The sequence below is a fragment of the Chenopodium album genome, chromosome 1 (assembly GCF_948465745.1).
Source record: "Chenopodium album chromosome 1, dcCheAlbu1.1, whole genome shotgun sequence".
Lineage (NCBI taxonomy): Eukaryota > Viridiplantae > Streptophyta > Magnoliopsida > Caryophyllales > Amaranthaceae > Chenopodium > Chenopodium album.
In genome coordinates, this window is record NC_137834.1 from 62,724,174 (window position 1) to 62,796,262 (window position 72,089).

General features: G+C 36.5%; 1 protein-coding gene and 1 non-coding gene across 3 annotated transcripts; both read left to right on the forward strand.

Annotated features, from left to right (window-relative positions):
- Positions 1-4,869: 4,869 nt before the first annotated feature.
- LOC145564739 (small nucleolar RNA R71) lies at positions 4,870-4,976 on the forward strand. The gene has a single exon (XR_014094895.1). It is a non-coding gene; the product is annotated as a small nucleolar RNA R71 (small nucleolar RNA).
- An 8,762-nt stretch (positions 4,977-13,738) lies between these two features.
- On the forward strand, positions 13,739-55,361 carry LOC145556951 (THO complex subunit 2-like). Of its 2 annotated transcripts, XM_081618485.1 has the most exons (33): positions 13,739-14,170; positions 14,270-14,395; positions 17,759-17,800; positions 19,319-19,378; positions 19,465-19,527; positions 20,449-20,529; positions 21,100-21,165; positions 21,242-21,289; positions 21,385-21,453; positions 21,548-21,681; positions 22,721-22,796; positions 24,453-24,646; positions 29,253-29,333; positions 30,920-31,115; positions 31,202-31,438; positions 31,548-31,628; positions 31,710-31,829; positions 31,924-31,983; positions 38,347-38,474; positions 41,722-41,818; positions 41,906-42,034; positions 43,677-43,780; positions 44,095-44,275; positions 44,385-44,527; positions 44,763-45,369; positions 45,449-45,553; positions 47,280-47,435; positions 47,528-47,608; positions 47,698-47,782; positions 47,852-48,099; positions 49,734-50,906; positions 52,764-53,089; positions 54,720-55,361. In XM_081618485.1, the coding sequence occupies exons 1-33, from the start codon at positions 14,036-14,038 to the stop codon at positions 54,787-54,789; spliced, it is 5,502 nt and encodes a 1,833-aa protein (XP_081474611.1). In that variant the 5' UTR covers positions 13,739-14,035; the 3' UTR covers positions 54,790-55,361. The 2 variants fall into 2 exon arrangements, with proteins under 2 accessions (XP_081474611.1, XP_081474610.1); XM_081618484.1 differs by having other exon boundaries at positions 47,698-48,099.
- The last annotated feature ends 16,728 nt before the right edge of the window (positions 55,362-72,089 follow it).

A 72,089-nucleotide genomic window follows, 5' to 3' on the forward strand; every position in this document is an offset into this window, starting at 1 on the left:
ATACTAACAATCATAAATATTAGGAAGAATATAGGAAGCATCGTACTTTTAATCATACTTAATATTAAAATTACCCTAGACATGATACTAGGAATATCATAATAATAATATAAACATGAATTCTACATCATAACATCAATAAATCAATTAAAGTACTTACTTTGATGCCTCGTACCTCTTTCTAATAACAAAATACACACGTTAGTAACTTCAAGGAAAATAATAAACAAAGCAATTAAATTAAATAATTGAAAGAGAGATTTGGGACCAAACCCTCAGAAATTAAAACCTTTCACGTCTAGGGCGAAGGCAACTTCGAATATGGCTAGGTGTTTCTAGATCTTGAGAATGCGGAATTATGTATGAAAACAAGGTAAGAAAGAATTGAATGTTTTTAGGAGATGAATGAATTAGAGAATGCTAAAGAATTAATGATTGTTGATGAAAGCTTGCGAATGAAGAGAATTGGTGAATGAAAATGGAGTTTTTGATACGATATTTATAGAGAAAATCAGCCAAAAAAGATAATTTAACAAAACAGAGTCTGACGCTCAGGAAACAGAGCTGGCGCCAACCCTGGCTAGCTGGCGCCAAGCACTAATGGCTAGCGCCTGGCGCCAAGCCTGGTTCCAGGCGCCAAGGCCTGGGGTTGGACACCAAGCTTGATTTCAACGCGTTTTTGAAAATCTGATAAATTTCCCGTACTAGAGGATAAAATAATATAATTTCTTCGAAAATGCTATTTGATTTTGATTAAAACTCTGAAAAGTCAACAAAGTCAACTTATCAATGCTAATTGAATTAGGAATGAAAAGAACCTTCTAGAAGAATCTAGAAGACTAAAACCATTCCTAATTGCATTAGGAATGATAAATCATATTAGGCCCTCCCCTAGATCATTGGGCCGCACATAAAGCTCAAACCAGGCCAAATTTAGTAAATTGGCCATAACTTCCTCAATATTCATTGGAATTAGGCTTATAATATATCATTGGAAAGGTCTTATCAAGCCCCATCCAACTACACCACTATTGGACCCATATCATGGACCAACCAAACTGGATTGACTTTTTCTTAAAATAAAGTTTTCAAAAACAGAGAGAAGAGAAAAGAAATAAAAACTTTCCGCAACACTAGGCCTTCCACACTTTCGTTTCATTCGATTATGATTCGACGTGAAAAGTACTCATCACCGGGTTTGGTTTTGGGGAGACACAAATGGGTGTCTACACTACTCAAATGGTGAACTATAAACCTACCTATGTTCAATTTCCCGTACCCGTACACATAATGTCCTATGACAGCTAGTTCGTTAGTTTGAGCGTTATGGGGCTCGGCCCTACCTAAAAAACACAAACACGCAAATCTTTGCCAGATTTTTGGGACAGGGTGGTGAATAGGTTTGGTACTAGCATGTTAGGGGTCAGGGGTAGGTAAACCAGTCAAAGCATAATATAAGTCACCCATTTTATAGTCCGCATGCCACTGGTGAGATAATTCAGAATTTAATTCAAAAATTTTACAAAATTCTACAAAAGTTAAACTAATATTTCTATTATTTAACCTGAAAAATAAATTTGGCCCATTTCTACTACTAACAACATGAAAAGTGGACAGGAATTCACAAGTAAGTTCTCGGTATGTAGGATAGTGCATGTCAACAAATTTTCTCATGCTAATGTCATTCAAAAATCGTTTAACAAAATCATACAAACCAAATGATTCTAGGGTAGGGCGGTGTAACCACCGAGAAGGAATTACCTCACGACCGACCAAATGCTCTAGTCGTTCCTTTTGTTCCCGGCTCACAATCCGGATCGTTGGCCAGTACGGGAGTTTCAAGTCTGGGTCGTATTCCTCCCTCGAACTGGAGCTCCTACCAAAAATGGACCTAGCCCTCTTTGAAGCCATGTTCAGGAAATGGGTTTGAAAATTTATTGAATTAAAACTGAAAAATTTTTATATGACAGTGAAGAGGATGAAGAGAGGATCACAAATATGTAAAGAGTTTTGAATTTGGATAAGAAATGGAGGAGAAATCTTAGAGAGAAGGTGGAGAGAATTTGAGTTTTAGAGAGAGAAAGTAATGGAGGAAAGAAGAAATGGAGAAAGAAAGAAGAAAAGAAAGAAGAAGAAGGGGCGGATACGCTCGCGCCCGGTCGGGCGGTGGGTCGCCCGGTCGGGCGATCTAGAAAATTTCGTAGCTGGTTCTCGCGCCCGGTCGGGCGATCTGATTTGCCTTAATTTCATAATCTTTTGCGCCCGGTTGGGATCTGAAGCTCCGATTTCTTCCAAGTCTCGCGCCCGGTCGGGCACCCTTCGCCCGATCGAGCGATCTGTAGGCCAGAAATTTCGCCCTTCTCGCGCCCGATCGGGCGAGGCTTGCCCGATCGCCCGATCAGGCGGACAAATTAGTCCGTATACGACGAATTTCGCGCCCGGTCGTGCGCTTCTCGCCCGGTCGGGCGAAATTACTTATTTTCAGATCCTTGCTCTCGCGCCCGATCGGGCGAGCTTCGCCCGGTCGGGCCCGAGACTAAATCGGCGAAATATTAATTTTCTTCTTTTCTCCAAAATTTGGCTAACTCTTTTCCTTCAAACCTGTACAAACACTCATAGAACTCGTTAAATTCCCTCATCTCTCCTCTCATAAGAAAAAGAAAAGAAAAACTAGTCTAAAAAGCATTAAAAATACGGGTTTCCTCCCGCAAAGCGCTGGTTTATCTAGGTCCCGCACGACCTTCTTACCAAGTACAATTTCTAGGACCCTTGGCCTAGCGCTTGATCGGGTGGTTTCTCACCCGATCTAGCAGTGTTTAGGCTGCGATGCGGCTTCCTGACATACCCTGTGGGACGCCAAATCTCCTTATTTGGTGGATCCTCCTTGACATGGATTGGGGGATCTTCAATGCTACGCACTAAAAACCCTTCTTCGATCGAATGTTGCTTCAAATTGTCATTGCGTTCAACACTTGCAACTCGATCTAGTGAAACACTTACCGTAGGCTCGATTCGCACAACTTGCTCGATCGGTTCCGCTTGTTCATCCTCGAAATCAAGACCAACATTATAGAGTGCTCTTTCTATTGCATCGACTTCCTTCTGCCATTTGTCTATCTCATCTGAAAAGAATGCAACACAAGATACCGCCTCCAAGGGATCTTTTTCGAGAGCTTGGGGCTTGTTAGAATAATTTACAACCACATTAACACTGAAACATTTCTCCTCAGTCATGGAGCTTTTAGGGGCATTATTCAGATTAAAAACAACTTTATCACCCCCTACTGATAGTGTTAACTTACCACTTCTTACATCTATGACTGCTCCTGCAGTGTTAAGGAATGGTCTACCCAAAATAAAAAATTTAATAAAACAACAAAATCTACAGGTATAAAAAATTTACCTACTCTAACGGGGACATCCTCTAAAACACGTAAGGGGTATTTGAAAGAACGGTCGGCCATTTGTAGAGTTATATTGGTAGCTTTTAATTTACCCATATTCAACTTAGAACACACAGATAATGGCTTGACGCTAACACTAGCACCTAAAACACATAATGCATTATCAATCAAGAGATTGCCAATATGACAAGGGATAGAAAAACTACCCGGATCTTTTAATTTAGGTGGAGACTTATTTTGAAGTACTGCACTACACTCTGCAGTGAAAGCTACTGTCTCTACCTCACTAATAGACCTTTTTCTCGTCAATATTTCTTTCATAAATTTTGCATATGAGGGGATTTGTGTGATCAATTCAGTAAAGGGAATTGTTACCTTCAAATCTTTTACCACCTCCAGGAACTTACCAAACTGCTTATCCAAGTTTGTCTTCAATTGACGATTGGGGAAAGGAAGTTTGATAATTGGCTTTGGAGCATTATTATTCTTGTCTGGAGTAGCCACCTTCTCTGGAGTTGTACCCTGCAATGTAGAGTTAGATATGTTAGTATTATCTTTTAGCCCTGCAGGGCTATCAACTACATTGTTTGGTTTAACGGAATCAAGATTAGCATTATTTAATAAAACAGGTTCATCAACTCTGGGCATAGAGGGCCCTTCATAGTTTGAACCGTTCCTCAAAGTAATTGCAAATGCTTGATCCGTAGGCCTAGTCGGCTGTGCCGGCAGAGCTCCCTGTTGGCGGGCTTGTAGAGTAGCGGAGAGTTGCGCAATTTGATTATCCATAATTTTATTATGCTCTAGAATTTGATCAATTGTCGCATCTCTGCTCTCCATGTGCTTTTGCATATTAACCAACATTGCTCTAATTTCCGCCAGAGAAAGGTCGGAAAATGAGGGGGTTTGTTGTGGTTGGTTCTTCTGGCTAGCATTGGGATGATAATATTTCTGTTGCTGTGGCACCTGTGGTTCTTGTGGTGGTGGATTTTGAACATTAGTGCTCCGGTAGGAAAGGTACGGATGATTCTGATACCAAGGATTGTAGGTGTTGGAGTGTGGGTTATTCTGCATATAAGCTTGGAAGGCATTAACTTGCTCCACGGAACTCCTGCAATCTTGCTCCCAATGACCTACAATACCACAATTTTCACAAAAGGCCTCATTAGAATTATTATTAATTGCAGGAACATTAGCTACATTAGCAGTGCTCAGATTATCTATTTTTTGGCAAATAGAGGTTAGTTGAGCTTGCAAAAAGGATACATAGTCGACACTATGCTTCCCCTTGTTAGCAAATCCTCTGGGATTCCCATATTGGAAATTGTGTATCGTCATATCTTCAATAACCTGACCTGCATCATCAACATTAAGATTCATGAATCTCCCACTAGCTGCAGAGTCTAAAATTATTCTAGAGGAATTTCCAATGCCGTTATAAAAGGCTTGGATTAACTGCCATTGCGCTGAATTATGGTGAGGGCATTCTCTTTGTAAGTCCTTGAACCTCTCCCAAGCCTCATATAAAGATTCATCGGCTTCTTGGGCAAAGGTCTGAATCACACTCCGTAGTACTGTTGTTCTCTCTGCAGGATAATACTTGTTATAGAAATTCAAAACAAGAGTTTCCCAGTCAGTTATACCAAGTGTAGTTCTATTTAAGCCATTTAACCACAATTTAGCTTTTCCAGTTAAAGAGAAGGGAAAGAGAATCTCCCTGATTTGGTCTTGAGTGACCCCGGCTTGCCTGATGGTGTTGCAATATTGACAATAGTCGGCAATGTGAAGATTCGGGTCTTCACCCTTGGCTCCACTGAATTGCTTCCTCTCTATTATCGTTATAAATTGAGGTTTGATTTCAAATTGAACCCCATCAAGAGCCGGAGTAGGGGTGAGATGTGGAAAATCCGTAAGCTTTGGTTGTGAATAATCACTAAGCTTCTTTGGAGCCGTCATCTCTGATTCTGCGTCTGATGATGTCTCTGAATCGCTAGAACTAGTTGGAGGATTTCGGTGATTATTGTTATTATCACCAGAATCCGCTCGGATTTGCTTGTAGAGATTTTTCTGTCTATGAAAGGAACGTTCGATCTCAGGATCGAATGGGATGTAACCTGATCTGGAACACCTGGGCATAAACAAAAACTAGAAGCAAATATGAGATTTGTCTCAGAGAACTAACGCTTTCTGAGACAAAAGGGAAATAATCTAGACTACAAAAACAATCAGAAATAAAAATAAAACCGTTTCCCCGGCAACGGCGCCAAAATTTGACAGGGTAGAGTCGTATCCCCTAATCAAAAGTAAATACCTAAGTCCTCTAACTAAAGTAGATAGGGAAGTAGGGTCGATCTCCACAGGGAAACAAGTCTTTTTACTCCTAATTAATTATTAAAATCTAAATTATCTAAGTAACCAATATTTATATTTGAGAATGAAACTAAACTACGAAGATTGAGAATAGGGAGAAAACAATATATAGAAGGATCTAGGGCATAGGTTCACCAATAAATAATACTCCAGGGTAAAACATAGTAATCAATTGTTGACATTGCATAAATAACACGATCAACAGGCTCTCGCAATTTATTAATCACCATAGATCTAACAGGCTTTCGCAATTTACTAAATCTAAGTTCTTATTGAAAATAGCCTTCAATATCAAACCAACATCTACTCGATTCATCAATTTAATATTGCCATACTTTTACAAGCCGCAATTGTAAAACGTTAAAACAATTCAATAAGAAACTATCATGCAATACCAATAATCAATAATAGTCAATCATCAATGCATCAATTAACCAAATTGTAAAGGGCTTTCGCTACGTATTACAATCACACAATTAATTTACCGGTATTAAATCTCATCTCTCGAATCTCGACTTAACCATTTATAAATTAACCTGCCTATTGAAACTAGACCTAAACATTAATTCTCATCTGTCGAATCTCGAATCAATGTTGTCAAACTCATGCATAAAAGATCAGGCCTAATCTAATCAATCAATAGGAAATTAATCTAGCATTGATAATTAACAACAACAAATTACCCCTTCATATTATTTATTAGATCCCCATAAACCCTAGAAATTAAACTACTCACAAATCATCATGACTAAACTAATCAAATAAATAAATAAAAGCATAATCAAGGAAGCAAATAAAATAACTGAAATTAAAGGGGAAGAAATTGTTACCAAAAAGTAATCTGGAATTAATGGAAGAATTAAGAACAAAAGTTGAGAGAAAGGATTCTAAGAGAATAATTAAGAGAGTAAAGAAAGAGTAAAAAGGGGAAGAAGAGATCCTAAAATCGTATTACGGAGGAGTATTTATACTCCGTACAAAAATCCTAAACTAAAACAAATTAAAACGACGCTAATCGTCTCATAACAATAACACGCGCCCGATCGGGCGAGGCACCGCCCGATCGGGCGCGCCTTTTTTGCTCATTACTACTAATCTCGCGCCCGGCCGGGCGCGTCACCGGGCGCCAGCCTAAGCTTCTCCCGCCCGGCCGGGCGCCAGCCTTTTTGGCCGGGCGGCTCTCTTGGGCCACTATTTGGACTACGATTGGGCTCCAATTCTTCGGGCCAATCTGGGTTTCCTCTTTGGGTCTTGAATACTCGGTCCAAATGCCCCGGTATCACCTATACCGAGCCCTTAATCACCGGCTCTCACCGATCCTGGGCTCCAAAAGTGGTCGTGTCCTTCTAGCTTCAGTAGTTGATCCATAAAGCCCGGGAAAATGCTCCAAGAGTGCAATTTCCTGTAAAATACAACTAAAACTACGAAAACACTAGAACACACAAATTAGTAATAAAAGTGGCTCGAAAGAGCCAAAAACACTACTAATTATGACCAAGGGACGGGGGTAAAATACTATATAAAATAGACACATCAGCAGCAGCAACGGAGTGCAGGCGATGGAAGCAGTCAGCAGCAGCAGTACGCAGAAGCAGGCAGGCGAAGAAAACCGTCGTGTCACGGTTGCTGGTCCCGTGTCACGGTGACGCCGGACGAGCGTCGGTTGTTTTAACCGTGGCGCGGTGATTTGTGTGAGCAAGAAAATGAAAATGGAGAAGATAGAGAGAGGAAATGAATGAGGAAATGGCGAAATGGTGAAAAAGGTGAAGCAGAAGTGTGAATTTAAAGCCAAAAAGTAACCGTTACGCACCCCGTTCACCGTGCCACGGTTACCATTACCTTGTAACGGTACTCTGATGACGTGGCACGCTGGGATTCGTTGGTGAAAAGCATAATAATCCACGCGTTGACCAATTCAAACAGCAAAAATAACAAAAAAAAATAGATAAAATACCCCCGTGACACGGGGTTTCATCCCGTCTGACGGGGGTTGTTACCGTGTCACGGCAAAAAGCCACGTGGCACGGTAGCTCTGCGCATTGTCAGCGAATATTCCTGGCGTTTTTGACCAGTTTGAATGATTTTTCGAGCTTTTTGGGTGGTTATTTTTTCGTTGGAATTACGCGAAAAATTCTAACTGATACTTAAAGGGGACTAAAATTACCATTTTACCCCTAGCCAGCATCAATGTTTGTTTTTCGGCATTTTAAGCACCTAATATGGTCGGATAATCGATTTAAAGGTGTGAATCATCTGCGGCCCACGTTCGGGGATAATCGAAACATCATACACTTGCGAATTTCAGCAATCGTCGGCTTTCCTCAGGCTTGGAAAGCGTTATCGGTGGATTTTTCTTCAAGTATAGAAAACCGCCAAGTCGGCTTTCCTTAGGCATGGAAAGCGTTATCGGTGGATTTTTCTTCAAGTATAGAAAACCGCCAAGTCGGCTTTCCTCAGGCATAGAAAGCGTTATCAGTGGATTTTTCTTCAAGTATAGAAAACCGCCAAGTCGGCTTTCCTCAAGCATGGAAAGCGTTATCGGTGGATTTTTCTTCAAGTATAGACAAACCGCCAAATTCCTTTGTCGGCTTTCCTCAAGCATGGAAGGCATTATCGGTGGAATTCTTCAAGCATAGAATGACACCAAATTCATACGTCGACTTTCCTCAAGCATGGAAAGTGTCATCCGGTAGGTTTCTTCAGGCTTAGAAAACTACCAAACTCTTCAGTCGGCTTTCCTCAAGCATGGAAAGCATTTCAACAAACGTCATCCGGTGGATTCCTTCAAGCTTAGGAAGCTGCCAAATTCGTTTGTCACCAATACACTGGTGCCAGATACGTATTATATCCCTTTACTCTTTTATCTGTGGAATTAACATTTTTCTGCAGGTATCGGCGTATACAGAATGATTTAGGATCACAGAACGTCTTAAATCATTCTCCGTCCCTATCGGCTACTTTGACTATCGTTTTCGAAACTGACGTTTCTACAAACTCAATCAAAGTGGGGGCTTCTGTAGACACCTAAAAATGTCTCCCCAAAACCAAACCCGATGATGAACAACCTTTCACCGCCACTATTGGTCGGGTTTAGTATTTAATCCCGAGAGTGCTTAAAAAATCGTATTAAATTAAATTCATATTTTTGAACAGTCCATGGATTGGTCTTGATGTTTGGTAAAAGCATAATTTTAATTCCAGCCCAAACTTATTATTTAATTTTAGCCCAAACCTTTTTGGGAAATTCTCTTTGGTGAACTCCAACTTTTTAATTTTCCAAGTGGTAAACATTCTTAAATTTTATTATCAATGGTAAACTTAAATTGCTGATTACCATTGAGAAGTGTTATTTTAATAAAAAAACCTTAACTATAGTTAGGTTTTTTTTTAATAATTAAATTATTATAAAAATACTTTTCAAAAAAAAAAAACCAACCCATTCCCCCACCCAACCAACAGCCCCCTGCCGGCGACGCCCAATCTCCCCCACCCTCGACCAAGCCTCCTCTCCCCTGGCGGCGCCACCCTGAACCCGACGCGACAACCCACCAGGCCACCGACGCCCTTCCCATGAACCACCAACCCCTCAATCTTAAAATCCACCTCCTCTCTCAGTCGAAAACTCCACCCCTCCCCTCCCCACCGCCGGTGTCCAAATCTCATCCCCGCACTGACGAACTTAAACCGCCCCTCCCCCTGCCCTTTGAAACATCACGTCGAACCCCAAAACTAAAAGCCCCAAAATCGATTTTTAGGGTTTTGATTTTGGGATTTTAGGGTTTCGGAGGGTGGTGATTTTTAGAAGGGAGGGGGTGTGGTGGTTCAAGGGGATGGCGTAGGGCTGAGGGGAGGAGCGGCGTCGACGTGGTGAGGAAGGGTTAGGCATCGGTGGCGTGGATGATTGGTGTGGGGTTAGAAGGGAGGGGGGTGGTGGTTCAAGGGGATGGGTTAAGGTGGCTAACTGGTGTAGGGTTAGAGGTGGTGGTTTGGGAGATGTCGGGATGGGGGGAAAGAGAGAAGGTAGGGTCGCCGGCGCCGGAGGCTAGGTAGGGGCGCCGGCCGCCGGCAGGGGGAGGGGAGACTTGGCAAGTTGGCAGTGGGTGGGGGAAGGGTTTTTTTTTTAATTTAGTATAATTATTAAATTGTTAAAAAATAATTAAAAACATAACTACAGTTAAATATTATTGTTAAAAAATAAAAAAAAAACCTAACTATAATTAAATTTTTAATAATATATAATAAGAAATGTCATAAGTAATAAGTATAAAAAGTTTATGAGTACCAAAGATAATTTTACAAAACTTTGTTCACCACTTAGAATATTAAAAAGTTAGAGTTTACCATAGAGAATTTCCCAACCTTTTTTTATTTTATTGTTTTATTATTTATTTTTGGTCCAAACCTTTTATTTATTTTTATTTAATTATTTTCTTATTTTAGCCCAAATAATAAGTCAGAAAAGGCCCGAAATTATCAATCGGCACTTTAAATGCCGAATGAAATTAGGGTTAAAAATGTATTTAGACGGAAAAACAGGCTGGAAATTCCCGCACCACGGCAGGGACCCACCGTGTCACGGGAATCCTTCCCGTCTGACGGTGGGATTTCCCGTGACACGGGAAGTCTGCCGTGACACGGGACATTCCGTGTCTTTTCCGTGTAAACCCTTAACGCGTTTTCTATCCCGTTTTCTGAAAATTTCCCGCGTCACAATAAAAATGTACCGTGACACGGGAAAGTGTGCCGTCTGACAGTGGGACTTCCCGTGTCACGGTACAGTTTGCCGTGTCATGGGATACTTTTTTAGGGTTTTTATCATTTTAGGGTTCCGTGTGCTCCCTCAGCACATTTTCCCTATAAATACCCCCTCATTTCTGATGTACGGGGCATCAATTAATTCTCTCGAATTTATTTTTCTCTCTTCTATGCTTTAGCCTAAACACTAGCCTACCCTTTTCACTTCAAAATTCCTTCTTCAAGTGCTCAAAGGAGTCCATACTTTACTCGTGGTTCCATCCTTAAGCCAAGGCGTGAAAGGTAGAACTGTTTGAGGGTTTGGCCCCAAATCAACTCTACTTTATTTAATTTAATTTAATTATTGTTTTATTATTTCCTTGAAGTTACTAACTCGTTTATTATTTTGTAGTTACAAACAAACAGAATCAAAGTAAGAATCATGTTCCTTTTATTTCTATTATTTTTCTAACGATTTTACGTTGTTGGAATTGTGATTAAATTGCTTCCAATATTAATGTTTGTTCTATTATTGTTATGATCACCATATTGCATGTTTAAAGGGAATATGTAATTGAAAATCATGCCTAATAAGATAATTTGGACAACCGGTTTAGGATTCTTTTTAATCTTGTTATTAATTGAAGTGATCACCAATATTTTAGAATAATGTGTGCATTAATGTTCAACCAATTTAGCTAAATAATAGTTTGGAGCGAATTGAATATTTTGTTTGTATGCCTTTGAGATCGCAGGAATCACTTTTCACTATAAGAATCGAGTAGAGGCCAATACGGGCGAATGTGACTCCATGACTCACTTTGTACCATCATCCCCGATCCTCCTTTCGTGATTCCGAACCATATGGAGTTAGTAATCTCATGGATTATGAATGGGGTGTAACCTTCACGGGTCAATCGTTGTTGCCTATCGTTGTCCCTTATCGTGGTTGCCTTTTTATGATCCGTGAACGGTTTACAAGTTCCTTAAAAACTTGTTGGCGGCTCCCTACTTTGCTTTGTCCCTAATCGTAATGTCAATTCCCACTTCCTATGATTTCCAAGCATATTCACCACATGCTTTAAAGTAGGCGCACTTCGAGCGACGCCTACAATTGTACATCTGATTTTTTTAAAAAAAATGTTTGTATTGATTTCATAATTGTTGACGTCAAACTAAATTCTATTGATTTTATTTAATTTTCATAAAAAAAAAACAATATTATCCTTTCAAAATACGAAATATTTGTTTCCTTAATTATGCCACTTTAATCATATTGCTTTAAATTAGTTATTATTCTCTAAATTGACTACAAATAAAGATTGGAAAGACGTTATGGATTATTTGTAGTATTGGAAAGTATATACTACCTCCGTTACAGGTTATGTGCAACGATTTGACATAAAGCAGAGAGGGAAAATGTCTAATCGTTGCACATAACTTGTAACGGAGGTAGTATTTTAGTTTTTTTAGATTTTAACACCTGCTAAAAACACGAAAATGGTTTTTAACACCTCCAAAAAAAAAAAAGGGTATTAACACCATACAAATTTTCAAAAAAATTGGTATTACCACCACTTAACGGTTTTCGTTAAAAAATTCCGTTAAATGTGGTCCACAGTGACACGTGTCACTATTTTATTTGTTTAAAAAAAATTAAAAAAAAATTAAAAACCTAAAACTACCCCAGCCCCACCCATTGCGCCACCACCGGCGTCCCCAAACCCACCCCCTTCCGGCGTCCGGCGTCCCAGTGAATCGCCCGGCGCCGGTTACCCCACCCCCACCACCCTTTCCTCCACCTACGCACCCCACCCCTTCCCTTTCCCCATTTTCGTTCCCGACCCACAACCCCGAAACCACCCTAAACGGGTTTTAGGGTTTCGTTTGGGGTGGTAGGGAATCGATTAAGGGAGGGGGAAAGGAGAGGGAGGGCGTTTCCGGGGGAGGAGGGGCGTTTTCCGAGGGAGGGGGCGTTTAGGGTGGTTTCGGGGTGGTGGGTCGAGAAATGAAAACGGGGAAAGGGAAGGGGTGGGGTGCGTAGGTGGAGGAAAGGGTGGTGGGGGTGGGGTCGCCGGCGCCGGGCGATTCTCTGGGACTCCGAACGCCGGCAGGGGGTGGGTTTGGGGACACCGGTGGTGGCGCGGTGGGTGGGGTTGGGGTGGCTGGGGCTGGGGTAGTTTTAGGTTTTTTTTAAATTTTTTTTTTAAATTTTTATTTTTTGTTTTTTAATTTTTTATTATTTTTTTAATTTTTTTGGCCAATAACAAAGCGACACGTGTCTATATGGCCCTACTTAACGGATTTGTAAACGGAATCAGTTACGTGGTGGTAATACCCAATTTTTTGAAATTTGGGTGGTGTTAAAATCAAATTTTTTTTTTTGGAGGTGTTAAAATCTAAAATAACCTATATTTTATTGTTAAAAATTAAATCAATATTTATGTTAGGAAATCATGAAAATCTTATGCATGTATAGAAACTTGCTTTTATTGTTTAAAGTTGAACAAAAATAACTATGCTTGAATATGTAAACAGTAATTATATAGATATATTTTATACATAAGACAAGCCAATGAGAGAGTGACATTTGTCATCCTCACATTGAGGCGCTTGTCTCTAGTATAATATATAGATAGATAGATAGATAGATAGATAGATTCTCTAAATTGACTATAAATAAAGATTGGAAAGACGTTATGGATTATTTGTAATATTGGAAAGTATATATTTTATTATTAAAAATTAAATCAATATTTATGTTAGGAAATCATGAAAATCTTATGCACGTATAGAAACTTGCTTTTATTGTTATATAGATATATTTTATACATAAGACAAACCAATGAGAGAGTGACATTTGTCATCCTCACATTGAGACGCTTGTCTTTTAGTATAATATACTTCCTCCGTTATGTTAATATTGCAACAAGCAGGAAATTACGCATCCCAAAACACATTTTATATGCTAAATATCTATAATTGTGTAAGAGTAAAAATTCTTAAAAGTTGATATTGTGAAAGTATTATATGATACGAATCCAACAAGATCCCACTTGACTATATTTTGCTTAACGTATAACTCATATTATATGGTCAAACAAGAGTGATGAATAGTGCAAAAAGTCCATTGTTGCAATATTAATAGAACGGAGGAAGTATATAGATATATAGGATAGATAGATTATAACGAAAATTGTTAAACGAGATCTGAATACTCGAATAGGTACCTGAATTCCTCAGAGCGTAAAATCAAGACTCCCCTTTTAAGTACGAACTCTATGCTCACCCTTGCCGCAAAACCGGCATTCATATTATGCCCATCTTCCCTTAACTTGACGAGCTAGTTTGGCTACGATGGATTAGGGCGTATGCAATTTCAATTAAGATTCTGCAAAAACAATTCTTTTCAATCGCAAAAAATTCCCAATTATTACCAAACAACTGTATTCTTGATAAACCCAAAAAATCGTTTTGCAGAAGCTATTGAGAGTTAATCCCTTTTCAATTGATCATAGATTTGATAAACTATGTCTCTTCCTTCAATTGAATATGCATATTTGACGGGTGATTTTCTTCGCCAATTGAAAGATGGAGACCCTAATTTGAAATTGCCAAATCCCGTTTCTGTTCTTCGCTTCGTTTTCGAGCTCGTGTCGTCTATGGTTTATTTCTATTCTTTTCTGTCACTGAGTTGAGTTTATTTTTTTTTTGAAATTTAGAATTATTTTGTAAGTTTAATTTGTGGGTTTTTGATTTTTCAGGTATATGGTACTTTGCCGTTTCAGAAATGTAAAGCGGCGTTGGATGCGGTTGAGTTTTCTGATGTTATTTCAGAGGAAGAATTAGGTTCTTATTTCGCGGATATTGTTACACAACTGGCTCTTGATGTGAGTTTCGAATTCCATTACTCGTATTTTCATGTCTTAAAGTCTATTATATGTTATGGAAGACTATACTCTAATCAGGAAATAGTATATGTTTTAGCTCGTATAAACTTTCAATTATGATCTGCTTCTTCCTGTTTATTGTTAAATGCTATTTCGGGTTGACTATTACTTTTACTTGTAGCAAGGAGTAAGAAACTGTTTAGAACTATGACTGCCTTGTGCTTATGGTCTACCGGGTTTTAATTTTAAGAGTCTGGATACTTTTACGGACCTTTGGTTGATGCCATTGTCACATGAAAGTGTACCACTGCTATGTTATTATGATGTCTAACTCATTGTACGGATGCAAAAAGGGTAGAGTACGTGTGCATACCCCCTCCTACTCATGTGTGATTACATGTACAATATCCATACCCATTGGTATAAACTATAAACCTGTATTGGATATTTAAAACCTTTAAATACCTGCCTATGACTAGGATATCTCATTTACTATTGATTATTTATCAATGTAAAGTAGTTTACAAGTATAAATCAAAGAAACCACATTAGGTTTGAGTTTTGTGGCTAAAAGAGTGATGAGTAATAGTAATGAGTTTGACATCATATAGGCTTTAGGTTAGGGCTCATGAGCTGTCAAGAGTGTTGACTTCCATATTTAAGCTTGGATTAGTTTACCAAATTTTTATGGTGCAAGGTTTTGTTGGGTTGGCAAGCGGTTATGGGCCAAGTGGACGGGCGAATGAGAGGCGAGTTGAGCTAGATTTGTGGTGGTTGCGGTTTCAAATTTACTAACCTAATGACTATCTATAGTGGGTGTGGTTTTGTATTCATATTCGCCTACTAGGCTACTACCCTTTGGCTGGAATGAGAGGCGGGTTGAGCTAGATTTGTGGTAGGTGCGGTTTCAAATTTACTAACCTAATGACTATCTATAGTGGGTGTGGTTTTGTATTCACATTCGCCTACTATGCTACTACCCTTTGAAGTCGTAACTAATCCACTTGTAGAATTCCAGAAATTGTATCCACTTGTTGTCCTTACCTCCTTTGTTTACCATCCTTTTGATTTTTTAGAGAGAAGAGGGGGATTGTAAGCCTGTAAGGTGGTAAGATTCCTTCTATATTGATTGACCATGCCATATGGAATGGGGTATAAGTTGCCTTTTATATTGAATACTCATTGTATGCATTTTATCTCTTAGTTTTACATGCTCTCATGATTGGTTATTATACATAGAATAGTTAGTATGTTTTCTTAGGTGAAATTGATAACATCAATTATATAACTAGGGTCATTACCTTGGTTTTAAAAAGCGTGCCTCTGCGCGCCTCGCTCCCAGGCTTTGGGAAATGGGCTTTAGCTAGGTGAGGCTCAAGCGCACCGCCTCAAAGTGCCTTTGGTAAGGTGTGCCTTTGCGCCTCAAGGAAAATAACTAAGATTTAAGTTATAAATTGAAGAATGATGGACATTTTTTCAAATTCAGACTACCTTAGCTTTACATATATCATTATTTAATTTATTATGAATCTTTTCAATAGGTATTAAGTACAATCAAAGTAAAAAATAATTTGAAATAAATATATAAATACATGCGCCTTGCATACAAAAGGCGCGCGCCTTGCGCCTCGCGCCTTCGCCTTGCGCCTCGCGCCTAGGCTACAAGGTCCATTTGTGCCTTGGTGCGCCTTGCACCTTTTAAAACTAAGGTCATTACTATACGCTTGAAATTTTACACTATTCACACACTCCTATGATAATCTTTGATGATTTAGACCTTAGGGAAACCCGAAAAACGTAGTCATGTGAGATCTTGTTTGATATGTCTCTATATGAAAACATCATTTTTTTACTAAAAGATAATTAAAAGTAATAATGTAAGACATGGATTGACAAACATGAAACTCCAAACATTATTTAAAACTAAAAAGAAGTATTAACTATAGATTATCCCAACTATTTGGGTAATTTCTCTAACCAATCCTTAACTTAAAATAGTTAATATTTCCACATTTTATGTTTTCAACGGTTCTACTTAAAAAACATTTTTTAACCCCTTTGCGTATCTTCTTTCTCAAGTCTCTTTATCAATCCACATTTCTCTCTCTCTCTCTCTCTCTCTCTGCCACATCCTCCGAGAACCCAAACTATCTCCAATTTCTAACTCACTTGAACCACCACCTTATTTTCGCTTCCAGCCAATCTCCGCACACCTACCTTCAACCTTGCCTTTGCCTTGCATAGCTTAGACCTTGCAAATTTGACAAAACCCAACACGAATTTAATTTCCTGAAAGTTCAAGAAAAGAAGATAAAAAAAGATAGAGAGAGATAAGGAGATTGAAAGAGAGAAAATATGGGGGAAGCTGGGGATGAAGATGGATTTTGGTTAGTTGAATTGAAGATTAAGAGTAGATGAATTAGATTAGGTCGATTCATTGGTAGGTTAGGGTGAATTAAATTAGGTGAGAATTAGTGATTAAGAAAATCTGATTGTAGTTGGTAAATTGTGTGTTAATTTTTTAAATGAGGGTAATTTGTTCAATTTGATAATTTTATTTTATTTTTATTTACTAGAAGAGGAAATATTTTTTTTTGTTGCACATAATGTTGAGCGTCCATTTTTTTTTGCAAATGTTGCGCATAATGTTTAGCGGAGGTAATAGATGTACTAATCGGATTGCATTCTTAATATCAAATAACCTGGAGTGAATTAGCATGAAAGACGTACCTGTTCTTTAATTATGAGAAATAGAGTGTTGTCTTAAATAAACATTGATGGGGATGTTGGAGGAGAATCATAAATCGCGGAGGGGACTGGAGAGGAGGAAGGGGAGGAGAGAAGAATGAGAGGAGGAAGTGATGTTGGTTGCCCTTTTACAAGGGCAGGTTGGTGGCTTCATGAATCTGGTTAGAGACTCTTCCCATTGTCAAAATGTTGTGGCAGACTGGCAGTAGGAAGGGGCTGAAAGCGGTAGGGACAATTGATAATTGTTTTGGCACCATTGACACGGGAATGTAAGGGTGGGTGATGGTTACGTGGAAGATACAATGTGAAGATAGAAGAAATTCTTAGAACCTATTTCGTCATTTCAAAATTTAAAATAACCCCATTTAGGTGTTTACAACTCACATGAGACCATGTTGGGAAGATACTCTTATAGTTGAGATTGTCCATATTTGATCGAAAGATGGGATAATCTAATGTGGAATGACTATAATTTGGGGTGATGTTGTCAATTTTCCCACTTTCATATAGCTTTCTATATTCTTTTGATTATATTATTGCACCATTGCTCATTGTTTTTCTTATCATTTTGATTTTATTTCTTTAACTGATATTCACAAATGTAATTGCATGCAGCTTACCATGTCCGGAGAAATTCGTGCTCGCCTAATCAAATTGGTTAGTTGTGCATTTGTTGTTTTTGCTTTTTAAATATTGGGCTAGTGATGATATAATTCCTCTTCCAAGCCTTCAAAACATGTCCATTAAACATCATGCAGTTTGGCATTTGATATAGCTCCTCCTTGTTTAAGCCTTTTATGCTTTCTATGGGGTTACCTAAGCTCATGATGCATGTTGTTAAACTCATTTCTTTGAGTTTTTATTAGAGAAAGAAAAATTGAAAGAATTTTGAGTTGACTTTTTAGGGACTTGGTTAGTCGCGCCGTAATGTACTTTTATTTACCTTTCCCATATACTATACCCTTGTACCAAAATTTGTGCACTTAACCAGATTTTTATGCTATTAAATGTCATTATATACTCTCCATCTACTATACTTATGGCCTTAATTCCAGTATAAGAAAAAATAGAATTGGGCACTATAATATGGGGCGAGGGAGTAGTTATTTTACAAACTTGCTGTTGGCTATCTGATGCGTCTGCTTTTGGGTTGTCTACGTGATACTTAAGCTAATTGCATCAAGTGTAACCTCATGTACTGTGTAGCTATGCTTATATAAAATATCCCAGTTGGTTGGAGTTTTGTAGATTACATAATCTCTCTGTACTGTATCACTATGTGCTATTCTTGCATCATTAATTTTGTATTACTAAGGGCTTGTTTGGTAGCATTTTCCTTTTCCAGCTTTTGGTTTCCTTAAAGTAAATACCATTTTAGTTGTAATAAAAAATAAACCTAAGTTAAAGTTATTAAATTAAGTTTATTTTAGGCTGCCTTCAAAAATTAAATTACATAAGCTTGTTAAATTACATACAAAATGTGATTTTCGTCATTTGCGCACTTTGTCTTACTCACATGTGTTAAGTTTTTCTTCAATTCGATCCTTAAAGCAAAAGGATGACTCTGTTCAATCAACGAATCACTAATTCGTTACAGTTGAGAAAGTCTGAGATAGTTTTGAAGCAAAACATCACAGGCAAATTTTTTATGGGTTTTATGTAATTGTAATAGATCACCTTTCTCTTTGTTTTAATATTACGTTTTTAGTTGTCAAGATTAGAATTGCAAGGGGGGAGAGAACATGTACAAAATCGCCCTCACCATAAACAGCATTTCTGGCCACTTTTAACGATAGAGGAAGGGGCAATGATAGCTGGGGTTAACAAAAAAAAGGAAAAAAAAAACCCAAACCTAATCATACCACTTAATATGGTTTTTTGATTTTTGCTTTGGTTTCTCTGTAATTGCTTGGAATTTTTTGTTTTCAACCATTTTACCGAACATGTTTTGTTTCCAAAATGTTAAAAAAACATGAAAGTCTAAAGTCTAAACACCAAAATATTTCTGAATACCCTCTAAAATGTTTTGTTAGTTACAACTTCTGTTCTATTGGTGCACATGGATGAGTTACATGAATTTTCATCTAAGTTGAGAAGTCCTTTGGCATAATCGTTGGCCCCCTCTTATTACACATCTGACTTTGAATGTAATTGTCTGTTTATGCTCTGGCTTAGGCAAGGTGGCTCGTGGAGTGCTCACTAGTTCCAGTGAGGTTTTTTCAGGAGCGGTGTGAGGTTTGTTATTGCATTTCTTGTTTCGATTTTGTTTAAGAATTATTTTATGCTATAATTTTTTTACTGTTTTATTGCGTACGCTTCAGGAAGAATTCCTCTGGGAGTGTGAAATGGTCAAGATAAAGGCTCAAGAACTAAAATCTAAAGAGGTTTGCAGTTGGGTTATTCTTTTATGTTTTGTCATGCCATCTATCTGTGTTCTTGTTTTGTACATACCTTTGTATACATCTTGGGTTTTTTTTTTTTTTTTAATATATATATTTTTTTTTATTATTAAGTTTTAGTCTGTATGAAAGCAATTCTATTTAGTGTTCTAGCTTATCAGGGCTCATTAATTTTGATTCGTCCATCTCTCTCTCTTCTTTTACAATTTTCTTTCTTAAATGCATTAATGTAATATCCACCCACCATTATTTACTTGCTTCTCACTGGGTAGCTGATTGGATTATTAATTCATTATAATGGGAGTTTTAATGTAATTGTTTTCAAAGTATATCTTTTTTTTTTACTATATGACTAAGCTTTCAAATTAGCAACCAGTAAAGTGCTTATACTTCAATTGTTAAAAGCGAAAGTACGTATTGGTGAGACAGTTACTCAGAAAACAAAAATTGAAGTCTGGTGTTCTTTTATAATACTCTATACCATTAACTCTTTGTTTGGATAACTACAGTGAAGGGAAAGGGAGGGAAGGGAAAGGGAGGTAAGGGGAAGGAGAAGGTCAACTTCTATTTTCCTTCCAAATCTCTCCAACAATGGAGGGATTTGGTTTATATTAAAGGGAAGGAAAATGGATCCTTTCTATTCTCTCCCCTCCCCTTCTTGCATTAGGTATCCAAACAAAAGATGATGCATCCTTTTTTTTTTTTTCTCTTCTCTTCCTTTCCCTTCATTTCTCTCTATCCAAACATAGTGTAAGTTTGCTTTTGGCAAAAATTACTCAACTCTCTCTCTCTCACCTTTTTTTTTGGTTAGTAATATCTCTTATTGGGTTAAAGGCTTTATTTATTTTATTTTTTGTTTTTTGTCAGCTGACATTTCTTATTTAATTGTTGTTTTTGTCGTTTCAGGTTAGAGTAAATACTCGTCTGTTATATCAGCAGACAAAGTTCAACCTCCTTCGAGAAGAGAGTGAGGGCTATGCCAAGCTGGTATGTATCCTGAGAAAAAAAAAACATTAACTGTGATGATGTCGATTATGGGCTTCATTGGTCAGAGTTTTTGATAATAATTATTCCAAGCAATGTACTGTGAATGAGTTTGTTTTTTTGATTCAATTTACTTTTTTTTTATAAAGGTAAAATTTGAATGAGGAATTTAGATTAGTTGTGTCAAATGAAAAAACCACTACTTTGCTCTTTGTTTTATTCATGTCTTCAGACATTTACATAATCTTCTTGTCACTATTTTTCTTAGATTTTTTTATTTTATTTTTATTATTTAAATTAAGGACCCTCTTTTCCGTTGTCCTTATTGATTGCAATTCTCATTGATTTGGAAGGAAAGAGAAGACGTTGTGAAAGACCTTATACTTGAATGTTTGTTTCATGTGATTTCTTTTTGTGCATTGAAGCAATTATTTGCTGCATGATCTTCCCTGTGTGAGATTGTTTGAATTATCAAAGTTGCTGAGGATTATGTCTTGAGAATGTTGTAATTGCATGACTGTTTGCATGTTCATCATTTGTGTTTCTCACTGCTGCTTATGCTATATGCTGTAGGTAACCCTTCTTTGTGAGGGTTCAGGGGATCCTAACTCATCGTCCTCAAAGATTGGCACTATTAAGGTTTAATTCTTTCCCTTTTTGTGATATTGTCAGTGTTATTATATTTCTGCTTGAACTGACCATGTAAATTTTGCAGTCTTTGATTGGTCACTTCGATTTGGATCCAAATCGTGTTTTTGATATTGTAAGTTGGGGCTGATTATCACCTGAAATAGGCCTATGCATATGGTTTTTTATGTTTTGCATGTTTTTGATTAATTCTATTGTTCATCTTTTTAGGTCATGGAGTGTTTTGAATTACAGCCTGACAATAAGCTTTTCTTGGATCTCATTCCAATTTTCCCTAAGGTTTTTAATAAGTCAATTATATTTTGATTGGTTAGTGTTGGTTTTCTGTTTGTGGTCAAGGCTTACCAATTACCATGTTGCCAACTTTGTGCAGTCACATGCTTCTCAAATTTTAGGTTTCAAATTTCAATATTACCAGCGTATGGAAGTGCAAAATCCTGTACCTTTTGGACTGTATCGGCTTGCTGCTTTGCTTGTCAAAGAAGACCTTGTTGATCTTGATAGCATGTGAGTATTTGTGTCCTAAGCTGAGTATTCCAATGGTACTTGTATGTTTGCTTGTAGCCTTTTCTTCTTTGTCTCCTGTTTTAAAAGATCACTGTTGTATTTTTTGCAACTCATGCCCTTTTGGCCTTTATGCATAATAAGGGTTAAAAAAGAAAGGAAAAAGGCATTATTAGTATAGATGAGGAGAAAATAATTGACTTAAGTGTCTCTTACTTTTAATCAGGAAAAGAGCATATTGTGTATCTTGTTATTTTTATGTCTGGTTGCAATTGTTGCCCAACTAATTGCATTGTACATGGATTGTTGACTTTTTCTTGAAGCAGAGTGAGGATGAAACTTTCCTTGCAAAATTTCAAGTTATACTACCTTGGTTTAGTAGTAATCACAACAATTTGACTTTTGCACTATACATATGCTTACTTTGGCTATACTTAGTAATAATAGCTAAACTTAAAGGTACAATTAAAGTAACATGATGTAGTTTGCATACAGCGGTATACAAACTCTTGTAGACTTTAATAAAGACTGCACTCAAACAAATATAGACTTGGGAGCATGATTGGTGTGGAATTTTTTGTAACAATTTTTAAGTGTCTATATTGAATTTCAATTTTGCTATTACAGTTTTGTCTGTAATGACTCTATTATGTTGGTTTGTGCACATTTAATGATTAACTCTACGCATCTTACTCTCTACTACTTTCAGTAGAGATTGTCTGTGGTATGTAATTATTGGGATGACAAATTATAGTCATGTAGTTTTCCTTCTCTCTTCTGCATTGTGAGTATGTGATTTTAATTTAGGATGGATGTATCTCGTCTCCCTTTCTCTTTTGTCAATAATCACTAAAAAAAGGTACTGTTAGATAGTCAGGATAATCACTTTGATAATTTTTGGTAATTATGTTCTGCTTTTTTTTTTTTTTTTTTTAGATTTGTTTTATTTCAAGTCCCTGTTCGCTGCTTTGAGGTCTCTCACTCTGGATATAATGTATTAATTCAGCTGGATGATGTATAATCAACAATTTAATATTTGCAGATATGCACATTTAATTCCCAAGGATGAGGAAGCATTTGAAACTTTCAATGCCATTAGAACGAAGCGCCTTGATGAGGTTTGTTATCAGATAATTAACATAAGTGGACCCCCCCCCCCCCCCCCCCCCCCCCCCCCCTCCTCTCAAACAACAACTAAAGAAAAACAAATCTGCAATTTGAATTGGCCTATGGCTATTGCGTATTAGTTATAAACTAATGAGGAAAGTCGGTAAATGTGACAGGGATCTTACTTTCCTGGAAATTATAGAAGCGAATTAAATGGAAGGTTTACTTGGTCCATTAATTTTTGACAGATGGAATATATTGTTCTAGTATGTTTCATCCTTAGACATATAGTCCCTTTCTCATTTTTGTTGTACTCACTTTGGTTTAATTTATTTTTCATACTTCATTTACTATCTCACATTTCTTACCCCACAATAATCACTTTTCCACATTCTCTCTTACTTTATTCACCTTTTTCTTATTCCCATCCACTATTGACATTCTTTTTCTGTTACTTTATTCTACTTCATCTTACACCCATTCACTGATTCACCTTTTTCAATAATTTTTTTAACATAAACATAAAATAATGAAGGTAGAACAAATCTAATAAGGACAAGCTGCAATGCCTTTTTCTCTTAATAGCCTTTCTATAAACACATAATATGTTTTGTACTATTTACATTTTGGACAAGCAGGACAAAATCTGTAGGCATTGGTTTAGAGGGAATTTTACCTATTGGACAAGTTTTTTGCATCAAACCTTGCCTTGAATGATTTGGCTTGAAAGAAATTGTAAGGTGTTAGATGCCTTTGTCCGTAATCTTTGGAAGCCTCTAGCATTTTGAATTTTACCAAATGTAGAAAGAATGAAAAAAAGGATTTTGATTTGCAGTTTTTTCCTTCGGTATACCAAGGTCTCACCGTGACATATAGCATGAACCTTGGCATACCTGTTACTCTTATCTTAGACCATCAATTAGTTGAAGTTGGTGCAGTCAGAACTTAAAATTAAGCAACTTGTTGCTCATAGGGTTAGTGAAACATCCTTTGTAGTTTGCCGTTAAAAAATTAATTTTGATATGTTAAGGAATATTAAATATATGATCATATAAATATATAATGATTAACAACGAACACTTTAGAAGGAATGTTTTTGTGAGCGATTAAATATTAGTTTGTTCACTTTTAGGCCAATTTCTGTTCACCTTAAAAAAAAAATTGGTAAAAATAATTACTGAATATAATTTTAGTTCAGTAAAAATAATTCTGGTCCAATAAAAATAATTTTAGTAAGTAAAAATAATTTTTAATTTGTTAAAATGAGTAAATTCAAAGTACAAATATACTACGTAATAGAGAATAAATTTTATTCAGTTTAGTAAAAATTATTTCAGCAAAAATAAGATGAAGAGAACAGGGCATTAATCAACCAAATCCACTATCTTTTTATTTATATTCACCTTTATTCACCAAACCCCGCTATCTTGTTATTTTTATTCACCTTTCTAAATCTTGTGCAAAAGTCAAATGGGACTTCTACTCGGGGATGGAAGGATTAATTTTATTTATCGCACTGGTGATTTACACTCTTAAAATGGAGATGATGGTTATGATTTCTATAAGATGGTGGTTATGATCTCTAAATTGAGTTGTTTCAATTTTTTTCTTATAGAATTTGCTGCTTTATCTAGGATGCGTGTCATTGTGTTGGCTCATTGTATCAGGCTAACAAGATTGGAAAAATAAATCTAGCTGCAACGGGAAAGGATCTTATGGATGATGAAAAGCAAGGAGATGTGACTGTAGATCTGTATGTCGCTTTAGAAATGGAAAATCAAGCTGTCAATGAATCTGTATCAGAGCTCGAGGACTGCCAAACACTAGGCTTGCTTACTGGTTTCCTTCTTGTGGATGATTGGTATGCGACTAATCATTACCTCCCTAATGGAAAGAGGGAAACATGCTTGTCGTTTCCCTACTTCGACATTTTTTTCATCGTTCCTTGCACTTAAATTTGTTATAAGTTACTAGTTTGTTGTTTGCTTTGTTGCTCTATTGTTATGGTTCAATTTTCATTTTTAGCTTAATGTGGTAGGTATGATTTGTCTTTTCGCTAACCACATGAGCCCCAAACATTGGCCTTTGGGTTTTTTTTTTTTTTTTTAAAAAAAAATTCCAGGTTGCTATTAGATTAATTGTCCCCTTAGCAAAAATACACAAATGTCCCATTTTAAAATAGATTAATGAGAATATAAATAAAAATAAATTAATGGTTTGCATAAAAAATAATTATATTTATAAACCATAATTGCCATGTTCTAGTACCTTTGGTCAAATATAAGATAGTCCGCGTGCCCTAAGCTTTTTTAATTGCCATATTAGACACTTGGATCCAAATCTGAGTCTCCATAGCATAGTGGTTACGTTTTCTTTATCTTACAGCAAGATCTTTATTTGGGTGAGATTTATTGTTTACTGAAGTATTATTTCTATTGCATTTGGGAGGAGACATTTACTATGCATAATGCATTTTGTTACTGTTCCCCTTCTCATGGAGGGCCAAATCAATATGGCTGGCATATTTCTTCTTTTGTTGTAGACTATGTCAAGTGAGGAAACTAGTGGCACATTGTACAGGTATTGTAGCATGTGCAAGCACACCAAATTTCATGGAAAAAGGATAAAAGGTGGCTTATGTAAAACAATGACTGGATATGCTTGGTAATAATTTGGCAAGGGGTTTTGTACTACTATATAGGTTGGTGCAGGCATGGAGTGACTTTTTCTTTAGGAGTTTGATCTCGATGGATGTAGTGAGTATTTTAAAGTGATGTTCTCTCTTTTGAAAATTTAGTGTTCACTTGGGTATTAGGGATAGGAAGGCTCCTCAAGCTTCTATTATTTATTTATATTGATAAGCAGTATTATTAACAAGATCCTGCTGGAAGTGTACATTATATATGGTATTAGATTGCTTGCAAGCCATTATAATATTTAAAGAGGAGAGAAATATACTGATCTCTTAGGGTCGATGTTGCACGTGACATGGATGCAAACTTAGAGGTTCTTAATTACTGGATTGTGGAAGATGGCTAAATAGTGCTTAATCAGGTATAGACCAATCGGGTCTGGTTCAAGTCAGGTCAGGGGTATTTCTGGTCGGGTTACTTTGGGTTCAGGTCAAGAAATGCTCTACCCCTAATGTTTTCGGGTTTGGGTCAACCCAATGGGTTTAAGAACTAATTTTTATTTAATTCATTTTTTGCTTATTATTAGAAATATTTGATTTTTAAGCTATATTTGTGGTTTATTTTTCAATTTTGTTAATATATGGAGAATAATTTCTTGATATAATTTCTTTGTATCACTTAATTATCTCTTCAATTATATAATTGACATTGTTAATATAGGTGTATATAATCTTTTTGATTGTGTAAATAATTTCCTTATATAGTTGGTTATTATCTCTCTTACCTAACTTAAAGCATTACGTTATCTTCACTAACTATCTTTGTAGTACATATTATGTAGAGCTTATAAATGCAATACAATTCAACCTTAACATATAAAATAATGATTTTGTGTAAAGGACGTTAGCTATACAAAATTCAAACTTAATACTATCTGATAGCGTCAGTGGAGGTTGGTGTGGGCTATGATGTGGTTGGTGGTGTGGCGTGTTTTATGCGGATGCAGGTTGTGCAGGTCGGTAGGTTAGTGTGGCTGTGTGGATGGCAGTTGATCTAAGAGAGAGATAACAGAGAAATGAATGTAAAATGGTAGATGGATGATCAAAATCAATCAAAGAACAAGATATTCATTGTCCAATAAATCTATGGCCTTGTTTGGGAGAAAGCTGAAAGCTGAAGTGATTAAGTTAGCTGATTTTATTAACTGATTTGACTAACTTATTGTGTTAGCTGATTGTATAAAAGTGTTTGGTAAATAGCTGATTACTTAAAGCTGTTTGAGTTTGCAAAATGACCAATAAGGACATTAGCATATTTAACTTTGAAGAAGTAGTTATTTCATAAATGATATATGTATTTATTGTTAACAAATTTACATGGTAGATATAATTGGGCATATAATTTTATCAATGATATTATGTTGAAGAAAGGTATCCCACGAAGGTATGTAGACCTAGTTAAGGATATGTATCGGGATGTGTCAACAAATGTGAGGACATGCGGAGGGTTGACAAAAGATTTCCCTATTACAATCGGATTGCATCAAGGGTCTGCATTAAGCCCTTTTCTTTTTGCAACGGTTCTAGATGAATTAACTAGACCAATTCAAGATGAGGTTCCATGGTGTATGCTGTTCGCAGATGATATCGTTTTGGTGGATGAGACTAAGGATGGGGTTAATGTCAAGTTGGAGCAATGGAGGCAAAGGTTGGAATCTAGAGGGTTTAAGCTAAGTCGGAGTAAGACTGAATATTTGGTATGTCGTTTTGGCACTCAGAGGGGGACAAGCAATGAAGTGGTGAGTTTGGATGGAAAGGATTTGACCATGAGTGAATGTTTTAAGTACCTAGGGTCGATCATCCAGAAGAATGGTGACATTGATCAAGACGTGACCCACAGGATTAAGTCAGGGTGGCTTAAATGGAGAGCGGCCACGGGAGTGTTATGCGACCGCAGCATTCCCTTAAAGTTGAAGGGAAAATTCTACAGGACTGCCATAAGACCAGTGTTGCTCTATGGTACAGAATGTTGGGCTTCTAAGAAAGAGCATATTAAAAAGATGGAGGTTACGGAAATGCGCATGTTAAGGTGGATGTGTGGAAACACTTTAAGAGATAGAATCAGAAATGAGGTTATTCGCAAGAAAGTAGGTGTGGCGGGCATTGTAGATAAATTAAGGGAAAATCGTCTGCGTTGGTTTGGACATGTAAGACGGAGACCCGAGGGTGCACCGGTGCGAAGAGTGGAAGAGTGGGACCATGGAGGGATTAAACGAGGAAGAGGGAGACCAAAGATGACTTGGTTGGAAGGAGTGAGGAAGGATATGAAGTGCATGGATTTACGTGAGGATGAAGTTTTGGATCGTAAGGGATGGAGGAGAAAGATTTATGTTGATGACTACACGGAATAATCAAATTTGGTTCATGTTAGCCGACCCCACTTTTGGGATTAAGGCTTTGATTGATTGATTGATTGATTATGAGATAATTTTTGTACATAATTCATTTTATGAAGTTGTGAGATCATTTTTTATATATTTTTTTTTTTTTTGAAAGAAGATCATTTTTTATATGAACATTGCAAGAATAATTTTATATTAACAACAGTGAATGCACAACATCAATGAAATCAAAAAAAAATATTACAAGCTGAACTTTGTAATGTTACAATGCAAACAACCTTTTGATATTGGAAAATGAGAATGTCTATTAAATTAAAAAAAATCTATGTCTAAGAAATACGCCGTCGTCTTCTGGATTGCCTATTTGCCATCCGATGTATAATTTTTTTTCCTAATATAATACATATATAATTCAGATTAAAAAAAAAAAAAATAAACGTATATATAATTCAAAAGAAAAAAAATCACATAATTAAAAGCCAAAACAGTTAATAAGGCACATATATAGTTTAATTAAAAATTTAAAAAAAAAAACAGAATTGTTCTGGGTAACAACTAACAAGGATTTCGAATTTTTGTTAACATGAGATAATTTTTGGGGAGGAGATAAGGATTGCTAAAATTTGGATTAAAATAGATAATTTCTTTTAACAAAAAAAATGCATGACAAATATAATAAAATAAACTGAAAAACAATAATCAAAACAAAGAAATTAAGGAAGAAAAAATACAAGTTAAGCAAATCAGCTCTTTGAAAACGTTGGGTTACCCAACGTTTTGGAAAACAGCTTATTGAGGTAAATAAGCTTATTCAATAAGCTTACTACCAAACACTTGTATTAACTTATTTGACTAGTCAACCAGCTAAAGTTGGTCAAATAAGCTAATATAGCCCCAATAAGCTAACTACCAAACAAGGTCTATATCTTAATTTTTTTTTAAAAAACCCCACAAAAATGGGTCAGCGGCTCAGGTAGGGTTTGCCCAAAAAATTACGGGTTAAATGTGTTAAAGCAAAGTCGAATTTTGGGTCGAAAATGTTCAAAACCCGCAAAAGGCGGGCCGGGTCGAGATGGAAAGATAAGATCATATTTTGGTAGAGCTTGCTTGAGGTTGTTGCATATCTGGTATCAAGAATTAGCTTCAGTGTGTCAAGAATCATCTTCTGAGTGGAACTTCAGCTTTCTTGATTGTATATATATTACAATGTAGCTTGAGGGTTTCATATATATTGTCTTTTCCTTATGTTGGTGATACCCCTCTTGGTGTGTTATTATTTAGTTTAATCTATACAAATAAAATACGAGTATTAAAGCACTTACTGATAATTTTCTCGACTTTTTTTTTGTAATCTGTTGCTTGAATGAGCCCATATCAGATAACCCACTTCTGGCTTACTTAACAGCATCGGTTCCTTTATTATTGTATTACAGGTATCATGCCAATATCTTGTTTGAGCGTCTCTCACCTCTTAATCCAGTGGCATATGCTCAGATTTGTGATGAGCTGTTCAGGTACACAAAGACATGTATCTTGTTTCTGTTGTTTGAGATTGGATACTTTTGATAATTTCATATCCTGTCTCCATCTGCTGTTGCTGTGTTTGATATAACATTTTATGCACTTATTACTTCAGTAGACATGAATACATAAAGTCTCTACTGAATTACTGATTGTTGAACATAATGCACACATGGCAAATTTTCCGGCTTACCTGTTTTGACATGAGCCGGCATATCAGTTTTGACATGAGCTGACTTAGACCCTGGTTCAGACTTCAGAGTACACGGCTTAGACCCTTGTAATAACACCTTAGTGTCAACACGAGCAAATGAAATGCGCCCTTGTGTTTTGACCTACAACAGTTGCTAATAAATGCCAGCCGCCTCCGGCAAGAAGAACGGCACAGCACCACAAAGCTGTTTGTAAACAGGCAATCGAGGGGAAGACTGGAGTTATAAACTAAAAGTTGACCAAGATTACTTTTAATTTAACCTTACCAGGATTTAAAAGTTAAACTGACCCCTAAGCTATTATATATTTTTTTTAATTTTTATAATTTGGTAAAACCTGACCCCAAAAATAAAAGTTGTAATTTTTTTTTGAATTCTAATGTGCTAGTCAGTTGAAATTGTGTGTTAAGATCTGTGGCAGATATTTCCGTATCCCTTCTTGGTAGCCCCACTTTGCTGCTCCCGTTGTTTTCCTTTTACTTGTTTCTATCTGTAGCATGATTTTAAATCTTGGATGCGATCACATGTCACAATCATGGTATCGATCACATAACCACTTCCGCGGGCAATGTGGATGGAATGTGGCTATTGCGACCTAATATTTCGGTCATGGAAAGCTTGAAATCCTTTACAATATGGTTGTGATGCGGTGATGTGGCTGAGATTTAATAAGATGATCCCTAGGGGCTGGACATACCCATGAATGTGGAGTAATTTTATCGTTGACGTCAGCCCTCTACAGTCTGACATTTGGTTTTAGATTGTATCACATGCTTTGACTTTTATCAAAAATCATTTGTATGTTAGTGGCTCTTTAACTGATAAAGGTGTGATCTCAAGGCCTTGTAATTTCTTCATGTAAGCTAATGGAACATAATTATTAAAAAATTGAGTTGGTATACTCTTATATGCATGTTCTCAATCTGCCTTAGTGTAATTTAATTTCATACATCACTTATATGTAGTCTTATTCTTTTCCTAGCAGTGTCTATGAAGCATTAGATATTAAGTCATCTCAAAAAGGAAAAAGGCTTTTTATCTGTAGATTTCAATGGTAGTATGATGCTATTAGTTATGTTATTGGTAGGCTAGTATTATTCGTATGTTTTACATAATTATTAAAATCATCATCGTCATTAGCACCACCATTATAATAGGTTTTACATAAGTATGACGGTGGTAGTTGTGGACTTTGGGCAATAGTAGTAGTAAGTGAGTAGTTCATGTTTCAAGAGTTTTGGAGACATCTTTTATATTTTTGAAAGTAACATATAGGTTAAGTACTCAACCTGTTAAAGTGCTAATTTTTTTTTAGGTCTTAATCCTTTTGTCACTTTTACTGACTTTGTACATTTGATGTATTTTAGGTTGATTGGAAAATCAATTTCCTCAGCATACGATATTGTCCACAAAATGCATCTTGAGAGCTTCATGAATGGTCCAAGACTGTTGGAGAACGCAGATTCTTCAAAAAGCTCTCTCATTCTGCTACCTAAAGAGCTTTTTGAGATGCTTACCTGTGCTGGACCTTATCTGTATCGTGATACTTTATTGCTGCAGAAGGTGAGTGTTTTGTTTGCTTTTGTTCTTCAAGGTCCTTTTTGTTGTTTAAGCTTACTAACAATATGCTGTATGTGTGTTCTGTGAAGATCTGTAGAATATTAAAGAGCTATTACCTATCAGCTCTTGAACTCATTAGCAAGGGGGATGGAGCTCCTGGACCTATTATTGATGTTAGTATTAATCCGCGCTTGCATCTAAGAGAAGCAAGGTCAAGAATCGAGGAAGCACTGGGATCTTGTCTGCTTCCTTCATTGCAGTTGGTACCTGCAAATCCTGCCATTGGACATGCAATTTGGGAAGTGATGAGTCTTCTTCCTTATGAGGTGTGGATTATATAAGTAGCCTAAGCTGTTTTGGTTATTTAGCATTCTTTTTGACTTATAATGAATAAGGTTGAATTATGTAGACAAGTGATGCCTTTGTTTTGATTAGGCAAGATATCGTCTCTATGGTGAGTGGGAAAAGGATGATGAACGGATACCTATGATTTTGGCAGCAAGACAAACAGCTAAGGTGTGCCCAATTATATGTTTGAAAATTATCAACCCAAAACAATAATCTATGTCTAATTCAAATTTTGATTTGTATTTCTAGTTGGACACAAGGAGGATCTTGAAACGGCTTGCAAAGGAAAATCTAAAACAGCTTGGTCGTATGGTTGCTAAGCTTGCTCATGCCAATCCCATGACTGTTCTCCGAACAATTGTTCAACAGGTACCTCATTATCTTTTTCTAGCAGCATATGTACTCATTTAGATTACATACAGTAAATTTTTTGGGGGGAGTTTCACTCATATTGCTCTTGCAGATTGAGGCCTACCGAGATATGATCATGCCAGTTGTGGACGCATTTAAATATTTGACACAGGTATGGTTGATCAACTAAGGCCATATTATTTTGTAACCCCCCCGATTTACTAGCTAATAATAAACAATAAATTAAAGGAAAATAAATAACCTTTGAATAAAATTGCGGAAGCATACACCTAAATCAGAGGTATTACCGCCACACTCAACAACCTGTCAAGTGTTAAGGCTTACAAAAATCCCAATAATTACAACCCAATAAATCTAAATGTGCTATTTGTACAACTCTATAAATTAAACTGGTTATAACAAACTAATCGAAACACTTGAGCTCCTTTAGCTACGATCATCTCTTGATCAACCTGTTACAATCTTAACTGCTCACCATTAAGGACAAATTCCAAAATAGATCGTCGTAGGGCCACCATAATAAAAAGACATGGCCGCAAACACAAGTAGCACAACAAAATAACACACACGTCCTTCTAAGTAATCATCACATATCAGAGTACAAAGAATAATATAAAATAAGTCCCATTACTAGCTCATCAATTAATCAATGTAGTTCAAAACTACAGTACACAATGTACTCTGAAAATAAACTTTATCAACTCAACCTCGAATAATAATACGAACCTTTACTCAATCAACTCATATAACCCATAAGTGTGCCATGCTCGTTGTTCTATACCTAGCCTTGGACATGGGTAATTCGAATAAAACCAACAAGTATAAAAACTTGAATACTCTCAATAACCAGAAAAACACCTTGAACCAGACCACATACGGGCCAAATTTCCACGGTAAGGGACCATAGTAAAATAAAGGAAAATTTCACATTTACTACCATGAAAAACACCCGTGTTCACATTTGCTACCCCTTTAATTTTTTATTTTTTATTACTACCACACAAACACACTAACTGTTAAAATCACTACCACTTAACGGAATCCGTTAGGATTTCCGTTAAGTTTATTAAAAAAAAAAATAAAAAAATTAAAAAAAATAATAAAACAAAAAATAAAAGCCAGCCACCCAAAAAACCCGAGCCCTCCCCGTCAGCCACCCTCCCCCCTCCCCTGCCGGCGGCCAGCTCCCAAAGATGTGGCGGCCGGCGTTGGAATCGAACCCCTCCACTTCCCCACCCAAAACCGACAACCCTAACCCTTATTTCCCTGCCCGAAACCACCACCACCGACACCACCGTAACCCCCAAACCCGGCGACGCCCCGTACCACCACCACAACACCACCCTAACCCCCAAACCCAGACCACCACCACCCACGTGCTTTCCCACGAACCCACCCACAAACCCACTGCCAGACCACCACCACCCATAAACCCACGAACCCACCCACAAACCCACTCAAACCCACGAACCAAGACCACCACCTACCGAAACCACCAAACCCAAACCGGTCGGAATGGGTCTGGGATCGGGTTTCGAGGGAAAGGGGCTGGGATCAAGGTTTGAAGGGGAAGGGGCTGGAATCGGGGTTTGGGTTGGGTTTTCGAGGTGATCGGGGCTGGAAAGGGGCCGTTTTCGGCAGCCTTGGTGGTTGTGTGAAGGTGAGGAGGTGTTGGTGGCGTTTGGGAAGGAGGTGGGCTGCTGGTGGAGTTCGCGGCTGCCGTGGGCTTCTTTGGCCGTCGGCGTTGATGGGAAATGGAGGTTGGATGGTGGCAATGACGGTGGTTGAAGATGCACCGGTGGCGGTGAGGTGGTTGGATGGTGGTTGGGCTCTACTAACGGAAATAGTAACGGCATCAGTGAAATGGTAGTGATATCAAAAATTTTGGTGTTTGTGTGGTAGTAATATAAAATAAAAAATTAAAGGGGTAGCAAATGTGAACACGAGTGCTTTCCCTGGTAGCAAATGTGAAATTTTCATAAAATAAATAAAGATTGTATCTCATTCTTAACTCATGATTATTATCTCATTACCAACATACCAAGGACTAGGTCTATAACGCTGAGCCTCAAACCAAGAACAAAATAAATAATTCTCAACCTTTTGATCTCATACTTGATCAAATAATCATTCACAAATTAATTTATAACATCTCAACAATGGCATGGTTCCCAAATAACATAACAATTCGAACTCCATTCAATCATAGTATGTCTTAACCCTTATAGGGCAATAAAACTAATACCCAAATATAATAAACTCACAACCCAAAAATAATACTCTGCAATGGTAACCTTTAAACCTCAAAAATAATACCCAAATATAGCAACAACATTAAAAAACCCTAGAAATAATCAATCATAAACAATAAAAGTAATACGATACTCATATCCAATCAAATCATACAATATCATATATCTTAGTTTTAAAAAGCGCAAGGCGCACCAAGGCGCAAATGGTCCTTGCAGCCTAGGCGCGAGGCGCAAGGCGCAAGGCGAAGGCGCGCGCCTTTTGTATGCAAGGCCCATGTATTTATATATTTATTTCAAATTATTTTTTACTTTGATAGTACTTAATACCAATTGAAAAAAATCATAATAAATTAAGTTACGATATATTTAAAGCTAAGGTAGTCTGAAGTTGAAAAAATGTCCATCATTCTTCAATTTATAACTTAAATCTTAGTTATTTTCCTTGAGGTGCAAAGGCGCGCCTTACCAAAGGCACTTTGAGGCGCGTGCCTTTCGTAGGTGACTGAGCCTCACCTAGCTAAAGCCCATTTCCCATAGCCTGGGAGTGAGGCGCGCTTTTTAAAACCAAGTCATATATACGTACACAATCACTGATAATAAATCATACAATTCACACATAAGTATACAAAATATAATACAAATTAAACAACTCCAATATAAGGTTCGTGTGATTACGTATAACAAATAACGAGTGTGATTACCTTTCATCAAATAACAATCAAATCACAATATTCAAGGCAAGGTATATGGAGCACCGTTGCAATTTGCGAGCTTTGACTATACAAATCCAATGGAGTTTGGAGAATAATGAAAGAAAAACTTTTATGAATAATCAAGTTTGGGGTTGGGTCATGGAGGTCACGCACAAGATACGTACGGATGAGAGAAGAAAGATATAATAAATTACCAAACAACATTCCATATTAAAGGAAGTTACATTCCCTCTTCATCCCTTTCTGTAACTCATTCTTTTTCCCTTTGTTTAACCAAACGCCCCCTTAGTGGTCTTCAGTGGCATGGGTTGCAATAAGTGTTGCTGATAATTGTAATTGATTCGTGATCGTTGGTGGATTTATCCCTTATTAGTTTTTTCCCCCTACTACTTTTGATGGGATTTTCACATCAAAGGTTATTTGCCATTATCTTTTATATTACTCACATTAATTATCAATAATCTATACTAAAAGACCAATGACACGTGTCATCTCCTGTTGTGTTCATAATTTTTTTTTATTTATTAAAAAAAAATCTATTTATTAAGGAAACAAATCATTTATAAAAATAATATGTTTTTATAAACATTCCATATTAATGTAGTAATTATAATATTTATAATAAAAAGATTTCACAAATCTTTCCAAACAAAAATAGGCATCTATAAACCAAAATTTATTTTCTTAAAATTATTTGTGACCTGTTTTACAATAAGAAAAAAGGTTACTTAGATTTTTGCCTACTTTTATTTTAGTTGTGTATTAGAAGTTACAATTAAAAAATGCATAAGCCATATCAACCTATTGCATACTTTTATAGTTTTATTATTCCTTGACTAATAATTTATGATTATAATACTTGTCGACTAATCCCTCTGTTTTTTAAGTACTTGCTCCATTTCTACTTTTTGTACTATTCATGTGTCCTACTTTGACTTATTTTTGTGACTTATACGTAAGAGAATATGTAGTCTTGTGGGTATTTCTTGGAATCGTCTCAATGAATAGATAATTAATTTTCAATTATTAGAATTTATAATTATTGATAATTAAAGATATTATTGATAAAAAATTAGTATCGAAGTATGTGTTTAGGAGAAATGTTGCAAGTATTTAAAAACGGAGAGCGTAATAATTTATAACTATAAATCAGCGTGCATGGCAAGGGATCTTACCTATTTTGTTATATAATATTGCCTATTGATTGTGTGTTCGCTTCCACTATTCTCAACACAAATTACAAGGGCATCAAGCCTAGTAAGCAAATTACGTGCTTTTCAAAATAGACAAGTATGATAATCAAATTAAAGGATACATTTGAATTAATCAGTATGATCAATAAAATAAGGATAAGAAGAATTGACGCTGTGAGGCGGTTTAATTTGAAAATAAATGAATTGATAAGGGCCCTAAGAAATTATGAGTTGTTGTCTAGGATTCATCATTCGAATGAGCCTTGAAATTACTTGGAGGAACATAAGGTATTGTGAAATCAGGGTTTATCTGAAATGTGTTGAACTCTGGTTACTGATAGATTCTAAATTGACGTGGGGGTTGATCCTTATACAGATATAGGAAAACTAGTTTGAATGTGCTTTTAAAAAATGTTGCCTTCCACTGTGCATGGAGGCTTTGCTCACAGTCCTCACGCAATGTATATCCCCTCTTTCAGCTAGTTTGCGTGGGGGTGTCTCCACTCAGACATGAAGTGCAGACCTGCCCACTGTTGTTGGGGTGTAGGTCTGTCACATATCAGCTTTGCAAAGCACTGGGCATAGGTTCTTATTTTTTTTTTAAAAAAAATAAATAAATTTGTTTTCTTATTTTTTTTTTGTAATTATAATTTGATATATAAATAAAGTAGGCATTTTTGGGAAGCATTTGGGGTGCCACTTAAGCAAAAGTATTATTTTAACTAATGAAAAATTAGATTTATATTTTATTATGGAATTAAAAAATTCATTCGCCATAAGCATTTTTCGGAAGCATTTGGAGTGCCACATAAGCAAAAGTATTATTTTGACCATTGAAAAATTAGATTTATATTTTATTATAGAATTAAAAATTCATTCGCCATATCATTTTTCGGAAGCATTTTGTGGTGCCACATAAGCAAAAGTATTATTTAGACCAATGAAAAATTAGATTTATATTTTATTATAGAATTAAAAATTCATTCGCCATAGGCATTTTTCGGAAGCATTTGAGGTGCCACATAAGCAAAAGTATTATTATGACTAATGAAAAATTAGATTTATATTTTATTATAGAATTAAAAAATTCATTCGCCATCTATGCAAAAGTAATGAATGAGATTTAAGAATTATTTGAAAACATCAAATAGTAATTTATGGTTTAAATTGTTTGAAAAACTAAAAATTATCTTTTGATATAAGTGATATTTTCATAATTTATTTCTATAAACTTAAGCAAATAATGACTGAGAAAAATTAATCAAATAATTTTAAAATTAATTAAAAAAATCTACCTTACATTTAAGTACACAAAATTAGAATAGCAAAAAATTTAAAATTTGTTAGATATTGCAAAAAATATTTACAAAAAAACTGATCGCATGTGCTGAAAATCTAGTTTAATCTATTTTAGCCCTAGTAAGGCTCATAAAGAGTAAAAGTATTGGGTATTTTGGTGAATTGGACTGACTTTTTAACAATTCTTTGACGCCTTTTTTTATTTATTTATTTTTATTTGAATCAATTTAAGTAGGTCTCCTTTTTATTTATTTATTTTTTTAACGGAATTGTTTTACCTTCCCTCCCACCGCCGAGTTTTGGGTGGTTGAGTTGAATTTGTTGTATTAATTATATGTGGGGTTTGTTGGAAAGATTACTACCTCTGTTACTGTGGACGGTTCCACATACTCCTAGACAAAATTTGTTTGTGAGTGTTAAATGGAGAGAGAAAGATAGAAATGCATGTGATGAGGGGAGAGAGAGAGAGAGAGAGAGAGAGAGAGAGAGAGAGAGAATGACAACTGAAAGGGAGAGAAAATATTTGTTGCAATATTGCAAATAAATATGACACATCCATTTTTGGCAAGTGTTGCAAATAATATGAAACGGTGGTAGTATATAAAAAAGAGACAGTGGCTTAATTGTTGATTTAATAGTATTCGTGGGGACCATAAGAGGAGTGATACGCTGGAAAAATGTAGAGTTTTACATTAACAAAAGGGGCCGCCTTTGGAAACTATTGCATATTAAAAAACAAGGAGTAAAGTTGTATCATCAGACATTATGCACGGACGAGGGAGAGAGAATTTCTAGGTGTCTACAATTGAAATCTTGTAGATTGATCTGTACTTGGGTGTCTGTTATGAGAATAATGCTCTTTTCTATTCAATTTATTTTGTGACATCCTTGATTTGATCTACTCTTGGCTGTCACTGTTTGTAAAACTTGGGGATATATTACAATTTAGGTTGGTTTAGATATTTGGTTGTCTTCCTGTTGAGGTAATAGAATTGTATTTCTATACATTTACCGCTGCTCTTCTGGTTTTATATCTTTTCAAATTATTTTCTTGCAGTTGGAGTATGATGTCTTGGAATATGTTGTGATAGAGAGACTGGCGCAAAGTGGTCGTGAAAAGCTGAAAGACGATGGGCTTAACTTGTCAGATTGGCTTCAATCTCTGGCTTCTTTTTGGGGACATCTGTATGTGTGTTTTTTGCCTTTTTTATTTTATTTTATTTTATTTATTTATTTATTTTGTGTGTGTGTGTGTGTGTGTGTGTGTGTATTCTGTTCCCGAAAGTTCCATTCGCTTTTGGTTTTGGGTTGAAGTAAATTTGACTCACTTTTTCTTTATTCATATTTTTGTCAAACCCCTTTTACTACCTTACCTCTCTTCCCTGCACTATTTACCCCTTTCTACACACTGTCACTTATTTTATTTAACTCTATTTGTTACATCCACCTGCTTGTTACTCAATTCTCTTAGTTTTTTTTTTTTTTTTTTTTTTTTTTATTTATTTTTTTTTTCTTTTTTCTTTTTTTTTTTGTCCTTTTTCTTACACCCATTCACTTTTAAAAAAAATTCCTAGAAGCAAGAGTCTACATTACGTAGTCAAATGTTCATAATGGAGGGAGTATAATATTGTATATGTGCATATTTCTGAAAATTCTGATTTCAAGGTTTTTTTAGTAGTGTTTGATAGAAGTTCTTTTCAAGTATACTTTTTGCTGGAAATATTCATATGATTTGTCAATGAAAGCTTGCCCCCTGTTAATCTGCTATGAATCATAAGACTGTATATGTGACTATGACTGACAGCTGGAAGTTACTATGGGTATCTTAGTTTTATTACTGGAAACATGTTTCAGCATCCCAAATCTCGTGTAAATGCCCTGGCTGATTGTTATAGACTAAGATTAGTCTATTACACTGATATCCTTTCAATGCTTGCTTCTAGGCATATCTGAATTGTAAGGTCACATAGCATTGTTGATAAATAATTTCCTTGCAGAGGGTATCAGGGTGATAATTGGTGGCTTGGCAAGAGAGCTTCCTTATTACTTGTTATGGCTTCTCAAACTTCCCACTAGGTGTTTTTGGCTTGCTGCTATGTGATTAAGGTCTGAGGTGGGGTCAATGGAATTTCCAGGCTTCTCTTTCTTAATGGTCTACTTTTTAAATTAAGTCCATGTTATGATCAGGTTTCAAGATGTCAGATCTGTTTGAGGAATTGAAGTATTGCTATATTTCTGGACTGTATGAGCTGTAGTGTTTCTGCTGAATGAGATTAAATGAAGCCCATATGAGAAGGGCTGTTGATCCTCATACAGTTGATGTAGATACTTTGAGATTTGTCACTGCTGGAAATAAATACTTGATGGAGCCGTTTTTAGTAAGTGGGTGCACTTGTGCTGGTAAATATTTTTTGCCAAATTTGGAGTGGACTCAAAATATAAAACCAACATCTGCTCTCCATCATGTTTCTTTGGTTTGTAGTTTTGGCCTCTTTTTTCCCACCAAAAAATCTCGTGGTTAAGTCCCAAGAGAGACCTTGCTTTTGTTTAAGGGCATTCCTTTATAAAAAGTGGCACTCAGACTAGATATGCGGAGAAGTGGTTGGTGGTCTGTTCAATTTCTTACATATGGTGGTAATTTCCAAAAATCCATTCTTCATTGCGTTTCTGAAAGTATTAAGGTATCCCAGCTGTAAGTGTGCCAGCCTAGGAATGGAAAGTTTGTTTTGGATTCATTACTTCTTAAGGGTTCAGTAGGCTGGCTAGTGGTGAGTTTATTTCTTCTATTTAAAGGCACCTTATTTGGCTGGTTGGCTTTGTATCTTTTTGGGAAATGGTGTGCTTGTGTTAACTTTCTTCTACAAGTGGGTGGCACTTCACAGGAGGCTTCCATTTATTGGTGTATCAACAAACTCTCTGACCATATTCGAGTTTGTAGATCATTTGAAGGAAGCTCATAGGAATGAGTCCTAACATTCTTCTTTGAGCTTGACTTGTGAAATCGTGGGGTAGATGATCTGCCTACTTTTACAATAGACATGAAGTCCTTCTGAAGCGAAGAAAGGAGTGAATTGGATATAATTCAGTAATTAAAGAGCCCTTTAATTTTTCTTGTTACTAACTCTATATTAAACCTCCGTACTTCCTGGTTTGACGAGCTATTCATAAAACCCTAAATATATATGAGTGATAAGAGCCAATGGCTTTGGATGTCAAAGATTTAAGGTCTTCTAGTGTTACATCTTCTAGTGTTATTGTTGTGTTGCTCTTGGTTGAGAAGATATACAGAGGTGCTATACCAGTTGGTTTTTGTGATTATTACTATTCTTCTTCTGCTCTCCTTTATCATGGCATATAGATTAACTCCATCAAAGAAGGAGCTGAAGTGTGTTTTGAAAAAGCAATTATTATTGAATTTTGGAAGGATGGGATTTTTGGATCTGTCAACCAAACAAAATTTAGGTTGTTGAAGTATGATGATATATTCATACAACACTGACTGCAAGAGAACAACTGGGGAGGTTAACTATCCGTTCACTATTCCATGTCGGAGTCCTTGTTTGTTTCATTTGGAAATCCTGGTGAAATTTTCTTAACGTTGTGTCTTTTTGACATAAATAAATGGATAATATGTGGGGTCTTGTTTGATTTGTTGCTAGTTTTGTAGTATCTACTTTTATAATTCAGCAAAAAGCGTTACTAGAATTATTTTCTACATAGCCAAGTGTAAAAAATAGTGTGTAAAGAATAGCTGAGGTAATATTTACCATCAAAGTACACCGTATGATGTATTCTTTGAATCATGTTCCTTTATACTATTTTGGGCTATACTTGGTGAAACCCTTTATTTAATACATCCTCTGTTTCTAAAATATTGAAGGTTGTACTTTAGACAATATTCTACAGTCCTCTTTGAACTAAATATTGGGATTTACATTCAAGGAAAGTCATAGTCATGCGAGGTCTTGTTGAATTACTCGCAAGTATCAACTTTTTATAATTGTTATCATTATGTAATTAAATATTAGAGGTTAGAGGTGTTTTGGGAAGCTTGATTTTCCAATGTTGGAATATTATGAGAATGAAAGAAGTATTTCTTTGTCATTGAATAAAATTCTGAATTTTGTTAATGCAGTTTAATATTCAACTGGAAAAACATTTGATTAAATTGTTGACTTACCAAAGTTAAGCTATTACACATAACAAAAGACTTTTCCTTGTAACAGTATAGCTGAGCTTTTTTTGCATATATATGTTACATCAGCCTCATCTATCTGTTGATGCTTTTTTGATGCACTCTTTAACAGACTGCTTTGTTTTTCTTACTTTAACATCATTAGCACCTACTAAGTTGTAGTTATAGGATCTAATTTTTGTTATTACCATGCTTTTTTCATGCCTAAATTTGTTCCTGATTTGTTGATTGTTACAGATGCAAGAAGTACCCTTCAATGGAGCTGAGAGGTCTGTTTCAATACCTTGTCAATCAATTGAAAAGGGGTAAAGGAATTGAACTACTTCTACTGCAGGTATACTTTATAACGTTTCAAAGAAGTCTGTGGACATGAATAATATTAAAGAGCCTTTTTTCATACATCTGGTAATGCTCTTTCTAGGAGTTGATACAACAAATGGCAAATGTTCAATACACGGAAAACATGACTGAGGAGCAGCTGGATTCCATGGCAGGTGGAGAGACTTTGCGATATCTAGCCACTTCTTATGGCATTAGCCGAAACAATAAGGTGATGATTCTAGAGATGGTTTTTCTATTTGAGAAAACAAGTGTAATCTGGTAAAGTATTACTAAGAGTGTAAGCTATTTTGGTAGAAGAAAAACTGAACACATGTGAACTTTTAATATACTAAGGCTTTATAAGAATTCTTGTTTGAGGCAGTGATTAATTTTATGTTATTATTATACTATGTATAAATAAATAATTGAACAAAAAAGAATAGTTGTAAACTTGAAAGGGGGTGCTTTTGTAATTTTGCCCCATGATAATGCATAGAGCTGGTGGTTCAGGAGCCATTATTATGCAAAGTATTCAGGTAGATTCATTTGCATCCCTTATCTGGACCTTAGTTACGGTTTAATATGAGATATGGTTCATTCGAAAGCTGTTTAACAGTGATTGTTTTCTTTATAAGATTGTATTAAATAAATTTATTATGATTATTGAAGAAAATTCAATTCCTGGATGTTTTGTTGTCCTACAGTACATTTTTGATGGATTAACTAACCAATAACTTGCATTTATATAGGTTGTTCTGTTGTATCTTTGGGGGTCTGGTTTCTCTTTTTTTTTTTAACTTGTAGCTCTTTGCAAAGCTAATGCCGTCTTGTTAATTTTGACCTGTTGAAGTTACTACCTAGTTCACTGATTGGCTCTTTGACTTTGACTTTGACTTTTAACTTTTGTTTTATTGGTTTTTGCTCTAGTCAGCTTATCCTTTTGGTTTTTCAAAAAATTTATGCACTGAAAAGAGTCGCCTGTTTACCTGATAGGTTGTGATAGGGGGGAGGGGTTTTTGGCCTTGTTATTCGTACAAAATTAGAATTGTCAGACATGTATACATCTTCAAGTGCTAAGACACAGGTATTTGTGGTGAAATTTAGAGCTATGAAGCATGGGTATGACGACTTTATGTCGTTTCCAATATCAGGCACGGGAGGGGGATGGGTACAAGTCGGGTGCACTGGAAATATGTGCCCAGGATGTCTCTTGAACAAGGGGAAAAATTAGATACAACGTTATTATAAATATTGTGGTAGGTTGGTATTGTCTTCCCACTTCAGAGTTTATTATAAAGGAGTATTCCTTATAAGTATTATCATAGTGATCACTATAGAAGTAAAAAAATATACGTGAGAAACAGATGTGATGGAGATCCCTCTACGGCAAGAGCCTGTATTGAGCCACTAACATTGAACCCAATGCCTGAATTGCTGTCTTGATAATAGGTTAGTTCTTTGCATTTGGTCAGAACTCAAAATTTTTAAACCTCTGCTCGTTCAAGTTTCCACCAAAGGGGGCTTTGTGTTACGACGTTATTTCATGGATTATTTTCTTGATTCTAGCGATCAGTCTTTAGAATGTTTTTATCAATGATCTTCTCACTTGTCTTAAATTTGGTGCCTTCATCTGATATTATTTGTTAGGAGTCTCTTTCTGTTCTGTTGACAGTCTCTCCTTTTATTCCCATTCTGTTTTGTTGTTTAGTTATCGCTTGCTTTTGAGCAAACTTAGATGGTTTTTACTTTGTATTTCTCATTCTTTCTGCCACCAATCAATCTGGTTATTCTAGCGAAGTGTAATTTTATCCACTTGGGGACTTATTGGAGATGCTGACGTGTATTCGTGTTGACTATCACATATCTTGCAGGCACTAGTCAAATCTACTAACCGACTGAGGGATTCCTTAGTTCCAAAGGAAGAACCAAAGCTGGCTATCCCTCTGTTGGTGCTAATTGCACAGCACCGTTCTCTGTAAGCCATTCTTCTCTGCAGTGAAGTATTTTCTTTACTTTCCTTTGTTAGGCTGAGTGTTTACTTTTAGTACCTGGGTTGGTGTTTTCTTTAGCAGGTACACTTTACCAAATGTATCTTTAGTTGGGCACTCATTGTGTTTTAACCTTCTGCTAGTTATTTCTTTCTTGTACAAGGTTTACATGTCCTTGCTAAATTGTTATCTTTCTTTTCTTTTCTTTTCTTTTTTTTTTGTTTTAAATTGCCTTTTTCCTTTATTTATTTATTTTTATGTTAAATCATGTGGTGTTTCCTTTATTGATTTACTTTTGCAGGGTTGTTACCAATGCAGATGCACCTTATATAAAAATGCTTAGTGAGCAATTTGACAGGTGCCATGGGGTACTCCTTCAGTATGTGGATTTTCTTTGTAATGCTGTCAGTCCAGTAACTGCATATGCACAACTAGTACCTACTCTTGATGATCTTGTTCATCTATACCATCTTGATCCAGAGGTATGTCCACTCTTCAAGATGACGAGGGCAGGGGATTTCAATAATTGGTCAATTATTACTGTTTTATATAGTTTTATATATAATTAATACATTGTGTTACATGTTGTAGGTTATCTTCTTGATCTATCGACCAGTTATGAGGCTTTTTAAGTGTAAACATAGCTCTGTCTCTTGGCCTTTATGTGATCGTGATGTGCCAAGTGATGCTGGCGAACTGGTTTTGGATCTTGGACCTCCACGCAATCCAGTGAGGTATTACTTTCTCATTGCCTGTATCATTTGGTTTCCAGTTGACCAGTTGTGGTGTGCATTTTAAATTTGTGATGTCTTTTTTCTCATTGTTGACAATTGTGCCCTCTCTACTGCTATGAGGTTCTGATCAACACCTTTGATCCTCACGCCAGAATGCTATCCTTTTTATTTTTTTAATTTTTATGTTTTGTATATTTTGAAAATCCAGTGCATCAATTGATTGTAAATTCTGCAGGTGGTCTTTTCTTCTCGATACAGTTAGAACTATGTTGCCAGCTAAAGCATGGAACAGCCTGTCTCCAGATTTGTATGCAACTTTCTGGGGTCTGACATTATATGACCTTTATGTTCCTCGGAGTCGCTATGAATCTGAGATTGCAAAACAGCATGCTTCCCTAAAGGCTCTGGAAGAGCTCTCTGATAATTCAGGCTCTGCAATCGCCAAACGGAAGAAAGATAAAGAAAGGATTCAAGAGTCATTGGATCGTCTCACAAGTGAGCTCCAAAAACATGAAGAGAATGTCGCTTCTGTGCAAAGGAGGCTTGCAAATGAAAAAGATAAGTGGTTGAGCTCTTGTCCTGATACATTAAAGATAAACATGGAGTTTCTACAGCGATGTATTTTTCCACGCTGTATTTTCAGCATGCCAGATGCTGTTTATTGTGCAAAGTTTGTCCATACTCTTCACTCCTTGGGCACACCTTTTTTCAACACAGTCAACCATCTCGATGTTTTAATCTGCAAAACTTTACATCCAATGATATGCTGCTGTACTGACTATGAGGCTGGTAGACTTGGCAGATTTTTGTTTGAAACGCTAAAAATTGCGTACCATTGGAAGGTAGCTATTTTACTATATTTATATAATTTTGTTGTTTGCTCCCGATTTGGATTTTAATATGTTGGTTGTTTGGTTTCAGAGTGATGAATCAGTCTATGAACGTGAATGTGGTAACATGCCTGGGTTTGCAGTTTATTATAGATACCCCAATAGTCAGCGGGTTACATATGGCCAGTTCATTAAGGTGAATTTCAATCTGGGGCTGTGATGGGTTCTTGTTTATTTCGGTATTCTTAAATTTTGGCTTGAGAGAATTTGCTTATGTTGACGCACATGTGTTCACAAACCAATGCACTGGACACTTGTGTTTTTAGTTGAACTAGTTGTGGATATGTCTTCCTCAATACCCCTCCTCCCTCATCTGCACCTGTTTATTTTTGTGTGAAAGTGTGAGGGTTACATAAGGAAAATACCTAAAACACAAGCTACATGGTGTGACTTAGCCTAGATAAAATAGATGTATATATGATAAAGTCAAACAAAATAATTTAATAAGTTCCTACAGGCTCACAAATGCATATAAGATAAGTTTAAATATGGTTAGACGAGTCAATCAAGTAGAAGTAATAACTCCCTTAACAAATTAGTTGTTTAAATAGAGGAGAATAGGGTGGGTGGAGGGGGGGGGGGGGGGGGGGAGATAGATCATGTTGAATAATGTAGAGAGTTTTGAATTAGTGATTTTTTTAATAATTTTTTTATTTAAATTTTTTTACCAAACCCTTGAGTTATGAGCTTATTGGCCATGTTTGGTAACTGGCTTTTTGGTTAGCTTTTGGCTTTTGGCTTTTTTAGGTGGTCAAACAGCCAAAAAATGTGTTTGGTAATTGGCTTTTTAGTCAGCGAAAAAGCTGGCTTTTAAGCCAAAATGAAAAAGCTCCTTTGAGTAGCTTTTTTGTTGGCTTTTGGCTAGTTGGCCCACAATTTATCTAATAAACAACCAACAATTAATTTACCAAACACTTTTATAAACACCCAGCTTAAACAGCCAATTTCAAAAGCCATTATAAACAACCAAACATTCCAGCTGGTCAAACAAGCCAAGTGAACCAGCCAACAGCCAACCGCCAACAGCCATTTGCCAAACAAGGCCATTGTCTTCATACCCTTGGAATTTTAAAATTTTCCATATACGATATACCCCCGAGTTTTTACAAAAATGCATTCTATAATAATAACGACTTTGAGTGAAGTTTTATTATGCCTTTGAAACCACCCCCGATCCCTTATCTCACCCTCAGATTTCCTTCCCCACCCCTTCCTTAATAATATGATTGATTTCGGGGTGGGGGAAGGAGATCTGGGTTTCGGTGGTGCGGGAGGGGGGGGGGGGGAGAGTGTAGTTTCGGGGGGTAGTGGAAGGTAGGGAGAGAGGGTGGTTGCGGGGATAAGGGAATGTAAGTGAGGTGGTTTTGGGGCATAATTTAATCTATTGACGAACATAGCTATCTATTAATAGTCATTAAGGGTACATAATGCATTTTTTAAAAAAACTTGGGGGTATATGGTGCATTTAAATAAATTCCAAGGTATATGATGAATAAACTGGAAACTCGGGGGTACATGAAGAAAAAATCGTTTTATTTATTTATTATTTTTTCTAATTTTGAATATTATGAAGAGTTGTAAATTATTAAGTCTAAGGCAGGTAAGAGCTGTAACTATCTTTTTTTATTGCTTATTCCATGTATATAAAACAGTCAAGCTTCATCTTCTAATCCTCACATTTCACCTTTTATTTTTGTGTAAGCTATGTCGATCCATAACATATTCTTTTATTATGACGTCTTCTATTTGGTGATTGGCGGTGACTAATGTTTCCTTGAAAAGCCACTAACCGTTGTGTATGGTAGCTATTTCCTTGCTTTATAATAGGACAGGATACTCATTTGCATTTTCTTAATGTGAAGGTGCATTGGAAATGGAGTCAAAGAATCACCCGACTGTTGATACAGTGCTTGGAATCTGCAGAATATATGGAAATTCGAAATGCACTCATCGTGTTGACAAAAATAACAAGTGTATTTCCAGTTACTAGGAAAAGTGGAATTAACATTGAGAAACGAGTGAGTAACACAATCTTTGAACATTTCTATATTTGTAAGTTGATGTTTGTACAAATACATTTTAAAGTGTAGTTTTCTTGCCTTTTCTATAGGTGGCAAAAATTAAAGGTGAAGAGAGAGAAGATTTGAAGGTTCTAGCCACTGGTGTTGCAGCTGCTTTAGCTGCTAGAAAGGTAAATAAATTGGGCAGTGCAATGGAGTAGCTCATAGTCACTCATTATCTTAAATAATTGGAATTTTTACAAAGTACGTTCGATTTCAGCCGTCATGGGTTACTGAAGATGAGTTTGGGATGGGATATCTTGAACTGAAACCTGCACCGTCTGTCGCTCCAAAATCTTCCACAGGTAATGGTGCTTCTCAAAGTGAAACTACTGGGGGAAGAGTTTCCTCTGAAGCTCAGCCTTTGGATTCAGGGAATTCCCTGAAAGATCAAGCATTTCGAGTGAAGATTGCAGATGCCAAGTCAGAAAGACCTGAAAATGTTTCAGGAAATGCTAAAAAAGGTGGTTCAATTGCAAATGGGTCAGATGTGCAGCCAACAGGAGCGCAGGTGGGAGTGTCACGATCAGTAGATAGTCAAAAGCAGGTAGATGAGCCTTCAAACAAGACTGGGGATGAAAACAATGCCAAAGGAGTGTTAAAGTTATCTACAGACAGTGAGGTATTGCCTATATTCTCCCTTAATCGTTACACCAGTCCTTGGTATCCACTTAAATTGGAAATGAAGTATTAACTTGAAGCAGAAACATTTATTAGTGGCTTTCTGTAACCTTAGTTACCTTAATCTTTCAAAAAGTATCTCACTTAAAGCCTGGCATCTTGGTAAAAGAACCTGTTCATATTATTGTCTAGCTTCCTTGGTATGCACTTTCTAATTGGTCTCTTAGTCCAGTGCTGAGAAAGCCAAGATTATTAACTCATTTCTATGGTAGCATTTCCATACATTAAGTGTTTCTAGATCTTGCCTTAGTTGACATCATGGTTTTTAGAATCATGATTTGAAACTTAGAATGTTATGATTCTATGTTCTCAAAATATGCATCAATTGCCTGATCCTGATTCAAGTAGTATTGTATAATTTTAACATTGTAGAATCTTAGGATCCTATGATTTTATGATTCAATTCTACAATAACAACCTGTGATGAAATTACTTCTAATGTTATTAACTAATTAGTTTCTTGTATGATTACATGATCTGGAATTAATTGTAACAAATTCAGAGCTACGAAGTACAAGCAAGCCATGTATATTACTCTATACCTTTAATACCTTAACATAAAGAGTTGATGTCGTCGGTGCTAAAAATATGATATAAGAAAGATAGAGCGGCTAACAGAAAGAAAGTTTTTGGGCAAGACCTGCATACTTAATATTCAATGGTATAATGATATTTTTAACAAATACATATAATCTTATTATGTTCTGATTTTAAATAGCTTTAGCAATCCGAAGTATAGTCCTGATTCTGACAACTTTGCAAGGCATACAATTAAAGTAGATGCAACGAGTTAGTATGTTGTGTTCTGAACACTAGCAGTTGTTATGGTGGAAACAAAATTCTCTTGTTGCAGAGCACTCCTTGTGAGTCGTGTCCTGAACTCTAGTAGTTGGTATGTGTGTGTATTTCCATTCTTTTGGTAAAAATGCTTCTTGTAGATTTTAGTTTATCCATAAACTTGTTTTTGATTCACTAAACAAATCGCTTCCTTATGGCTGCAAGCCTGCAAATTCATTTTTCTCTTGAGTTATGGGAAATATCTACCTGTCGTAACTATCATGCCTTGTTTGGGAGCATTTGGGTTAGATCATTAATAAGATATTTGTTTAAGAAGTCTTCCAGGATTAGCCATAACTTTAGTCAATTAAGGCGTTCAACATTGGATTTTCTTGTCTTCTTTAAGTCTTACTCGTTCCGTTTTTAAATACTTGCTCCATTTCTCCATGCGCGGAGTTTTAGGAGAAATTAGAGAAAGTAATAAAATACAGAGGTAGTGGGGTTGGTGGAAGAATAAAAAATTGTAAAAACCCAAAAGTAGTGGAGAGAATTGAAGGAGAGAGAATATGGAATTAATATTGTTGGGTCCACTTGGTGAGAGAAATTAATTAAATATTGTAAAAGCTTTCCAAATAAGGAAATGGAGCAAGTATTTAAAAACTGCCGGGAAAGGAAAGTGGAGCAAGTATTTAAAAACGGAGGGAGTAGTTAACAAATTCTGCACAGATCCTGATCTATCATCCCTTGATTATCAAAAAAGAGAAAAATTAATGTCTGATTTGGATTATGTTTGTACAGCAAAAAACTGCTGCTAAACGTACCTCAGCTGGAGCTGGTTCAAAGCAACTTAAACAAGAGCTTAAAGATGAGGCAAAGTCAGCCAAGGTTGGTAGCAGAACAGGTGGTGCATCTGCAAGTGATAGAGATCATGGAAGCCATCTTATAGAAGGCAGGCAAACTGGGCAAGCTGCTGTTTTGTCTGCATCTGTTGTAAATGGTAATTCAGCTCCTTCATCTAAAGGCTTGGCATCTTCCACTAGAGTTGACTTAGAAGCTAGTGAATTGAGGGGAGAAGTTGGATCCACAAAACCCTCTAATTTAAGGGGTTCTTTGAGGGATGATGGCACAGATCAATCTGATTTTCCTCGGCCTTCACATGCCCGTTCAGCTCACTCTCCGAAGCATGATACTGGTGGGAGGGCTGTAGAAAGACAACAAAAAAGAACTAGTCCTGCAGAAGAACCAGATAGGCTACATAAACGGAGGAAAGGTGATTTTGATGTGAGAGATACGGATGTTGATCTTCGATTAGCCGATCGGGAGAAAATAGTTGAGCAAAAAGTTATCGATAAATCCTACTCTTCAGAGTTGGATAAGTCAGGGACTGAGGAATCAGCTTTAGGTTGGGTTGCTGATAAACATGTTGATAGGACAAAGGAGAAAAATAGTGAAAAATATGAGAGGGACTACAGAGATAGATCCGAGCGCAGTGATAAACTCCGGGGTGATGATATTTCTGAAAAGGCGAGAGACAGATCAATGGAACGGTATGGAAGAGAGCGCTCTGTTGACAAAGTACCAGATCGAAGGATTGAAAGGGGTTTTGATGGCCTTAATGACAAAACCAGGGATGAAAGAAGCAAGGATGATAGACTTAAATTGCGTTACAATGAAGTATCTGGTGATAAATCTCATAATGATGATCGGTTTCATTGTCAGAATTTGCCACCTCCACCCCCTTTACCACCTCATGTGGTTCCACAATCTGTAAATGCTAATCGAAGAGATGATGATGCTGAAAGAAGATTGCCAACCACTAGGCATGCCCAAAGGCTTTCCCCTAAACATGATGAAAAAGAACGTAGACGGTCAGAGGAAAGCCTGTTGACTGTGCAAGATGATTCCAGGCGTAGAAGAGAAGACGAATTCAGAGATAGAAAGCGTGAAGAACGGGAGATTTCTTCGATGAAGGTATGTAATGACAATCAATCATTTGCTGTTACTAAAGTCTCAATTGACTAATTATTGCAATGAATTTTAGCTAATTAATAAAAATGATTACAAAACAGCTAGCAAGGAAAATACTTCTTTTATTCCACATTGACCATTTATATTTGTAAATCTCATTATGTAAATGTTATAAAATGCTGATATTTAGATGTATAAATTGAGATGAATCTAAAAAGATCCCACATGTTTATATTTATTTATGTATAAATCACAATAGACGGTCAAAGAGAGTTCGTGAATAGTGTATAGTCAACATGGAGCAATAATTGTGGAACAGAGGAAGTATCATCAGCTAAACTAGGCGATTTTGGCCTTGCTATATGTTTAATATTATGTGTTGCTCTTTGATGTTGCTTTAGTGGGGATGGCTGCTTGCCATCGATGAACTTGAGATGTGTCAAAAACATGCTTAGCGCAATTATAATATTATATGCTTTACTTAATCTGTAATACAGCCATAAAATTTTCTTTATTTGTTACTTGATCTGTAATACAGCCATAAAACTTGCCGTGAGGCACATGTGTAGTTGCCTATATCTTTCATTAATCATTTTTCTTTTATTTATCTATATATATTTATCTTTTTTTTCCCCCTTCATTCTTTTGCAGTACTAAGTACTATATTAAGAGGGAGAAGTGACAAAAGGGAAAATATGAGTGACAATTAATAGAAAGCTGGGAAAATTCAAGTTCAATGAATTTCAATCATAAAAGATACATATGGGCAACAAACCTTTTTATACTACCATGTTACTGGATTTTTTCAGATTACCTACAACAAAGCCTTAGTCCCAAAATGATTTTGGGTCGCTAACATGAATCGTCATATAGAGCCGTCCGATGCATTATTGACCTATTCAAAACAGGATATTACATTTATTGACCTATCAGTTTTTCCTACGTGTGAAATAACGAGCTTTTTGGTGTATTCAATAGCGTGGCTCTGGTGTGTATCATTGAGACTGTCATTAAGCAGCCTATCGCATAACAATATGTGAAGAATTAATTATTGGATACATAATGTGAAATGAGCTGTTCAGTACAAGACTTGTGTTTCTAATTCTGTAAATTTCAAAAATAGTATTAAGTAATAACGTAATGTTTTTATCGAATTCATCTTGCTACCTACTTGTCCAATCTGTTTCTTGTGCATCTTGGCTACTTCTGTTAGTTTCACTATTTAGGGTTTTTGTAGGTGCTATATCTGGTAGGTGGGTGTTTTGACATCGTCACTTGAATGAGCTAGTTTATTACCATGCAAACTTGAATGGGCTAATGACTAAGTTGTGGGGTTTCTGGTATGACATTTGTTCTTTTTTGTGCAATGTCTGGCAAACATAATGGATTCACTTAACATTACTGATTTCTAAAATATTTATTGAAATGAAATGAGCTTATTAGGAAATCATAAAGACCATAATTCCATAACAATGTTACGCATTGATTAATGTGGAACTCAATAGATGTAAATTATATGTACTGAAAAGGATTTCTGAATGCTTGCGTTTTGTTACGTCCTGGTTTTTCATATTAACTGTTTATTGTGTCATATCATATTGGCAATTTGGCTAATGTTGAATGACTAATTGTTTAATTGTCATTCCATAATGGTATTTTTGGCCATTAGCTATTAGATACAAATACTAGGTTGAATTTAGTTTTTTGTGGCCTTGTAAAAAGGCATTTGATACATTGAAAAGACAGAAAAATGAGTCCCTTGACTCCCTTCTTTGCTGCTAATTTTTCTTTTCAAGGTTACTTTTATGCGTGCCTCATTGCATTCTGCTACGAAATGACCTAATATCTTCATTGTTGAAGGTAGAGGAGAGAGAAAGGGAGAAGGAGAAAGAAAGAGAACGGGACAGGGATAGAGCAAACCTTTTGAAAGAGGAAATTGATTCAACTGCAGCCTCAAAAAGACGGAAACTTAAAAGGGAGCATATTCCTGGTGGGGAACCTGGTGAGTATTCCCCTGTTGCTCCACCACCCCCAATTTCCATGGGCATTGCACAGGCGTATGATGCCAGGGAAAGAGGAGATCGAAAAGGTACAATGGTTCAGCGTCCAGCATACTTTGAGGAACCAGGTATGAGGATGCATGTAAAAGAACCACCAAGCAAGATGGTACGACGTGATGTTGACCCGTATCCTTTTTATGTCTTCTGCGCTTTGATTTACAAATGTTACCAGATTTTTTTCGTAATTCTTTGTGCACTCTCATGTTAGTCTTTTCGAATATAATCCCCACTTTATGTTATTTATGCTAAGGCTTCACGTGGAAATTAAGAATGTTAATAAAAGTGAATAGTAAATTGTAAGAGTGAGAGTGAGAAAGATCAAGTGAGAACTAGAGAACTGTTTTTGAACGCATTGGAAATTTTGATAGTAGTGACTTTTTGGAAATTCAAATTAGTAAAGCCTTAAAAAACATTAAGGAGAAGAGTATGTTAGGGATGAAGTGTTTAGCCATTATACAAATAAAATAATTAATAAGGTAGAAAATCATACTCCTTTATAAAGTAGAATGTATTGCGAAAATCTGTCTTTTCTTTGCGTGCTCTAGTCTCGTTGCAGCTATTATGACTGCGATTATATCATAAATTTACTAGGGAGCCCAATTAGAAGAATGAAGAACTGTAAAAGCTTGCTGACTACTGAAGAACTTAGTTTTCTCTTTGAAGGTTTGGGAAGCCAGTTCTAATTCTACTGTGCTCTAGTGTTTGTAATCTCTAAAAAAAATTACTGTGTTTCTATGGATAATTACTGCATTCTTTATCCTCTGACTTAGGGATTTTGATGAAGCAGGCTGAAACTCAAGTTCTACTCACTAGGTTGAAATTATGAAGCTTGTCTCAAATTTGATAACTCAACTCTAGGTCAACTAGAAAAAGAATGCTTACATTCTGTTGCTAAAAAATTATAGAAATATTTCATATCTGTTAAAAATGCATAATTTTAAAATATTTATGTAATTTTAATCAATATTTAATTTATTTAAAAAAATATCACATGATTTTGTTTGCCTTAATTATAGAAATCAAAGATCAATATAGCAGTGCTAGACGACCAGTATGAAATAATTGAGGGCAGTGAGCATCATGCAGCTTCTTGTTTACACCTTAAAATCATGAGGCATTAACCTCACACTGGTATAAACTATAAAATGTAGGTAGTTTTCCTATTGCAATTTATTGTAAATTGAGTTAATTATGACATGTGTAGGTAATTGGGTATGTCTGAAGTTTTTGCTGCTGTGCCATTGTGACTATATCATAATGATGCATATATTAGCAAATTCTGTATGTGGTAGGTACCAGTGACAGTATAGTTCTATGAGGTGTGGCTACCATATACTTCCTCCATTCTACAGATATTGCACCATATTGACTTTTTCACTATTCACATGCTCTTGTTTGGCCATTTATTATGATTTATACGCAAGGAGAATCGTAGTACGGAGTGTATTGTTAGATTTGTCTGAATTTATACTTTCAAAATATCAATTTTGTTATATACTTATTGTGAATTAAACTTATTAATCGTCAAAGTTGTGTGTTGGGAAGCGTAAAGCACTAATATTGTAGAATGGAGAAAGTAAAATTTTGAGCATGCTGCTTTTTGAAACAAATACTTTGTATCACTATCTAATAAGAAATGTAACAATAATTGTTTAGATGCTGCTTTTCTTAACTATACTATTGCTTTCTGTTTTTTTATTGATCTATGCGATCCTTTAGCTGTACAATGTTTTATACCTTAATAAGCATGTGACAGAATGTACGAACGTGATTGGGAGGATGAGAAAAGACTGAGAGCAGAAGCAAAACGCAGACACAGGAAATGATTTCACGTGATCAGAATGCCTGTTTTCAGTGTGTTGCTGATTGAGACCAAGTGGTCATTATTATCGGATCATCTCCTGCGATGTTAAGAATTTGTCCAGTGTTTAATTCTAGTAAGAATCTGCATCTTCAGTTTGACCCAAATGTAGGGAGATCTCTTATGTGAACATTATTGTAGCTGGATCTTTTAGTTAAGTTGTTTGAGCAGTGTCCTGATACTAATTACAACTGTAACATAGCGGGATTTGGAATTTCCCGAAATTGAAGTTTATGAATGATCATGATTTTGATCATTGAAATTCAGCTAATGGAGATCAAGCAAAGCTGGATTCTCTTGCCATTGCTTGAGACTGCTGTGCTACTGCTTGTGTTAACCTCAATATTGCACAAGGGAAGAGGACATACTCAGGAGGTATGTACTATTTAAAAATTATGTTCTATTAGATTTTAAGTCCAACAAATTATTTGAATAGAAATATGTTCCTGTTTTGTATATATATATGTATATTCAACAACCGGCAATTTTGATAATTTTTATGGCTTATCTTATTGCCTCTATATACAAGTGTTCATACACCCTGAAATAATAATTAGTTATGTTATTTCATTATAGTATCTCTGTTTTTACTTTTTATTATCATCTTATAGGAAATTGTCTAATTACTCGCAACACTACTATGTTTGGTAGTGTTTACCCTTCTATCATCTCTCCTAACCCTTCCTTCCCCTCTAACTGAATCCAAACCACAACCACACCTACCAAAGCCAATCCCTTTAGCCATAGCCACCAGCCCACTACCGAAATTTGTTGGTGGCTATGGCTAAAGGGATGGCATGGCCCTGCTCCTTGTCTCGCTCTCGTCTAAAAGTTGTGTCATACTATGCTTGGGCATGGCCTTGTCTTTTTTAAAGTTGCATCCACTGTTGAATTAAAAAATGTCAACAACCATTAACCTGATTTCTGAATGTGTCTGCCCTCCTTTTTCAGAATAGTTAACCACCAAACTATTACCTCAGTTTTATATTATTTGCAACAATTTGACATAAAATAGGGGAAAAATATCTAAATCGTTGCAAATAATATGAAACAGAGGTAGTACAATTTAAATACCATACCCTTTGTTAAAAATCTTTTTACCGATTGAATGATATTGGACAATAAAAGAGATAGAAGTAAGAAGTGAAAATATTAGTGTAGTATTGCAGTTACTTTTGCTTGTGTAGTTCATTATAGTGAGCTTGCCTATTTGTACCTTATAGGTAGTGCTGTCAAATTTCAAACTGAAACTGTTTAACTGCCTGAAACAAACCGACCCAGATGAGAACTGAACCGATTAAAAACTGTTTTTTTTTTTAAACCGAAAATTGACCCGAACCGTATGTGAATGAACTCGAAACTGAACCGACCTGTTTAACGGTTACATGGTATAAGAACCGAACCCGTTAATGAACCGAACCAGTTCTATACCGAACTGAAAATAAACCGAACTGTTTCTAACCCGAAACCGTTTAAACCGGGATAAAAACTGTTTACATCGAACCGTTAACAACCCGCGACTCGTTAGCATCGAACTGTATAACAATTGAACCGTTTATAAACCGAACCACATGCAAACCGAATCCAAACGGTTAACAAGTACTATCAAATTTCAAACCAAAGCCATTTAATTGCCCGAATCCAAACGACTCAATAAACAATCGATTTTTTGAAACCGAAAACCGACCCAAATCGTAATTTAGTAAACTCGAAATGGAACCGATCCAGATAACGTTAAACCGTAGAAGAACCGAACCAGTTATAAACTGAACCGATAAAGAACTGAACCAATTATAAACTGAACCAAAAAGTGAACTAGTTACAAATTGAACCGAAAAAGAACCAAACTGTTTCTAACCCGAAACCGTTTCCAACCCGAAACTGTTTGAACTGGGATAAAGACCATTTACACCGAACCGTTAACAAATCACAATCCGTCTGCACTGAACTGTTTACTACCCGGACTGTTTACAACCCGAACCGAATTAAAACCGCTCAAGAATAAACCGAAACCAAATCGAACCGATAAGTATTTAAACCGAACTGAAACCGACCCGCGAGACACTTAAACCGATTTCAAACTGACGCGATTTAATACCGAACTGATTTCAAACCGAACCGTACCCGAACTGTCAAACCGTTTTAATAGTGCTACTTATAGGTAAATTTTGTCATTAAAATATTTTGCATGATTGGACTTTGTTACAAATTATTGCACTAGTTACATTGTTGATGAACATCGTTTTTAATGTTTTCTCAAACACCCCCCTTGAATGTTCACATGAAATAAAATATGAGCTATAGGAAATGAAAACTAGGATGTAAAAGTGTACAATGATATAATATTATATGCTTTGATAAATTGCTATGTCAAAAACCTTGTCAAGAAAAACTAAGTGGGATAAAAACCCGAACAAAGTAAAAAGAGTCTAGTGCTTATAATACTCTCCTTGATTTTATCGTAATTCACAAAGATGTCGCATTTCGATTTCATGAACAAATTGCTCAAATTTCTTTGAAAGGATTTAGTGAACAGGTTGGCAAGATTATCACAAGATTGAATTTGCTAGACATCAATTTTCTCTTCCTTTAGCTGATCATGTGTGAAGAATAGTTTTGGGGATATATATTTTGTTCTATCTCCCTTAATATATCCTTCGGGCACTTGAGAGACGCATGTCATATCGTGTTGTCTTCAAAGATGATGGATGGATTTTCTGTTATTACGTTCATTCCACAATTTTCTTGGATATTACTAATCATCGACCTTAGGCATAAACATTATCATTCTTCTTCGAAAAGAGCTATCCATATAACTCTACATGATTCGTTTTTCAAGTGACTTTAACTCAACGTGCATTGCGTCCTTCCATTTTGGCCAATCATTCTGGTGTTGGTATTCTTCCATTGTTCTTAGTTCAACATCATTTTCATTAGACACAATTTCAATCGTGATGGATTATCCAAATATTATATTTACGATAACATCATTTCTGTTCCAATGAATCTTGGTAGAAACATAATTCATCGAAATATCATTGTTATCAATGTCGTTGTAATCCTATTCATTCCCCATCAAGTTGTCTTTTTGTTCATTCCCTTTCGGATTATCATTGCTTTCTTTACTTTCATCAACATTTGGTCCTTCTTGACCTTCTGAAAAGGGAAAATCACTAGTTTCATCTTCTATTACATCCAATCTTTTCAATTTTCTTAGTTTAGAATCTTTTGAACAAAGTGGTCTCCCACGCTTTCGGCGTGCTTAAGATTCGTTTTCAGTGGCCTTATTCCCAGTTGAAATTTCAATACGTGCACGTGCATTTTTTGCTGGTACATATGATTATGTCATCTTCTTTGTGGCTTGATGGGCGTTAGAACGATCGCACATTCCACACTCAATCAAACACATTTATAAACAAACATCCCACAAACCAAACACTATGATATGTAAGTATTCAGTTGTAGACACCCATTTGTGTCTCCCCAAAACCAAACCCAGTGATGAGTACCTTTCACGTCGAATCATAATCGAATGAAACGAAAGTGTGGAAAGGTTTAGTGTTGCGGAAAGTTTTATTTCTTTTTCTCTTCTCCCTGTTTTTGAAAACTTTATTTTAAGAAAACAGCCAATCCAGTTTGGTTGGTCCATGATATGGGTCCAATAGTGGTGTAGTTGGATGGGGCTTGCAAAGACCTTTCCAACGATATATTATAAGCCCAATTCCGATGAATATTGAGGAAATTATGGCTAATTTACTAAACTGGGCCCGGTTTGAGCTTTAAGTACGGCCCTATGATCTAGGGGAGGGCCTAATATAATTTATCATTCCTAATATAATTAGGAATGGTTTTAATCTTCTAGAACATTCTAGAAGGTTCTTTTCATTCCTAATTCAATTAGGACTCTTCAGAGTTTTAATCAAGATCAAATAGCATTTTCGATGGAAATTATATTATTTTATCTTCCAGTACAGGAAATTTATCAGATTTTCGAAAACGCGTTAAAAACCGCTTTGGCGTCCAACCCCAGGCCTTGGCGCCTGGAACCAAGCTTGGCGCCAGACGCTAGCCATTGGCGCTAGGCGCTAGCCACTGGTGCTGGCGCCAACTAGCCAGGGTTGGCGCCAATGTGTTTTTGTGGTCTTCAGACTCTGTTTTGTTAAATTATCTTTTTTGGATGATTTTCTCTATAAATATCGTATTAAAAACTCCGTTTTCATTCACGAATTCTCATCAATAATTAGTTTTAATTAGCATTCACCAACTCTCATCAAGATTTTCTTGATTATTCTCTCTCTCCTTCCTTTTCAAAACCTTGTTTTTTAAATACAAAATTCCGCATTCATTAGATCTAGAAACACCTAGCCATATTCGAAGTTGCCTTCGCCCTAGACGTGAAAGGTTTTAATTTCTGAGGGTTTGGTCCCAAATCTCTCTTTCAATTATTTAATTTAATTGTTTTGATTGTTATTTTTCCTTGAAGTTACTAACGCGTGTATTTTGTTATTAGAAAGAGGTACGAGGCATCCAAGTAAGTACTTTAATGGTTTAATTGATATTATGATGTAGAAATCATGCTTAGATTGTTATTTTGATTCTTAGTATTATGTTAGGATGTTTTCCTTAATTTGATGTTTAGGGTGACAACAATAAATTCCTATTATCATGTCTAGGGTAACTTTAATATTAAGTATGATTAAAAGTACGATGCTTCCTATATTCTTCCTAATATTTATTCATGTTAGTATCATGTTAGGGCTAAAGCTTTGATTTTTATTGTTTAGTGACATGCTAGGGTTTGTTATTAATCTTGTTAGTATCATGCCTAGGATCTTGCTATTATTATGCTTTAATATTAACATGAACATGATTATGATTATAATTGTTATAATTTATTATTATTTTGATGATTATTTTATTTATGATGATTATGATTATTATTATGATATGATTATTATTATGATTATTATTGATTATGTTGCTTGATACATTATTTATTCTTTATTGCTTGATCACACCTTTCATGCATGTTTAAAGGGAATTTGGTATTTGCAATCACGCTTAATAAGATAATTAATAATCTTGTTAGGGTTAATTGTGATTATAATTCAAGTGATCGCCAATAATAGTTTGTTTGTGCATTAAATTCAACCAACATAGATTAAACAGGTTTAGGGTTAACCTATTGATTGTATGTCAATCAGAAAGCGCACATGAATACAAGCAGAATAAAGTAGAGGCCTATTATTAGGGCAGGTTCAATCTCTTTTAGGTTGGATTTGTACCATCATCCCCGAACCCTTATTTGGTTCATGACCTTATGGAGTTGACGATCTCTTGGATCGTTAAGGGGTGTAACCTTCACCTCGTGAACGGTTTACAAGTTCCTTAAAAATTTGTTGGCGACTCTTTTGCTCTATCTTCTTCCCTTTTGGACGCCACCGTACTTTAGTGTATGATCACAGTGGGGTTCAAGCTAGTGGGATTTTAAAGGCTTGAAATTATTCCCTACAGTTTTTGGCGACTCCGCTGGGGAGGATTTCTATTTTAATTCCTGAATTTGTTTCGGCAATGATTTAGAATGAGTGGATGAGACTCGAAAAGTTCTAAGTATTTCATGTGCGTAATTTTGAATAACATTGTGTCATATGCATAAAAAGGTTCTCATTGGAAAGACCATCCGTAATGAGTCAAAAACATAGGATTTTACACTTAGGAAATTTGAGAAATGTCTTTCACAACTAGGACTGAAATAACACCGCGCGAAACAGGATGATTTTATTGAGCACAGAAAGCTGCTGAGGCATGTGGGAAGTAGCGTCAGGGGCCAGAGCTTGGCGCCAACTTTTAGCCGTAGCGCCAGACGCCAGTATTGGCGCCAGGCGCTACAGTTAAAAGTTGGCGCCAGTCTCTGTTTGCTGGCGCCAATTTCCCCCAATACCGAGCCAGAAATATGCGTTCTAATTTCGACCGGTTTTTCGTATTGTTTGCTCGATCCTACTTCCTGATTGAATTTTTTCTCACTTTTCTGAAACCCATATGTGTTCTACATATGGACATAACCCTCTGGGAATTCATGCTCTATCTACCTGATTGAACGCTCCTGGCAACAAAGGGTACATCTGAGAGGTTGAATTCACCAAACCATGGAAGTGAGTTTTTTCTAAAAACTCGCGGTGTTCTATCCACGCGTGTTAACCCTTCACGGTTAGGCTTCTACGCGGTGCATCTGGACAATTAACCATGGACCCTATTTGAATAAACCATATCCCGAACTTTAGAGAACTAGAGCCATGGTTAGGTTGCGAACTCATTGCATCATATTGTGCTTACTTGACTAATTGTGCATTATTTGTTGTGCATATATATATCCTATGCTCCTCTTAACCGTTTGTTGATTTGTGTTGAGATTATAATTAATGACTTAAAGAACTTTGCCTAATTAATTAATTAATTAATTAATTTGAGTCAATAAAGTTTTTTCTTCTTTTAATCGGAATCGACCTAGTACGACTTTAGGCATACCCCAGTTGACTAATAATAGCGAAAACAGTCCCAGACCGAGGCTCCAACATTGGTGCCAAAATCTGAGTTGTAGCGCCACTGTATGGTGTGTAGTGCCAGACATTTACTAAAAAGTCTGGTGCCAATCACCATATTGTGACGCCAGTCCTGTCGCTTGGCCGACAGTTCGGATTATTTGTCGAGTCATCACCTAGGGTCTAATTAACCAGTTTACTAATTAATTCGGTTAATTTTCGCTGTCAATAACACCTTGTCAAGTCATTAATCGAGTCTTGGTCACATAGTCTAGCCACATGGTCATGATACGAGTCTTAACGCACCATTTACACTCACTAGTCTTAGCACACACTTTGAGTACACATCACCATGACCATGTCGTAGGTCCATGCATGAGTCGGTCTTTCCGTCATTTGAGTTGGGGGGTACATTCTATTCCTAATTCTTCATATCCCTCCATCTAAATCTTTCTTCACATTCTTCCATCTTTCTTCACCTCCTCCATCCATTGCATGTTGAATAAAGTTTGAGTCAAATAATTAACAATAAATATCCCCAATTTCCTTTTCCACAGTACTTGGTCGAGGAGAGAAGGGCGATTAATCAAGGACAACCGCTTTATTCAAGTCTCGCTTTTTGATAAACCGATTCGTCAAAAGAGGAAGACTAAGAAGATAATGGCAACTCAAGAAGAAGTCAATGAGCTTTGGAACCAATTGGTTACCATGTCTGAAACACTGAAGCTCCTCACACTTAAGGTCGATGATCCCGTGAAGCAACAACGAATGGATCTCATGCAAGAGAGTCTAAGCAAGCTATCTAGTGACTATAAATTTCAGGGCATGAGTTCGCAAGGGGTCTCGCTGGACAAGGAACTTCTTCCGCATAAGTTCAACGCCACTGACATCCCCAAATTCAAGGCAACAGATAACCCTTACTTCCATCTAAGAGCTTTTGAAACAATAATGAACATTAAGGGTATCGATAAGAAGGTTTTTTCCTCTTTGTTCCCACTATCTCTTGAAACCGTTTTCCAACAATGGTTTTTCTCCCTTGACAAGGAAAAAACCTCTACCTGGGAATCAATAGTGAATGCTTTCGTTGATAGGTACAAGTGCAATATCCAAGTTGAAACCGACCATAGACAACTTGAGATGCTAAGACAAAAAGAGAATGAAGGCTTTACTTCTTTCTTTAATAAGTGGAGGGAAACTTCCGCCAAGATGATTGAGGTCCCCACTGAAAAAGAATCCGTGAGGATGTTTATCAAGAATATCCAAGAAAAGTATTCAAAGCACTTAAAATATCAACACAACTTGAATACTTTCAAGGCCGTCTATGACGTAGGTATCAAGATCGAAGATGACCTCGCAAAGCAAAAAGCTACTAATAATAGCAACCACGGTGGCTGGAAAGGAAAGAAGAGCGACAATCCTTCTTCTTCCGAAAACGCCCACTCTAGTAATAATGTTAGTACCTTTGACCATGATGATGTCTTAGCCATGGACAATCAAGGATCTAAAAGGAAACCCAGGCGAGAGTTCACACCCATTGGAATGACCTACGATGCTGCTTTCGATCGTCTTTATGATCGAGGATTAATCAAACCTATTGGCCCTACCGAGGATCCAACACCAGAAAATCGATCTTCGAGATGGAATCTAAATTCCTATTGCAAGTACCATCGAGGAAACGGTCATACCACTGATGAATGCTACAGGTTTCAAAATCTCATTCAAGACCTCATAGAAGCAAACAAGGTCCCATTGCCTCTAGCTAGCGAGAAGACTGGGTGATGATGAAGCGAATGACACAAGACAAGAGGCGAGCTGCAACGACAAGATTTCATGGCCTCTTTTTCTATTTCTTTTTTCATCTTTTCTTTCCCCAATAAGTCTAGCATAGGCACCTTTCTTTTCCCTTAGATTAATTTTTGTAGATTCTTTATTTATTTTCTTTTAATAAAAATGAGCATTTATTTCCTTGCATATGATCATCACATTACATTGCATCAAAAAAAAAAAAAAAAAAAAAAAAACCATGTCGAATTAAGCACAAGGTATACTAATGATTTTAGGCACCCTTTGTAGCCACATCATATATCCTTTCGCCCTTCAATTATACAATCCTTTCTTCATAAACCACTTTGAGCCTCGTCTAACGATAGACCCTTCTTTTTTCAACCTACATCTATCTAACCTTGGGATGGGATGGTTTGCAACTTTTGCAATTCTAAAGAAAGCTTGAGCAAATTCAAAGATTAAAATAGCAAAAAAAAAAAAAAAAAAAAAAAAAGCAAATATAAATAGAAGTGTACAACAGGGCAAGTGTTCCAATGTCTTTGATATCATGAAAATATCTTTGATAAGAACACGTCTCAGATTGCGTCTCTTATCGAGTGCTCGGTACCGTGCCTGAGAAACATGAATGCCAAGTGAGTGATAGACCGCATGATCGGGATTGTCCACACTAATAAAAATAAAATAGATGCTAAAGCAAAAGATGAAAAAGAGCTAAAAAAAAAAGAGTAGAAAACCTCAAGCATGAAAATACAAATATTCAAAAGCGAGGATGCACACCTTGGGGGCTTATCTAGGGTCTTGAGCCTTTATCCCCTTCTTCTTCAATCCTTTAGCCTAACCACGTTACAACCCTTAAAAAGACCTTTTTGAGGTATACACACTTGTGCGAGGTTTGGCTAGAGCTACGTTCGGCCTGATTCCTAACGGATACGTAGGCAACCTCACATCGAGGTGCGGCCGTAATAAAAATGCATTCATATTCACATTCACACACTTACACCATGATCATATCAAGGGATCCCTTGTGCTCATCCCTATTCATTTAGAGCTAGACTTGGGGGCTTGATCCCTACATCATTAGCTTACCTAGCCTAAGAGTCACCACCATTTGAATCTTTTCAATAAAATATTTTTCCACACACTTAGCTCTTGCGGCCTAACTTTAGTGTCACTATCACACACATCACGCATACATGACCAAATATATTTCCCTTAGGAACCCTTTGTCATGAAATCTTAACGCTGAAGCATGCTTCGTCAAAATCACTCATAATTGTCATTGCATCACGAAGTATGAAGTGCTTAGCCTCCGTGCCTAAGTTACCCAAATACTTTCATCATGGAGTCAACAGTTGAGATAGCCTAGGATGAATTAATCCTTGAACCTTGAGAGATAGTATCAAACAACATTTGACTAAGCTCATTCAACTGCATCTTCAAACTTTTGATTTTCTTTTTCACGTCTTTCTTTTTCGGGAGAAAGTCGGTACCCTCCACAAAATTGACGGAAAATTTTGCTTTTTTGCATTTTTCGAGTCGCACGATCACATTACAATGCACACATGAGTCATGTACACATTGAGTCATGTCGTGCCATATCACTTTGATTTGAGTCTAACACATGTGTCATTACACTTCGAGTCGAGTCAACCTCGAGTCAGTCAATCAGCAAGTTAAGTTTATACCTTGAGTCGTGTCGATGAGTCAAGCAACATTAAGCCTTAGGTCAACCCTAAGATAATTAAAGATTGGCAAAGTTCTATAGTCAAAGAATAAATACAGGTGCAGCAGAACAGGGAAGACCCTATCACAGCGTTCGGCGACAGAATCAATTCTTTGCGCCAGAGATATTTCAGCAACGACAGAGCTCGAACCCTCTCAGAAAGGTGATTTCGACTTCATACAGCAATTTCGGGTTCCTTGGTACGCCAGTTAGCCCCTATAAGCAATTTGACATGATTAGTAGTCGGCTTGATTACAATTGCAATAAGTGATTGACCTGACGAAAGATCGTCTCACTTAGCTTAAGCGCCTAAGTATTGGCTCATTACAAGCACCAAAGCATCAGTTCAAAAGCAAGCACTTAAACGACAATATTTCCAAATATGGATTGTCGCGCATTCTTATTAAACGACAAAGTTTTCCAGAAATTGGATTGTCATCCCCAACTGACAATATTTCCAAAAATGGATTGTCGTGCATCTTCTTCAACGACAATTTTTCCAAGATTGGATTGTCATCTCTGGCAAAGTTTCCAAGCGTGGATTGTCGTGCTCCTTCTTTGTTGGCAAGTTTTTCCAAGTTCGGATTGTCATACATTCATCGGCTCGTTGGCAAGTTTTCCGAGATTGGATTGTCATGCACCCAGTTCCCTATGGCAAAATTTCCCAAAGGATTGTTGTAGGTCTCTACTTATCATAAATTTCGGCAAAAGTTCCTCAACGTGGATTATCTTCAGCAAGTGGCAAATTTTCCTGAAGTGGATTGTCGGTCGACTCTTTTTTGCAAATGTTCCAAGACGTGGATTGTCAATAGTGGCAATATTTTCCCAAAAGGATTGTCGCATAGTGTTGGCAAATTTCCAAGGTGGATTGCTTTCAAGAGTTATATTCCAAGATGTGGATTGTCGATCGTAGCAAAGTTCTTATGAAAGATTGTTACGAAGCATTGGCAACTTTTCCAAAAATTGGATTTTGGCAAAATTTCCGAGGTACGGATTGTCGCTTCATCGTGACAACATTTCCAAGGATGGATTGTTACGAAGCATTGACAACTTTCCCTAAATCGGATTGTCATACATCATACAAGAGTTGTGTTGGCAACTATTCCCAAAGAAAAGAGGATTGTCATCACAGTAAAAGCACCGACATACTGGTTCACAAGCAGCAAAGCGCCGACGTACTGGCATGGCAGTATTAAGGATTAAAAAGCAGTGATCTTTTCGAAGACTATCACAGCGGGAAAAAGAAGCTCTTTGTTCAGAGACGAGTGAACATCGAAACAACAAGGTGGCGTTCCCTGGATTATGGAGAGTTGTCACAAACAGCTGAAGATTGTTTCAAGAGAAGCAATCTTCAATAGTATTCCCTTGGACGCGGAATATTATCAATGCGGATGAGGATTGTTTCGAGAGAAATAATCTTCGATAATGTTCCCTAGGATGTGGAATATTATCAAAGCGGAGGAGGATAGTTTCAGGCGAAGCAATCTTCTAATTTGGAAACAGTTACAGGCGTAGCAGTTTTCAAGCGGGATGACATTCTCTAGCTTGCAGGAGGTCATCAAAACAAATCGGTTACTTTCAGAGACGTGTGCTCGACGGTGCAAGATACGCGTTTCTTAACTCTTCTATCTGTTTAACTAATGCTAGTTTTGCAGGTATCGGCGTTATAAGATTGGTTTAGGATCGCAGAACGTTCTGAATCATTCTCCGTCCCTATCGATACTTTGACTTTTGTTTTCGAAACTTGCGTTTCTCCAAACTCAGTCAAAGTGGGGGCTTCTGTAGACACCCATTTGTGTCTCCCCAAAACCAAACCCAGTGATGAGTACCTTTCACGTCGAATCATAATCGAATGAAATGAAAGTGTGGAAAGGTTTAGTGTTGCGGAAAGTTTTATTTCTTTTTCTCTTCTCCCTGTTTTTGAAAACTTTATTTTAAGAAAATAGCCAATCCAGTTTGGTTGGTCCATGATATGGGTCCAATAGTGGTGTAGTTGGATGGGTCTTGCAAAGACCTTTCCAACGATATATTATAAGCCCAATTCCGATGAATATTGAGGAAATTATGGCTAATTTACTAAACTGGGCCCGGTTTGAGCTTTAAGTACAACCCTATGATCTAGGGGAGGGCCTAATATAATTTATCATTCCTAATATAATTAGGAATGGTTTTAGTCTTCTAGAACATTCTAGAAGGTTCTTTTCATTCCTAATTCAATTAGGACTTTTCAGAGTTTTAATCAAGATCAAATAGCATTTTCGATGGAAATTATATTATTTTATCTTCCAGTACAGGAAATTTATCAGATTTTCGAAAACGCGTTGAAAACCGCTTTGGCGTCCAACCCCAGGCCTTGGCGCCTGGAACCAAGCTTGGCGCCAGACGCTAGCCATTGGCGCCAGGCGCTAGCCACTGGTGCTGGCGCCAACTAGCCAGGGTTGGCGCCAATGTGTTTTTGTGGTCTTCAGACTCTGTTTTGTTAAATTATCTTTTTTGGATGATTTTCTCTATAAATATCATATTAAAAACTCCGTTTTCATTCACGAATTCTCATCAACAATTAGTTTTAATTAGCATTCACCAACTCTCATCAAGATTTTCTTGATTATTCTCTCTCTCCTTCCTTTTCAAAACCTTGTTTTTTAAATACAAAATTCCGCATTCATTAGATCTAGAAACACCTAGCCATATTCGAAGTTGCCTTCGCCCTAGACATGAAAGGTTTTAATTTCCGAGGGTTTGGTCCCAAATCTCTCTTTCAATTATTTAATTTAATTGTTTTGATTGTTATTTTTCCTTGAAGTTACTAACGCGTGTATTTTGTTATTAGAAAGAGGTACGAGGCATCCAAGTAAGTACTTTAATGGTTTAATTGATATTATGATGTAGAAATCATGCTTAGATTGTTATTTTGATTCCTAGTATTATGTTAGGATGTTTTCCTTAATTTGATGTTTAGGGTGACAACAATAAATTCCTAGTATCATGTTTAGGGTAACTTTAATATTAAGTATGATTAAAAGTACGATGCTTCCTATATTCTTCCTAATATTTATTCATGTTAGTATCATGTTAGGGCTAAAGCTTTGATTTTTATTGTTTAGTGACATGCTAGGGTTTGTTATTAATCTTGTTAGTATCATGCCTAGGATCTTGCTATTATTATGCTTTAATATTAACATGAACATGAATATGATTATAATTGTTATAATTTATTATTATTTTGATGATTATTTTATTTATGATGATTATGATTATTATTATGATTATTATTGATTATGTTGCTTGATACATTATTTATTCTTTATTGCTTGATCACACCTTTCATGCATGTTTAAAGGGAATTTGGTATTTGCAATCACGCTTAATAAGATAATTAATAATCTTGTTAGGGTTAATTGTGATTATAATTCAAGTGATCGCCAATAATAGTTTGTTTGTGCATTAAATTGAACCAACATAGATTAAACAGGTTTAGGGTTAACCTATTGATTGTATGTTAATCAGAAAGCGCACATGAATACGAGCAGAATAAAGTAGAGGCCTATTATTAGGGCAGGTTCAATCTCTTTTAGGTTGGATTTGTACCATCATCCCCGAACCCTTATTTGGTTCATGACCTTATGGAGTTGACGATCTCTTGGATCGTTAAGGGGTGTAACCTTCACCTCGTGAACGGTTTACAAGTTCCTTAAAAACTTGTTGGCGACTCTTTTGCTCTATCTTCTTCCCTTTTGGACGCCACCGTACTTTAGTGTATGATCACAGTGGGGTTCAAGCTAGTGGGATTTTAAAGGCTTGAAATTATTCCCTACATCAGTCCACAAAGAACGGGATATGATTGCTAAGGATCTTAACATTAAGCTAATTCGAAGTCATTTGTGATTGAGGGTTCGTCAAGTAGACAAACAAACAATAGTTCTAAATCAAGTGAATAAAGACACTAGGGAATGAGATCCACTCAACCATGGTAATTAGGCATATTGGGAGTAAAATGGACAAGAGATAGCAAAGACTATATGTAAGATCAACTTCATGCAATTAGTATACAACTCACATTACTAAACTTATATTACTCATTAGCTTAGCAATAGAAGATACATAATAAAATTGCAATCAGTAATGACATACTCAATTCACATTTCCATTTCAAACTAAGCACACCAAGCTATCAAGCTCCTAACTTAAGGGAGCTAATCCTATCACGAATAACTAACAAGCAACTTCATACAATCAATTTAATCACAAATCAAACATCAATACTTCTCCCAAGTTTACATAGCTAACCATTAGGTTGAGCTTCACCCAACCCCTAGCAAAGAGGACAAGTCACAACTCATCTTAAATGTAGGTGGGTTGGTTGTTGTTCCAACCCGCAACCGACCCTTCTTGAACGGGGCGGTGAGGATTGTTGACATAGGGGAGAAAGTCTCCCCTCTCAACTTAGTTTTGAAAGGACATTTGGGAAACATAGATTTGTTATTCATACCCTTGCAAAATTCTTTGGTTGAAAAGATTGAGATGGTGAAAGACCGATTCAAGGTTGAAGGAAGAAGAAGAAGAAGAGGAGGGGCTACCCATAAAACTAGGATTGGTAGAAATGCTATGGTGGCGAGGTTAAGATGGTTGGTCAAGGTAGGGAACATTCGCGGGGAGTGGCTCAATTGATACTTGCCAAGTGTTCCCCACGGTGTTCATTACAGCCGCATTAGGGACAATGCAACGGTGTTTACCCTTTACCAACTAAGAGTAAGTGGTCACATTGCCATAGAGTTCCACAAGCATATGTATTGAGTAATGTCCGGGAATGTCAAGGACATTGGACTCGTTCACCAGTGTCAATTGCTCAACCCAATTAGTAAAGCCCAATGCCTCGGCAATTATCGTAATCATCCCACCACATTTTATCTCTCCTCTCAACTCCGTACTCTTCTTAATTTCAAGGCACCGTTGGATGAACAAGTACCCCATATTCACATTACCCTCAAGGTCTCCCTCAAATTGGGAAGCTATAAAAAGGCATTTGATCTCCTTTTTGGTTAGCTTCTCGAGATATTGCTTCAAGAAGCAAGCGTACCCCATAATTCTCATGAATATACAGAGTACGAGGTGGACAATGTGGCTAGCATGGCTAGGCCGGGTGGTGAAATTAGGATACCCTGCAATAGTATTCCACCAATTTTGCTTCTCGTAGCTAGAGGTAGAAACTATTGGGGTTGTCAATTTGATTATATACGGCCACTGAAATATTTCATTGAGGCGAGTTACGATTAAAGTCTTTTCTTGATTGAAAAGTTTAAACTTAATTTCGCACTCAATAGGCTCTCCCTCACCATTGATTCGACACATGGTTAGGGTTGAAAGGAACTCGAGAGTGATTGATTTGAAGGTTAGACCCTCTTTTTGAGGAAGTTTAACCATCCGAAATTATCGGCCACTTGCTGAATTCCTTCATCTACACCTAAGAGTTGGCAAGCTTCTTGGTCATAAAATCTTGTAGGAAGGATTTTTCATTTTAAAAGTTTGGAGTAATACTTTTTGAGTTTTATCTGGAATTTTAATGGAATGAGTACCATTGACTTGGTTTTGTGTTTGGCTTTGGTTTAGGTTTTCGGTGGATTGGTTTTCGGTTATTTGGAAGTCTTTCTTTTCTTTCCTCTCATAACTCCAAATAATCTTAGAACCATTTTGACAAATGTGAGAAAAGGATTAAAAGGGTCATTCAAAATACCTCACACAAACACCAAAATTCACCACACACAACCTCCTTAACTTCAAACCCCCGATTAAAAACCAAGTACTTGCTTTAACAATTCCAAATATATATATTCCAACACAATCCACAAAGATTTCTAACACAAAATTCACAATAAACAAATATTCCAATCAACACACAATAATTATAATCCACGACCATCACAATTTTTAATCACCAATGTTATTTTACCACAAGCTCAAACTAATTTCAAACACATCAATTGTTATATATTCAACAAATCATGAACTAAACTACACAATTCATCAAAAATAACTAAGAAAAATGAAATTTAAAGGGAAATCAACAAGAGTAAAGAAGTTAATACCCAAAGAGTATGTAAATACACTTAGACTTCCAAGATATGCTCAATTCTTGCTTCCTTTGCTCCAATTTCTTGAAAACTCCAAGATTTCCTTTGATTTTCTATGGTGGTCTTCTAGAACTTTGAAAACTTGTGTTTGAATTTGGGAAAATTTTGTGTTGTTAGAAAGAGAATTTAGTGGAGAAGAGGAATTTGTGAATTTTTAGTGAAAAATATGGAGATTTGATGATGATATTGTAGAGAGAAGTTGGAGAATATAAGGGTTTTTTAGAGAGAGAAGGAGATGGGAAAGAGGAGAGAGAGTATGAGAGTTTGAATGATTGGTGAAAAATAAGGGTAAGAGGATAAAAAGAGAAAAAATAATCTCTCTTTTTTTTTACTCGGACGTGATGGAGCGGGTCTGCAGATGGGGTGGAGCGCTCGCTCTTGCCTTTAGAACGCCTTCTGTTCCTTCTTGCCGGTTTGGAGCGGGCGTGCATGTGCCTAGGAGTGCCAGCTCTAAACATTATTTTAGCTACGAAATTCGGTTAGGAGCGGGCGTGTAGTAGGGTTGGAGCACCCACTCCTAACTCAATTTTTGAACTTTGAGGTATGCCTAGAATGAAGTGGATGTGTAGGTCGTTTAGAGCTCCCGGTCCAAAACTTACATAAGTTCTTCCCTTCCAACAACAAGGTTTGGAGCGGGCGCTCGCGGGTGTATAGCTAACTAAGAGCGCCATCTCCAAACCTTAATCCTCTTTTCTGATTTGCTAACCCATAGACTAGAGCGGGCGTGCATATGAGTAGGCGCACCCGCTACTAATCTGAAAAGAAGTTCTTGATTTCTTTGGTCATTTTGGAGCGGGTGTGCATTACTTCAGCATCGTTCACTCCAAATCCAAAATTAGTTCCAGGTTGAAATGACATTTATTAGAGCGGGCGTGCAGGTACACATGATCGCCCGCTCCAAACCTTAAAAGCTTACATATCTAACAACCTAAACTGGAGCGGGTTTGCAGGAATTTTGGAGTGCCCGCTTCAAGTTTTAAATGGTTTCCTGTTCTGATTTTGATAGAAGGAGCGGACTTGTAGGCTCAGAGGAGCGCCCGCTCCTACCTAGCTTGAAGGCTAATGTTTCTTCCGTTGAGCTTGGAGCGGG

Coding starts and splice junctions, on each gene's coding strand:
- LOC145556951 (XM_081618484.1), top strand. CDS start 14,036: ATGTCTCTTCCTTCAATTGAATATGCATATTTGACGGGTGATTTTCTT. Junction 24,647..29,252: donor TTCCTTCTTGTGGATGATTG/GTATGCGACTAA, acceptor ATTGTATTACAG/GTATCATGCCAATATCTTGT. Junction 45,370..45,448: donor AAATTGCGTACCATTGGAAG/GTAGCTATTTTA, acceptor GTTTGGTTTCAG/AGTGATGAATCAGTCTATGA.